The following is a 71,507-nucleotide window of genomic DNA, read 5'->3' on the forward strand; positions in this document are numbered from 1 at the left end:
ATGTCTTCTTATATACGATACTGCCTTTTGTTTTGTTTTGTTTTTTAAAGTAGGACTGCCCGAGCACATGAAGCTCTCCACTAAATGCGAAGCATTTAATTCACTTGGAAGTTCATCTGCCCGAGTTACCCAGAGCCACAGATTAAATCAATTTAGTAGCTCCTAACACAGAATCTCCCAGAGGGAAGTGATCAGGCAGCTTCTGGGGCATCCGATCACAGCCTCTCCCACCCCTCCAAGCAAGTCCTGCTGCTACAGCCCTGACAAATCAGTTCCTAGTGGGTGTCAGGCGTTTTCCCCAGTGGCAGGGATACATAGAGATAAGACCTCGTTTGGAGGGGGTTGGGAGAGGGGAACAGAATAAATGCTTCTTAATTGAAAAAAAAGAATTTTAAAGAAAAACCCCAATGTGTGCAATGCTGCCTCATTCCAACTATCTTTTACCAACCATTCTGTTCCTTTTAAATAAGGTGTGAGCTTTCAGCGCGATTTTCCATTTATGGAAAGCTCATCTTGCTTGTCACACATGCTTTGTTCATTTCTATAGAGATGGCTGATATTTTAGGTATATATAGTGTTTAGTAATGGCTCCTTCATTTTGATCGCCTTTGAATTGCTTAGTCTATCTAGCCCTAGTCGTCTTACACTGTAGCAGCCTTTGATGGTATTGAACTTGGGGGATCCAAGTAAGCACTTTCTCCCATGTCCTGCTTCCTTTTCAATTGAAAGTCTTTTTATTAGATTTGTACAACTCCTGGCAAGTACTTTTTTTTTTTAATGAGGCTTGTTTTAGGGGATTTTCATAAAATACATTTTGTTTTTATAGCACAATCCTCTTGTCTATCTCTCTCTGTCTGTCTCTTCCTCCTCCTTCTCCCTCTTTCCCTCTGCATCTACCCCTGGAATGGAACCCTCTCTGAGAACAAAGAAAGCATTTAAGCAGAAACTAGAGTGGCCATTTGTGCTCCGGTATGCAGACTTCTCTGCGCATAGGTAGGAGTCCTAGACTCTTCTGAGGCAGAGCTAGAAAGGCCCTCAGGGGTATTCTAATTTGACCCCTCATTTTGCAGATGAGGAAACTGAGACCCTGGGAGGTTAAGTGACTTCTAGGTTCATAGATGGATCGTTCCGGAGCTCCAAGGAACCTCACGGTCATCTGGTCCTAAGCGACTAAGCTCAGTGTCCAAGGGATTGTCTAAGTCTACTGCACCGGCAAAGATCCATCCCTCTTTGAGTCTAACTAGACCAACCCCACGTCCCTCATTTGACACATGAGGAAATCCAGGTCTGGACAGGTTTTAAGTGACTCGCCCAGGGCCACAGCTATTAGCCCTAGTCGTAGGTTTTCCTAAAGGCAGACCAGCACTGTGCAAACTATATACCAGAAAGATGGGAACTGACTGTAGATGCAAGCTTGGACAGCACTTTGCCTACATTCCCTCACTTAATCTTCCTAACCAGCTAGTGAGAGAAATACTCTAGATATGATCATCCACATTTTACAGATGAGCAGAGACTCGGAGAAAATAAGCTAGTGAGCATCTGAGGTGGGACGACATTCGAACCAGGGCTCTCCAAGGTCTTTGCTCCATCTGCTACCCCCTTCATTAGCACAGGGCCTAACACAGAGTCACTCGCCACCTGAGAAATGCTCTTGGACTCACTGACTCAAGCGGGGTGTCTCTGGAAACAGCCCCTTCGGTTTGCCCTGCCCTGGCATGATGTCCTCATTCTAGAAGCCATCTGATTCACCTCCCTTCCCAGGCACCTCAGGAACATGCCCGACAGGCAGGCATCCAGCCACAGCTTGAATGTTTCCTGCACCAGGAGTGCTCGCCTTGCAAGGCCTTTCCATCCTCAGAGAGCCCCAGGCTTCTTTTCTTAACATATACATTTTATTTTGAGTTCTATTAGCAAGTACACATACATTTGTGGTCAAATGTATAATCAGAAGCACAAGAAAAAGAGGCATGCGTGCTGAAACCACGAAACCTAGCATATCTGTGGTTATACATGGATCTGAAGTGCACTCGTTACCCATTGTTAACCAGCGGTGTGTATTGACTTGTATCATACCCCATCATTCGAGTTTTTTGTGTGTGCGTAATGGGGATTTACCGTAGTATCTTCACCTGCAAAGCGGTGTGTGTGTTGTTCTTTTGGCTCTTTTTTCCCTCTGTTCTACTTCATAGAAGTCTTCCTAGAATTCTAAGAATTATTGGTCATTTCTTGTGGCACAGTACTATTCTATTCTATTCTATTCACCTCACCTCCCGTGCTGATTTGTTTAGCCATTCTCTAATCCGTGAATACCTGGCATGTTCCTAGCTTTTGGCTACTGGAAGTAATGCTGTTCGTAATCCTCTTGGACAGTTCTCTCTGAGCGTCTAGAGCACTGGGCTTAGAATTGGGAAGACTCGCTTTATAAGTGCATATCTGGCCTCGGGCACTTACTGGCTGTGTGACCCTGGGCAAGTCATTCAATCCTGTTGACCTGAGTTTTTCTCATCTGTAAAAGGAGCTGGAAAAGGAAATGGCAAAGCACTCCACTATCTCTGCCAAGAAAACCCCAAATGGAGTCACAAAAAGGTTGAACATGTCTGAACAGCAACAGAGCCTTTTTTCTCTTTCCTCCTTGAGCTATTATCTCCATGGTAGTGCTACAGAGACAAAGGGTATGCACATTTTTGTCACTAATTATGGCATTCCATATTGCTTTCCACCAAGCAGTGTATTTTGGTGCCTATTTTACCACAGCTGCACCCGTGATTTTATTGTCTTTTATTGTATTTGCCAATATGATAGGTAGTGGGCAGAGTCTCAGAATGATTATCTTGTACTTTTTTCTAGAGGCTGTGTGGCTTAGTGGTTCCACAGAGAATCAGGAAGAATTGGGTTCTGTCCACCTCTGACACTTAACCAGCCCTGTGACTCTGGGCAAGCCTCAGGCAACTCCCTAGGACTTGAATCACAGTAATTTCTCTAAAGTTCCAGCTTGTTAAGTATTTATGCCCTTCCCATAGCTGGGAAAAAAAATAGAATAATCCCTTGTCCTTTATTTTTCAGTCTTGGGGTTTGTTTGATTTTTTTTAACTCTTACCTTTTGTCTTAGAATTAATACTAAGTATCAGTTCCAAGGCAAAAGAGAGGTATGGGTTAGGCCATTGAAGTTGAGCAACTTGCCTTGGGTTGCACAACTAGGAAATATCAAATTTGAACCCAGAACTTCCTATCTCCAGACTTGGGCCTTAATCCACTAAGCCACCTCACTGCTGTAACAGTTAAAATTTAGGGGAGATGGGGAGACTGAGGCAGGTAGAAATTAGTTTCTCTCTGCAAGGAGTATTATATTTTTTAGAGGTTTATTAAAGGTTAAAGATTAAAAAATATACAAGTAAGAAACATGTGCCTAGGCTAGAGGCCTAGACAAAATAACCTCACATCATGGAAGAGACGCCTCTGCTCCAAAACAGAAGTCCAAAAGACCCGAGAGCCCTCTCAAAAGCCTTTGAATCAGTTTAAATCCCTTCTCGATCTCAGCCCAGGTGAGATTACAAGGCATTCTGGGGAAGTGGAGCAAAGGCTCATGGGGATTGTAGTCCTGTATTCGAGTCTATTTTTTACATTCCCTCGTGTGATCATTTTGGAAAAATTAATTTTTCCCCAAAAGGATCATAAAAACATAATAAACTTAAAAGATTGCAATAGTGTGAGGATAAGAGAAAAAAGAATAAAACCAATAATTGCTGAACACATTGACAAAAAGCCATTAGGGGGCAGTCCCCTTTGGCATAAAAGTATACATACAAATAAATGTTCAATCAACCACACCCAAAGTTCAATTTTGTGCAACTTGTGGTCTGGAGGCTTCTTCATGGTGGCTTCTCCAACAGTTCAGTTCTGGATTCAGAGAGGTAGCATCTTCTTTACCTAAAATTCTTCTCAAAAGGAATTTAAACTTTGCAATTTAAATAATGATTTTTTTTTTTTACATTCCCCCATGTTGTGGGTGATTGAAAGATTCAGAATCAGTTAGGGATGCATGGCTGAGGTATGAGGTATATGAATCAATTGGCAAGAGATATTAAAAAGACATCAGAAAATCCAAAAGAAAAGAAAAATTTCTCGATGAAAATATAGACTATCAAAGTCTTATGTGTAAAAATTCCAAGTAGAAGAAAAATAAATCTATAACAGGTCCTTCAATCAGGGCCCAATCAAAATGATCTAAGTAATGATGCATTTACCCAGTCAGTGCCAGGACTACAGAAAGGTACCACACTATGAGAGGCAGAAAAGAAAGGGACCAGATTATAGAAGCCAAGGTTTCGGGGATACTCGTCTGTGAGTATCTTCAGGGTGAGTGTGGATACAAGGAAAGCCTATGTCTTAACACATGTTAAACATAGTAACCTCGAGTCTTCACACTAGATTCAAGACCTTTGTATTGGCCTAGAAGTGCATCAATCCATCTTGGATTGGCCTTTCTTTGGCTCTGTGCAATGGCTCTTGTGTGTATATCTTGTCCTGGAATCAGACAGAATCATTAAGTAAAGTCCCATAATTTATTTAAATAATTAGTGGCATCGTTTTTATAGTCACAAGCTTTTTGGGCATGCTCTGACAAATGTATCTTACACTTGTAGTACTGAAAAATCAAAAGGTTAAAGAAAATCTTAATGCTGGTGACATGTGCTTCAAATATAAAAAGGAGAGAAAAAATAATAAAAAAAACTGAAAAAGTTTATTGCACATGCAAGAAACATATAATAAAAGAGCTTTAAAAAATTCAAAAGTATAGCTTATAATCATTGACACTATGTGTCAGTTAAGAAAATATAAAAATACAAGGTTTTCTCACCAAAAAATGAGATCCATTTCCTCTTTGTATTTGGCCATGATCACTGTGAGTAGAAGGCAAATGAATTGAACAAGGTTAACAATTTTTTCATCTTTAAAAATACAGTAGTACAAATATGTAGATATCAAAATCCCCAAAATTCTCAATAGCCCAATTAATTACAATAGCAAACAAACACACTTTCATATTTCACATAAGTTGCTGTATGACATTTTTAAAACCTATGAATTGATGGACATTTGTCACAGTTTTTACAAACAGAGCAATCCTTCAACCTTGGTATTTAAACATATTTTTTTAAACAAAGTAAAACTCATCTTGGGTTTAGAAGATAATCAGGAAATCTATATATCATTCTGGTAGAAGTAAAATAGTGAGCTGAAGAGCATAAATAAAGGGGTGCTCCTTTTTTGGAGGCTTATAGGGATACAAATGCCCTGAGATTAACTGCCCAACTTCCATTCACATGTGGGAAGGCTGGGGGTTATAAAATACATTTCACTTCAGCTACTGTAATGGGCCTTACCTCGTGGTAGGGGCAGGCAAAAATAACCAGATTGTTTAAAAAAATTCCAAAAATCATATTTAAAAAACCCTTAAAATCAAATCATTTGAGGTATTTAGCACATTAAATTTCCAAAGGTTGTTAATACAATTATAACCAGTTCTGAAGTCCATCTATCCTCGGCAAAATAGAAAAAAGCTGTTTTTTCATATATGGGCTTATTCACAATAATATTTGTTCAATAGTTATAGGGGAAAAACAACAGAATTTTTAAAACTCAGTACATTCAAAATAAATTCAATTAACCTTCAGTTCGAGCAGAATAATATTGAATCCAGTAATATATGAACTTAAAATCACAAAGTTAAACCATGTAACAGTTAAAATTTAGGGGAGATGGGGAGACTGAGGCAGGTAGAAATTAGTTTCTCTCTGCAAGGAGTATTATATTTTTTAGAGGTTTATTAAAGGTTAAAGATTAAAAAATATACAAGTAAGAAACATGTGCCTAGGCTAGAGGCCTAGACAAAATAACCTCACATCATGGAAGAGACGCCTCTGCTCCAAAACAGAAGTCCAAAAGACCCGAGAGCCCTCTCAAAAGCCTTTGAATCAGTTTAAATCCCTTCTCGATCTCAGCCCAGGTGAGATTACAAGGCATTCTGGGGAAGTGGAGCAAAGGCTCATGGGGATTGTAGTCCTGTATTCGAGTCTATTTTTTACACTGCCCCCTCAGTCTTGTAGTAGTTAAGAGATCTTGGACTGAGAATTTTTAGGCCTAAGATATGACCAGAGCTTAAGACATCCTCATTTAGCAGATGTCCAAGAGGTGAAAAGGAACTTGCTTCAAGTCACGCCGGTACCTAGTGGTGGCAGGACCAGAACTTGGACTTGATTTTCCTGGTGATCTTCCCACTAAAATCACACTTTAATTCTCCATTGTATTTATCTGAAATCTGTGGGCCTTGTTGACCAGAAAGCCAGCATCCATGTTGGCCTTGTTAATCTGTAAACCAGCATCCGTGTTGGTCTTGTTGATCTATAAACCAGCATCCACATGGGCCTTGTTGACTTGCTTGTGAATGTGAATAGAAAGGAGCTAGAGACCGAGCTATACAAGGATCCGGGAGGGAATTGGGGCTGTTTTAACACAAAGCAGAGAAGGCAACGTGATAGCTGGCTAGCCTTACATCTCTGTAAGGCTATAATATAGAAGAAGGATTAGATGTGATTTGCTTGACCTCCAAAGACAGAACTCAGACAAAGCATGAAGGTGACAGAGACGAATTTAGGGGAATGTTTGGGAAACTTAGCTGACAGTCAGAGCTGTCCAAAGGCAGACAAGGCTTCCTCAAGAGGTAGTGAGCTCCCTGGTCATGATGTCTATTCAGGTAGAGGCCAGGTGATTACTCGTTGATATTTTAGAGAAAAATCTTTAGGCAAGGGTTTAGTACTATGTTCTTTTTTATTATAACTTCTTTTACCAATTACATGTAATAACAAATTCCCACATGTTTTCTGAAGTTATATGATCCAAATTGTTTCCCTCCCTTCTTCCCTCCCCCCTCAAGGAGCTGACAAACAATTCAGTCTGGATTATACATGTATCATCACGCAAAATATATTTCCATATTGTTTATTCTTGTAAGTGAATAATCATATAAAACCAAAGCCCCAAATAAAGAAGTGATAAATCCTGTGCTTCCATGTGCATCCGACTCCCAACAGTTCTTTCTCTGAAGGTGATCGCATGCTTTGCCCTAAGTCACTATGTTCTAAGGTCTCTTCCTCAGAGATCATTCGATTCCATCAGTTTCTGTGATTCCAAGAACTGGAGAATGGGAGTCTAGATGAAGCCGAGTGATGGAGTTCATTGTCTCCCCCGATTCTGGGTCTTTGGGGCTGCCCTGGTGCGGATGATCATCTATCCATCAGCAACTATTGATGAAGGGACGGTGTGTAACAACAGTGCCTTAGCCATCGTAGGCCCTCACTAGCTTCATTGAACTGTGCTGGGCACACACACTCCCCCGCTTCCCTCAAAGAACTTATATTCTACGTGTACACAGATAAAAACGTTCAGAGTAATTTTCAAAGGAAAAGAAAATTATACCCGCCTTGAGCAGGGTGGGGAGGGTTGGTGGATTGAAAATTAACCAAGTTTTTGCCTATGAAGCGCTACCTGAACCATACATAGAGGGAAGCTGGGCTAGTCTGTGGGGCAGAAATGATGAAATACTTTCCAGATCATTGTTTGCAGGGCATTCACCAAATGCTTTCTTGCATGATTCAGTCGCTGAATCTCAGAGCTGGAAGGATTTTAGACCGCGGAATGCTGGAGCACAGAGTGTCAACTCTGGAACGTAGAATGTCCCAGCCGAGGCGAGCCTTAGAGGTCATCTCTTCAAGCCTTATCTTACAGAAGAAGAAACTGAGTCTCAAAGAGTCATGCACCTCATTAGTGGCAGAGCCAGAAAAAGAGCCCATTTCTCCAAGGCTTATCCCAGACTGCCTCCTACAATGGATGGGGGGCCATAGGAGGTCAGAGAAGGCCTCCCTCTGGCCCTCCGTTCCCCAACCCCTTCTCTCTGGTATCTCTTCAGGCACGGTGGCACCATGGTGACCTACGGAGGGATGGCCAAGCAGCCAGTCACGGCCTCAGTGGTAAGTGCCATGATGCCTGAACAGCACTGCACGTGACTCGTGTGAGGCGTCTGGCCTCAGACGAAGCCCCTGCATTTCCACTTTAACTCCAGAAAGTTCTGCTCTTCTCAGAGCCTCCATCTACCTTCCCTCTTCCACAGAGCTCATTCATTTTTAAGGACCTCAAGCTCCGGGGTTTCTGGCTGACTCAGTGGAAGAAGGACCAAGGGCCAGGTGAGTGGGGAATGACCCAGGGTGAGGATGGGGCGGGGGCAAGTATCTGGGGAAATCCAAGGGAATGGAGGGCCCCCTGTTTCCATTCATTCTGCATTAAGCACTTCTGTGTACTAGCCAGAGAAGAGAAAATTCATCTCAAAGAGGAAAGGATCTGGGTTCTGCTCCCACCTCTGACATCCTGGTTGTGTGAGCTTGAACCAATCACTCAGCCTCTCCTTGTTCTCAGAGCTCTTTAAAGGCATGAAATTGCAGAGGAGATCGCAGTGCCTGCATGAAGGCAGTTTCCGTGTCAGTGAAATCACGGCACTGGTCTTTAACCCTTTTCTCGGCACCTGGAGATCCAAAGACAAAACTTCGTCCATTCTATGGACCCCAACAGCAAGTCCCTAGAGCAGAACGTGGGATTGTCAGGTGCCCCAGAGGGCTGAGGCTTCTCCTCCCAAGAACCAAAGTGGAAGGGCAGGATGTACTGAGGAAAGTGCATCGAGGGTCCTGGAAAGAGATGCCGGTGGTAGCAGGGGGCCTTGTGGGCATCTTCAGTATCCATGGTGCCATGGTGAGCAGTGGGTGGGGGTGCCCGGGCAGCAAGCCCCCTCTAGCTAGCCCAGGGCTGGAGTCAGGAAGACCCAAGTTCTACAGTGACATCAGGCACTTACTAGCAGGGTGACCCTGGGCTGATCACTTCTGTTTTCCTCAGTTTCCTCATCTGTAAAATGGAGAGAATAATAGCACCTACCTCCCAGGATTATTATGAGGATGCAATGAGATAATAGTTTTAAAAGCACATTAGTGCCTGGCACTATTCCCTTCCCTTTCCCTCCCTGTCCCCTTCCTTGTGTCCTCAGAATCTTCACCTCCCCCTTGGCAGCCTTCCCATCCACATCAGGGCCAAATTTGTTTTGCCCAAGTCCTATTGCAGCCTGTGCCTTTGGGGCTTCTCCTCAGCCCCAAGAGCCCTGATGAGCTCCAGCTGGTCCTTTCTCTGTGCCTTATTTTTCCCACTTCCCCCTAGAGATCCCTCAGTAGATGGGGAGGGATGGATGGGCTTCCTGGAGCACAGTCCTCTCCCTCGAAGCTGCAGGGATGGAGGAGCTGGTGTCATACATAAATACAAGCAGCCATCCGGAGCCCGAGCCATGAAGTGGGAGGGGAGGCCATGAAACCTGGGCCATGGAAACCACTCTCTGAGGCATTCTCACATCTCTCTGTGGGCAGGGAGGGTCCTGGGGAAGTGGAGATGTTAAAAACAATGAGTCAAAAAGCGAATTATTTATTTTTGAGAGTTATTAGGAACTTAACAAATATTAAGCCATGACTATTTCCATATACAAAGAACAGGAAAAAAGAATTATAATCATGAGTATCACCCCCAGCTTGTTGTTTTAAATAGACAGTCGCTGTACCCCAAAACTGCTGATGCAATTTTATTGAATTCAGGATTGTCCCCACTGCCCTGCTTGTCTTGATTCTCTCTTCTGCTTTTTTCCCCAATGTTTGATTGAGGTTCTTTGCTTCTTTTTTATATTTCTCCTCTTCACCATTCTCTCATGGGAAAAAAAAAGGAAATCCTCCCTTCTAACAAATAAATATAGTCAAACAAAATAAATGTACACATTGATTGTGTCTTTAGGGGTCAAACTGAATTTTTTTAATAGAAAAGAAATAGGCAAGTTAAAGGAATTCTCTATTTCCAAAAGGTCATTTGTTGACAATTCTGATTTCCTACTAGATTCCCCTGAGTTGAGGGTTAAGCACTGAAACTTGAGATGAGTGTAGGCGGAATCAAAGGAGCATCAGGATTAGGGTAGGGGCCTGAGTTCTAAACCTGCCTGAATCATTCTATACTTGTATGATCTTGAGCTTCTTCCAGCCTCAGTTTCCCTCTGTGGTTAGATTCTAGAGCCCTACAACCATCCTCCATCCTGTCTCCTCCTCTTACAGACCAGTTCAAGGAGATGATCCTCACTCTGTGTGACTTCATCCGCCGAGGGCAGCTCACAGAGCCCAGCTGCTCAGAAGTCCCGCTGCAGGATTACCAAGCAGCCCTGGAGGCCTCCATGAAGCCCTTTGTTTCTTCCAAGCAGATTCTCACAATGTGACAGCCCGGGGAATGCGTGACGGGGCACCACAAGCAGGTGGTGGAGGGGATCCGCAGGCATCTCCTCTCCTGTACCAGCCTCCCTCTGGAGCATCACTGTTCCCCGAGGCTGGCCAGAGCCTTAGATCAGAAGAGGAGAGGCTTGAAGCCACTGGCCTTGGGCAGGGGTCCCAGGCTTCCCTAATAAAGAGTCACTGCCACTTCTTAAACACAAAGCATTCCTTTCCCCCAGCTAGCGAGGGGCTCGCCCCTTGGAGACATCCTCACGGCCTAACTCCCCCACACGCAAAGTCTGATAAAGTACCAGAAGTTTGGCCTGGCTCAACCCTGAGCTTTGTAGTTGGGAGCCAGGTGGGCCAGTGACCTGCTGCAGATGGGAATGCTTTGCCAAAGGCCAAGGCAGGGGAAGCCGGAGGTGGTCAGGCCTCCCTGCGCCGTCCTGTAGACTCTACCGGGAAGAGCCTGGATGCTGGCCCCTCCTCTGGAAGGGCAGAGCGTTGGGAATGAGAATTCCCTGCCTCAGTCTTCATGGGAAGGTGGTGTCTCTGGGTTAACCTGACTACCCCCTCCTGCCTTGGCTTTTTAGCATCATGAGCCAGCTGCTCTTCTCCTCAGATTGGGGCTGCCTGACTGGAATCTCTTAGAAGCCCCTAACAGGGCAAAAGGCCTACTGGGTGATCCACCTTCAGTGGCACACCAGTACTCGTTCGCCCCATCAGAGGGTGCAGCGGGGTGTTCATGAAGTCAGTCCTGCCTGCCTCCGCCAGGGTTTGGAGGCCATTCCCTCTGCTCTTCCCCAGGGAGAAGCACAGCCAGACAGCAATCTGAAAACAAATCTGGGAGTCTTGGCTTTGGCATCAGTACAAGGCAAGAGTTTTATGGCAACTAAAAAACATTGATGTGATCTTGGTCATGTTAAGAGACAGAGTGCCCAGGACTTGGGAGAGCCGCTGGCCTTCCCTGGGGAGACCATATCCAGAGCATTGTCATTCTGTCGTTCATTTGGGCGCCACATTCTCAGGGGGATGTTGACAATGGAGGGTGGCCAGGGTGATGAAGGCAGGTGGAAACGGGGGGGGGGGGTTACCCTGGAGAAGAGAGATTTTTGAAGGAGGCCTTATGGGAGGGGAAGCCCCATGCCGCAATGAAAAGGGCTGCTTTGAGGGGTCGGGGCTCCCCTTCTTTGTGGAAGTCTTCAAACAATGCCTTCACAATTACTTGTTCATCATGTTCATGAAAGTTATGTTGCAGGGATTCCTATTCAGGTATAGACTGCACTAGACGGTAACCAACGTCTTTTCCAACTCTGAAACTTTGCATTCAAGGAACACTAACTTAAGTTTCCCAGTTTAGAGTATATATGGCTCAAAAAAGATGTTGGCTCCAGACTGAGGGCATTGAATGCTCTGCTAGAAAAGTGTATCGTCACCTATAAGTAAGTTGACGCCATCAAGACCTGCTCAGTTTTAGGAAACTTAATCTAGCTCTGAATATATTGGATACATAGGAAGAGAGAGGCTGGAGGTGAAGGAACTCCAGGCAAGAGGTTATAGAAACCTAGATTAAGGTTTGGGCACCTGGGATGGGAAAGATGGGAAACTGGGGCAGAATTGACAGGTCTTAGAGAACGGTTTGGACATTTGGCATTTGAAGGGTGGATGAGATACCCAGCTGGAGCTGCCCCCTGGGCACTTGGAAACATAAGTCAGAACCAGGGAAGATTAGAGCTGGAATGCTAATTTGGGGATTCACCTGCATAGCAAAAGCCTCAGGAGTAAGAAAGCCAAGGGGAAGAAGGTGTAAAAAGTAAAGGAGGTCAGATAGCTTTTGTAACATCCAAACATTTATCCAACAGTAGCACAAGATCCCAGTCTTCCATGCAGTCTGAATGAAATTTCTGTGAGAATTCAAGTGGTATTTTCCCTTCTCCAATTAAATATGGCATGAGGTATGTAGCCAAACTCCCATTACATACAGCAATTTAGGGAACAAAATCGGCTGGATTTTCTCTAGAATGGCCTTGACTAGTCCTTAGTCTTTTTCCTTTTATATTGTTAACCCCTTTGACAGTCTGGTACAATCTATGGATCCTTTCATAGAAGAATATTTTTAAATACATAGAAAAAGAGGCAGAAAATTACAAAGGAAACCAATTATATACCAACATAGTTCTTGAAATTCTTTAAAAAAGATTTTTATCAAAGTGCAGGTTGTAAACCCCTGTCCTAAGCCCACTCTTCATCTTCCAGATCAGCATTTATTTAAAGACAGCACTATATTTCAGGCCTTGAATTGTTTCGTGGCCACATGAGTTCATGAAACATGAGCCTATGCCTAGGGAACCAAAAGGAAAATAAAATCAGAGGTTATAAACATCAGAGAACCAGGAGAAAGCAATGTCATGGAAGCCAAGAGTGGGGGAGGAGAGGATGGGATGTTTGATGGAATAGAAATGCTGCTGAGAGGTCATGGAAGATGAGGACAGAAAAGGTTTGCCAATTAGGTTGTCATTGGTGACCTTTGAGAGAAACGCTCCAGGAACCTAATGAAAATAGAAACCAGCCTGTGTGCCATTAAGAGGGAATTGGGTGGTTGGACATCTAGGCAACAAGTGAAAATACTTTTTTTTTTAATTGTTGGTAGCTCCTGAAGGGGAGGCAAGATTTAAGATGATGGCTTGATGGGATAGTAAGGTCAAACAAAAGTGTCTGGGCATGGTTCTGGTGTTTTTGTTATTGTTGTTTAATTCTTGCCTTCCATCTTAGAATTGATACTGAGTATTGGTTCCAAGGCAGAGAAGAATGGTATGGGCTAGGCAATGGAGGTTAAGTGACTTGCTCAGGATCACACAGCTAGGAAGTGTCTTAAGACCAAATCTGAATCCCAGACCTTTCTATCCACTGAGCCACCTAGCTTCCCTAGTTTTATTTATTTTCAAATGAGAAACAGAGAGAGAGAATGTGTATGTGTTTGTGTGTGTGTGTAGCCAGATTAAAGATGCAAGAGAAAAAGAGATGGAAATTGAAGTTTTCATTCATTCAAATAGCATTTGCTTTTTTTTTTAACCTTCCATCTTAAATCAATACTCTCTATTGGTTCCAAGGCAGAAGAACAGTAAGGGCTAGACAATGGGGCTCAAGTGACTTGCCCAGGGTCACCCAGCTGGGAAGTGTCTGATATGAACCTAGGACTTCCCGTCTCTAGACATGGCCCTCAACCCACTAAGCCACCCAGCTGCCCCCTCCCCTCTTTTTTTTTCATCCAACATTTGTTTAGCATTTATAGATGCTATGGAAACAGTGGGGGGGGGGGGGGGAAGTGCCTGCTCCCAGGAGCAAGATGATATAATATAGACCCAGGTAAGTAAATACAAAGTCTTTACAAAGTAATTTTAGACGGAAGAAAGAGAGCTGATGACTACCAGAAAAGACCTGTAACTTAGCCTTGAAAGAAGCTAAGGAATCCAAGAGAATGGAGTGTGTTCCAGGTATGAGGTTCAGCCTGTGCAAAAGCTGAGGGATGGGAGGTGACATATGCTATATGGGGGAACAGCAGGAAAGCCAGTTCAGCTAGAACCCAAAGGGCATCAGGGGGAGGATTATGAAGTCTGTCAAAATAGGCTGCAGCCAGATTGGAATTTCCGTGCCTGGCTGAGGAGTTTGTATTTTATCCTAGAAGTGAGAGAGCCATTGAAGCTTCCCGAGCAGGGGACCAAATGATTAGGCTTGTGCTTTAGGGAAACTCTTTGGCAGTTATGTGAAGAATAGGTTGGAGAGGGAGGGCGAGACCAGAAGCAGAGAAAACAGTAGGAAGCTATGTCAAGAATTCAGTCAAAAGATGATTTAAAAAAACCTGTTAAAGAGAGAAGGGGAGAGATGTACAGATAGAGGTTTGGCAGTTGCCTAGATAGGGAGGAATGAAGGAGAGAGGAATTAAGAATGACTCCAAGACTAGACTTCGATGACTAGATAAACAGTACCCTGGACAGCAGTTTTTAGAGGAGCTTGGGGAGAAAATAATGTGTTCCACTCTGAACATGAGATGCCTATGGGACATCCAGATGGAGAGGTGATAGGAGACCAGAGACCAGGTGAGAAATGAGGGCTGCATAGAGATTGGAGTGTTAACTGCAAAGCCCTGGTCATTGAGGCTGCATCCCCAAAGGGAGTGGAGAGGAAAACCTCATAGGAAGAGGACCATATACAATGACCCCATAACCCAGAAAGAGCAGCGGTCAGACAGGCAAAAGGGACACAAGAGAGGCATGAAAGCCAAGAGATAGGAGGAAGGAAGACAACAGGATCAAGAGCTGCAGAGAACTCCAGAAGGATAAGGACTAAGAAAAGATCACTGAATTTGGCGATGAATGATAGTGATTACCCTGGAGAGAGCTGTTCCAGAAGACTTTTCTAGGTATTTGACTCTGAAAGGGAGAAGAGATAGAAAGGATAGCTTTGTTAGTTGTAATTATGAAGACCTGGGCATTTTATGGAGAACAAAATCAACCAATGTTTTTTGGCATCTACTGAGTGCCAGGAATTGTGCTAAAATGCCAGGGGAACAAGCACAATGATGGGGGAGGGAATATATGTACACAAATAAATAGGAAATATCTACCAAGTGATTTCAAGAGGGAATGAGTGCTAGCTGCTAGAAAGAGATCAGGAAAGACTGCATGGGCAAGGTGATACCTGCTTAGCTTTGAAGAAAGCAGGTAGATGTGAGAAGGGTGTATATTCCAGAGAGGGGTGCATCACATGAAGGAAAAAAGATACAAAAAGTGCTTGAAGATGACTAATGGAAAGGGAAGGGGGTGGCTTTCAGTGCCAAGCTAAGGATTTCCTATTTCAAACTCAGGGTAATGGAGTCACAGATGATTTTTGAGCAGAGGATGACATGATCAGATTTATCAGAAGAATCACTTTGGCAGTGACAGGAGGTAGCAAATAAGGGAAGTTTAAGGAGGTAGGGGCAGCTCGGTAGAGCAGAGGATAAAGCACTGGATGTAGAATTGGGAAGACCTGAATTCAAGTCTGACCTCAGAAAGACTTTGGAACCATTACTGTTGGGTTTATGATAAAGAATTAAGGATTTTCCTAGCTGTGTAATCCTGAGCAAGTCACTTAACCCCTGTGGCCTTGCCTTTGTCTCTCATTCTGTCTTAGAAGTGATACCAAGACAGACGGCAAAGGTTTAAAAAAAAATCAGAGTTGACTGAAAGAGTTATTGCACAAAATTGAGGGCCTTGGTGACCTTGAATAGCATGAATTAATTATCAGCATGACTTTCTCATTGTTTGGAGGGTGGAGACTGGTGTTTCCTAGTCATGTTGCCCAGGACTGAGGATTAACTGAATAGTAGAAAGTGGGGGACTGGGAGAAAGAGGAAAGACTGATTGGAGGGTGATAGTGAGGGAGCTGAAATGTTTGATCCTGGGTCCCAGGCTCCATAGGGAGGCAAATAAAAGATAAAATTAATCTGAGGGACTGGTCAAAGATCAGGAGGTTATATATAATGAGGCTGTTGGGTTAATAATCTGTTGGGTTCTGAGTTATAGCAATAAAAATAACTAGCATTTATAGAGTGCTTTAAGATTAACAAGCCATACAGGTTGTCTCACTGCATCCTCACAACAGTCCTGTGGTGTCAATGCTAGGATCCCCATTTTATAGCTGAAGAAACCAAGACTGAAAGGTTAAGTGACTTGCCCGGGGTCACACAGCTAAATAAGTTTCAATATCAGGATTTGAACTCAGGTCTTCTTACCTTCAAGTCCAACATGATGTGCACTATTTGAGTTGATATATAATGGTGGTCGGGACCTTATCGGTCACCTACCTTAGGTCAAACCCCCTAATTTAGCAAATATAAAAACTGAAATCCAGAAAAGTTAAGCCAAAAGTCACCCAGTGTATGTAGTCAGTTAGGCAGCCCTCCGAGTCCCTCTTTCCCCAGAGCCCTACCCAAACTGCCAGAGAGCTGGTGGTTTTGATTCTCCCTGAACAATTAGCATCCTTTAAGAGCAGTTGAACAAGTATTCCTTCCTGTCAGACCTGTCCTTCTGAGTCATTCTCCAAGAAGGAAACACCCCAGTGATGAGGACTATCCTTTTTTTTCTTCCTCTATGAAATCTCTGAATCGAGAAATCTCTCTCTAGCTCTCATTTCCTGAGCTCCTGAAGGTGGGCCAGGCGAGCACAGCTCTGCTTCTGCCCTGGACTTCTGCAGGAACACTCTCGATGCTCCAGTGGGTATTTTGCCTTGAGCTAAGAAAAAGGTTTCCAACCTGTGCTTGGAAGCCTATCATGAAGATTCCTCAGATGATAAGGAATGGCAAAGTACAGCCATGGCCGGTGCACAGGGGTAATGAGGTGAAGATGGAAGCCGCTGGAATTGAGGAAGCTTAAAAAACGATGAGACGAGAGTGTTCAAAAAGGGTGATAAGGGAGTGCATTCAGGTTCCTGGAGGCGTTGGCAGGAAGGAGACCGCAGGAGGGGAGGAAGTCAAGAAGACCTGAGCCAGGTGCTAAAGGCCCAGCCATGGGGCAGCACTCGGTGTGGAGGAGAGGCATCCAGCACTGGCTTGTTCCTGGAAGAATCCAGCTTGCTCTTAAGCCCCTGAGCATTGTTCCCACGATGACCAATGGGGCAGAAGGAACAGAGAAGCAGACTTTGAATCCACATTAGGGAAAAGGGCCAAAAATGAAGAGGCCGGGTCACCCAGTAGGCAGAGCATCAGACTTGGAGTCCAGAAGCCCTGGGCTCATATCCTGATACTGACACTGGCCAGGTGATCACAATGGACAAGTCACCTAATCTCTCTACCTCAGTTTCCTTCTCACAAAGTTGTTGTGAAGATCAAATGCGATATCTTTATAGTGCTACATTGTCCATTATAATTACATAGTGCTAAATTATAATTATAGTGACATTTTATATCAATTATTCTAAATGACTAGAGCTCTCCAGAAGTGGAAAGAGCATCCTTGTGAGATACTGAGTTTGCCGTTCCTGGAGATGTTCATGCAGAAGCATGATTTATCAGGAATGCCAGGGATAGGAGTCCTGCTTGGCTGTGGATTGATGACCCAGACTTTTTTTTTTAGAATTACTTAAAGACCTTTATTAATAGGTGCTCTCAATTTGTAGATTTTTGAAAAAAAGATGTACTTTTATACAAATTAAAAATGAGGCTCTTGGAGGCAGCTGGGTGGTTCAGTGGATTGAGAGTCAGACCTATAGAGATGGGAGGTCCTGGGTTCAAATCTGGCCTCAGACACTTCCCAGCTGTGTGACCCTGGGCAAGTCACTTAACCCCTATTGCCTAGCTCTTACCACTCTTCTGCCTTGGAACCACTACATGGTATTAATTCTAAGATAGAAGGTAAGGGTTTAAAAAAAATGAGGTTCTTAAAAAAATCTCAATGTGACTGGATATGAAACAAATTTAAAACTTTTAAAGGTGTATTGAGAAAATTGGATGGGATTAACAACAAAAGTTATAGGACTGATGATGCTCTGTTCCCCTAACCTCTTCCCTCCTTCAACCCCCAGAGTAAGTCATCATGAAGGCAGAGAGAAGGGCACACTTTATCCCCAAGCCATCAATATTGCTGCTAAACTTGAGTGAGTTGGGACCAGGAAAGAAATATGTAGAAATTAATTACTCATATTTAAGTCTGATCCCTGGCCTCCTTTTTTCAGAGTTTCTTCTCCCAACTTTTTCTGGGCAAGCCTCGGAAATCCAAAGGAATGAAGGCACTGGGGTACTCACTCTAAAATCAGAACACGTGGGTTCAAATCCCCACTTAATACCTGTGACTTTGAGAAGCCCTTTATCACCCTGGCCCTCAGTTTCCTCATCTGTAAAATGAAGGAATTAGAGTAAATGTCTTCTAAAGACTCTTTCAGTACTAGATTTATGATGCTGGAAAATTGTGGCTATGGGACGCCAAAAATCATGGCAAATAGGGAAGAGGGGCAAACCTAAGCCTCTGAAGGCCAGATTCACCCACAGCAAAGCAGCAGGCAAGCGACAACCTCTCTAGATGGGGTTGGCCAACTTGGATCCACCAGCTCTATAGTGGCCACTTTTTAAAAAATATATAACCCTTACCTTGTGTATCAGTTCTAAGAAAGAAAACTGGTAAGGCCTAGGCAGTTGGGGTTAAGCAATCACACAGGATCAGGGAGCTAGGAAGTATCTGAGGCCAGATTTGAAGCCTGGTCCTCCCTACTCTGGCCCTCTATCCTCTATCCACTGTGCTACCTGGCTGCTTCTATTGGCCACTTTCAAACCTCACTGTCCTTGTGCCAAAAATAAAGGCCCACCTTCCCCCATGTGCTCATCAACCATCTACCCTGTTAAGATTTACAATTTCTTAAGTAACTAAAGCACTGTTCCATCTGCACAGTCTCTTTCTAATTAATATCTTTTTGTTTTTATATTACCCGTCATTCATCACATTAATGATGCACATAAACTTTCTGTTACTCATTTGATACAATTCTTGCTTTTATGGTATGGGACTTCTTGCACCCATAGAGACAACCAGAAGTTCTCTACACCCATCTTCTGTCTTGTCCCTGTTTTCTTGACTTTTCAAACCACTAGAGTAATGGTCTTAAACTTTTTATTTTCAGGTCACTCCCCACCCTTTTTATACTTTTAAAAATCATTGATAACTCTAAAGAGATTTTATGTTGGTTATGCCTATTGAAATTTACCAATATTATAAAACTGATAAATTTAAAAGGTTAATTTATGTTGTAACACTAAACCCATCATGTATTAATAAATATTTTCATACAAAAATACTATATTTTTCCTAGAAAAATTAAGTGAGAAGTGACAGTTTTACATATTTTTTAAAATCTTTGAAGACAGCTGGATTCTCGTTTCTACTTCTGCATTCAGTATGTTGTTCTGAGTTGGTCTATAAAGAAAATGGCCTCACACATCTATGTAGATAGAAAAAAGGAGTATTTTAATGGGCAAATAACATCTCTTATTATGAATACACCTTTGACCTGAGGGACACTAGAGATCTGTGGCCTACATTTTGAGAATTGTCGCTCTAAAGTTTTCAATCGATATTAAATTGTTTATTTTGTTCTTTTTTCTGTGTTAATACCTTGTGTCACCTTAACTTTTGTTTTCAATCGCTGTTCAAGGTAAGTTCTCCTTTTTGACATGCCTTGTTTTCTGTACTCCCTTCTGTAGGTTTTAATTGAGCAACAGGTCATTCACTACAAGTGCCATCTAAAATATTCTTTTTGGGGGGGGGAATTTTATTTAATTAGCTAATTTAGAATATTTTTCCATAGTTACAAGTTTCATGTTCTTTCCCACCACCCCCCTCCCATAGCTGATGCACAATTCCACTGGGTTTTACATGTGTCATTGATCAAGACTTATTTCTATATTATTAATAATTGCACTATGGTGATCATTTAGTCTGCATCCCCAATCATATCCCCATTGAACCATGTGATCAAGCAGTTGTTTTTCTTCTGTGTTTCTACTCCCACAGTTCTTCCTCTGGATAGTGTTCTTGCTCATAAAGTCCCTCTGAATTGTCCTGGGTCATTTCATTGCTGCTAGTAGAGAAGTCCATTACATTTGATTGTGCCACAGTGTATTAGTCTCTGTATACAATGTTCTCCTGGTTCTGCTCCTCTCACTCTGCATCAATTCCTGGAGGTTGTTCCAGTTCACATGGAATTCCTCCAGTTCTTTATTCCTTTTAGCACAATAGTATTCCATCACCAACAGATACCACAATTTGTTCAGCCATCTAAAACATTCTTGAAATACCTTTTCAGTGCTTTACCACAGATCCTTAATAACTCCTACCGTGGTTGTAGGTGATGCCCACTTTTAGGGATATTCCTTTATATCTCTACCTTTCCTCCTGTAGCTCTTACCATGGCAATGACTGTTACATGTATCACTGGACATAAGTCCAGAAATGTTTTTACACTTTATGCTAAATATTTTAAGGATGGTTTCTTGTTGATGGTTATTGCTGATAAACAGCTTTTTAAAATTGATAACTTGATGTATAATTGATCTCCGAGTTAGATTCATGCTGCCAAATTCCAAAAACGACTTTTTGGAATTCTGGTCTAAGTATCCTACCATCTCCTTTTCAAAATGCTTTTAGATATTGCTATTGTTTTTGTCTCTGTTTCATTATTAGGAATAATTTCTGGAGTCAACATTAAGATTTCCATTGACCCAAAGGTCTTCAACATTTGTCCTCCTTAGAGTTTAGTAGCTCCTTGATTTCATTTTATTTTGATAAGGCTTATAGATGAAGCTTTTATTTTAATGTGAAAGAGTTTTATTTACAATGCTGTCTTCTAAGACAAGCTGATCATCACTATGGTTTCAAGTCAGGCCAGCTTACTATCCTAATTTGCCTTGTGTATTTCTGAAATTCATAGAAGTCTCATCACCCTCTGGCACCCTAAGGGAGCCAGTCTAATAGCATTGCCAGAGACTTTCAGGGTTCCTGTCAAGCCTTCACACATGCCACAGCAGTCTTTGTGTTCACAGAGTTTGTCCATCACCATGTATGGCATTCCCTGACTTAAACTTTTCACCTTCATCATGAAATGGATAATAGGTTGGGCACCCAGGGATTATCATCATCATCATCATCATCATCATCAGAGATTCATAAACCTTTAGAGGGCTAATGTGTACACTCTCTTGGACCCCAGCTCTCACCCTTGTGACTTGGTTAGATAGGGCCAACTCCAACTTTTCAGGATGAAGAATAATTTTTCCCAGCCTTAGGGTTCTGGAACCTCTATGGCCCTAGATCCCCAGGCTCTTCCTGACCATAGAGTAAACAACAGTCCAGTTTATGTCACAAAGGGAGGAGCCCAAGTCATTGGCAATTATTTCCTTCTCAATAAACCTGGGGTGCACCTGAGCCCTGCCATGACCTATTTCATATTTACCCTCACCCCTGGGAAGTCCTGCAATGACTGTTGAAATACTGGTGAATGCCCCTTCCAACTCAGATCCTAGAGGTTAATGTTCTCTTCCCTACACCCCATAACCCTCAAATCCTAGGATAGGACACCTTAATATAATAAATGAGAGGATGCATGCAGTTCTGAGGCAAGGGCAGGGATTCAGCCCTGTTCTTTCTGTATCCCTAAGGCATGATAAAGGCAGGATGTAGGAATAGGTCCTCCCCAGGTCAACAGAATTACTCTTAACCTGGGAAGAGATAGGGGAACAATTTTCAGAAGTCAGTGTGGTTGTGTATGTCTGGCATTAGTCCTACCTCCCCCTTTTAAGAGTTTCCTCCCTTGACTCCTGGACCTGCCTATGAAATTCAAAAGAATGAAGTTGGAAATGCAGAATTACAGGTCTGAAGGCAGAGAAGAGACAGGGAAAATTGGAGGGCACAGTGGGGTGGGCCTTCCCACACCCATCACATCCCACCCCAACCTAGAAAGATACCAGTGAGGGGAGAAAGAGCAGACAGAGGAAAGTATATAAATGTGAACTTCTACCATTTTGTTTTGTTTTGTATATATTGGTGATACCTTTTATTTTTATATCATTCATTTCCAGATGTATCCCTCCCTTACCCAGAAAGCTAGGTCTGTGACCAACAAATCTGGAGTTCTCTTACAAAGCTCCCATAAGAAAGACAAGAGAGAAAGGAACAAGGAATAAAGAGTGAGAAAGAGTAAATTCAGCAAACAACACCTCAACTAACTGCCTGTATATTCAATTCAATTTTGCTATCCCCTACCTCTGCCTGTTATGTATTACTAATATAACAGCAGGGCAGAAAAATGGAATAAAAACTAAATTTGGAGTCAGACAATCTGAGTTTAAATTCTGGCCCTGTGACTTAATTTCCCTTTTTTTAAAGTTTTGTTTATGTGTTTTATTTTTACATTTCAAATCTTTCTAGATTATTTCCACCCCCATGAGAGCTCTTAAGTAAAACAACTCAGCAAAACTAACAATACAATCAGCTCATAGCTTCCAAACACTTTTATTTTTAAGTTTGGAGGGTTTTTTAATCAAGAAAATTCCATTTTCTCTCCTTTGCATTCCTCATTCCACTGGAACAAAAAAGGGAAAGAAAAATAAATTCTCTGTAACAATTAGACTAAGAATTGCATTATTGTTTATGTGCACAGATGTATATGTGTATACATGTACATATAAATATTAATGTACATACATATATACACACAAATAGATGTTGGTGTTGGGGGGGGGGGTTTCAGTCATGTCCAACTCTTTGTGACTCCATTTGGGGTTTTCTTGACAAAGAGCCCTGGAGTGGTTTGCCACTTCCTTCTCCTGCTCATTTGACAGATGTGGAAATGGACAAGGAGATTAAGTGGCTTGAGCACCCATGGTCACACAGCTAGTAAGTGTCTGAGGCTGGATTTGAGTCTTCCTCACTCTGGGTTAGGCACTCTATCCATTGAGTCACCAAGCTGGAGGGAGGGAAGGAAGGAAGAGGAAAAGATAGATTCACACCTCTGTTGGGTGTCATTAGTCCTCTGAAGTCATAGATGGTCACTGTATTGATAAAGAATTCTTAATAGCTTTCAATGTTGTTTGTTTTTACAGTGTTTTATTGTAATAATTCTCATGGTTCTACTCATTTTATTCTTATTTATAAAAGTCTTTAAAACTGTTCATTTCTAGACTATTGATCATAATAATAGCTATCATTTATATAGCATTTACAGTACATCAACCACTGTGTTAAGCACTATACAAATGTTATTTTATTTGATCGCCAATCTGGAAGGTGGGTGCTATTATTATCCCCATTCTAGTGATTTGCCCAGGCTCACAAAGCTAGTTAGTCTGAGGTTATACTTGATCTAGGGTCTTCCCAACTCCAGGTCCAGGGCTCTGTGCCACCTAGAGGCAAGAGAGGTTAAGTGATTTGTCCTTGGTCATATAGCTAGAGAGCAGACAAGATCCGAGCCTTGCCAAGCCCAAAATGCCCTGTATAACACTATGCTGCCCTCATTCTCCCTCTCAAGGACTAGCTTTCCTCTTCTGTAAAATAAAGGGATTGGACTAATGATCTCTAATGTTCCTTTCAACTCTGGCACTATAGTATTGGGGGGGGGGGTGGGAAATAAGAGACTATGAAGAATTTCAAGCACTTGAGATCAGGGAAACTGGTTTATTGAGTGACTTTCTGGCTCCCCCACTGCCTTGTTCCATGTGGCTTTCCTGGTCTCAGAAGGCCAGCACTTGAGGGCAGGGAGCAGAAGGATGAAATCTTTCTGCATCACCCCTCTCTAGGGCTTCTGGCCTTGAGTGCTTAGCCACTGGTGAGTCTGGGAAGGACTCAAGAACAAGTTCAGAACACCTAATTGCCAGGTCATGCAGAGACACCAGGGCTGGGAAGTCAGAATGCCCCCTACTTTATCCTGCCAGAGTTCCAACAACAACAACAAAAGAAGAAAACTGCATACAGGCAACCTTCACAAAGCATGTACAGAGAAGCTCTATACTACACAAGATACGTTGGGGGTAGTCTCAGAGACAACACACAAAGGACAGACTGATTGGAGAAGGTGGGACTTTAGCTGAGACTTGAAGGGAGTCGGGAACCTAGAGGGAGAGGGGACAGCCACTGAAAATGCCCAGTCTTGTTCAAAGAACAGGAAGGGAGGCCAGGGCCACTGGCCTATAGAGAATGTAAAGAGGATTTAGATGTGGAAAGACTGGAAGGGCAGGAAGGAGGAGGTCATGAAGGACTTTAAAAGCCAAACAGGATTTTATATTTGGTCCTGGAGGTAATAGGGAACCACCGGGAGTTTAGTGAAGAGGGTGGTGACATGCTTTAGGAAGATCACTTTGACAGCTTAATGCAGGGTGGATTGGAGTGAGGCAGGAAGCCCTACCAGCAGCTATTTCAATAGACCAGGTGGGACATAATGAGAGCCTGTGCTAAAGTGGACACTGTGTCAGGGAAGGGGGTATATTCAAGAGCTATTGCAGAGGTGACACTGACAGGCCCTAGCAATGGATTGAATAATGGGAGGTGGGAGTTCGGAATCCAAGGTAATTCTTGGGTTGTGACCATGAGGACTGGGAGGAGAGCGTTGCCCTCTGTGGAAATAGGGAAGGGAGGAAGGTTGGGGGAAAGAGAATGAGTTCTGCTTTGGATGTGTTGAGTTTAAGATGTCTTCCGGACTTCCAATTAGAGATATCTAATAAGGGAGCTGGAGACTCACGGCTAAGGGTCAGGAGAGAGATCAGAACTTGGAATCATCAGCATAAAGAGGACAAGTCCATGAGAGCAGAAAAGATCACCAAATGGCATATCAAGGGAGGGGGCCAGGATGGAGCCTTGGGGGACCCCTATGGTTAGTGGTCATGACCTAAACAGTCTCCAGCAAAGGAGACTGAGAAGGAGCAGAGACATAGGAGGACAACCAGGAGAAAATCTAGAAGACTGGAGGAGAGCGGTCAACAGTGTCTAAGGCTGCAGTAAGGCCACCGAGGGCTTTTTCCTAAAGCAGAAAAACTGGGCTCCTATTTCCTATTCCACTATGATAGACAATGAGTTGTGTAAGGGCTGCCCCACAGTCCTGCCTTGGGGGTAGAAGGAAAATAGTGATGGATTCAAAGTCAAAGGACCTGCATAAATCATCAATCTACTACTCTCTAGGTGACCTTGAGCAAGTCTATCAGTTGACAAGTATTTCTGTTAAACACCTATTCCACGTCAGATGCTGCACTTGCAAACAGAATGAATGAAACAATCCATTCTCACATAGAGCTTCCTGGGGGAACAAGCACACATAGACATATATACAGAATACAGAACCTTAACTAGATTTTTCTCTTCAAGTCTACCCAGGAAAAGATGCTAGGGTGGATCCTGGCAGGCAGGTCACCAAAAGCATCTGTGAAAAGAACATGAAACTAGTTCACGTGGAGGGTGATGGAAGGCACAAGGCACGCCATCTCTGCCCCAGGGTGGCTAATGATCTCATAAAACTGAAGACAAGTTTCTTCGTGTACATATACACCAAACCTTAGCTAAAGTAGGAAAAAGTGGGTGATTGGGAAGGCAGGCAAAGGACGATGAGAAAAAGAGGCTAAGGTGATGGAACCCAAACTGGCTAATCAAGAAATGCGTCCTGGAGGTGAAGAGGGAACAGGGTTTTTGAAGATGGAAAAGGACATGTGAGAGAGGAAGTGAGGGGGACTCGCATGAACTTGAGATTCTGAAGAAAATCATTCTGGATAATAGATTTAGAGCTGGAAGGAAAGAAATATGGATTTATTAAGTGTTTATAATGTGCCAGGCACTTTATAAACATTACCACATTTAATCTTCACAAGGATCAAATTCTAAGGTAGATGGGTTTTTTCCCCATTTTACAATTAAGGGAAACTGAGTCAGGCAGAAATGAAGTTACATGCCCAGGGTCACACAGAGGGCAAATGTCTAAGGCTAGATTTGAATTCGTATCTTCCTGACTCCAGACCCACCCTTTTAACCACTATACCATCTAGCTGCCTTAGTTGGGTAGACTGACCAATCAATCTTAAAGGTCAATTAAAACAAAATCTTCACTTGACAAGATTAGGAAACTAAGGTCCAGAGAGATCAAGACCTTGCCCAAGGACCTATGTAACCAGTTAAGTGGCAGAGCTGGGATTCAAACTAAGAGCCAGTAACATGTATAACCCTGTGGAATTGCTCATCAGCTCAGGAAGGGAGGGGGGAGGAAAAGAACATAAGTCATGTAACCATGGAAATTTATTAATTTTAATTATTAATTTTTTAAAAGAGTCCATGACCCCAAGTTTAGTGCTATATCCACTGAGCTCTATGGTCATCATACCATTCAGCTTATCAATGTAATGGCACAAACTGAAGACAATACTCCAGATAGACTGACTTGGGGACAGTTAGGTGACATGATGGGATACTTACTGGACTTGGAGTTAGGAAGACCAGAGTTCAAATCCAGCTCAACAATTAGTGTGGTGACCATTGGCAAGTCACTCTGCCTCAGTTTCCTCATCTGTAAAATAGAGGGACTTACCTCTCAGGATTGCTCTGAAGACAAAATGAGATGTTTGTAAAGTACTTTGCAAACTTTATATAATAATAGCTAGCATTTACATGGCATTTTAAGGCTTGCAAAGTATAGTTCAGGAAGTAGGTACTATTTTTAGTGGTCCTGTTTGGGGTTTGCTTGGCAAAGATCCTGGAATGGTTTGCCATTTTCTTCTCCAGCTCATATGACAGATGAGGAAATTGAGGCAAAAACACACACAAAAAAACCAATGTGGAGTGACTTGCTCAGTCACACAAATAGTGAGGCCATATTTGAACCCAGGAAGATTAGCCTTCCTGACTCCAGGCTGGGCACTCTAATCACTGTACCATCTAGCTGCTATAGATGAGGAAACTAAAGCAGGCAGGGCTCCATAGCTAGGAAGGGTCTCAGATCAGATTTTAACCTGGGTCTTCCTGAGGCCAGATCCTGGGTTTTATCTACTCTGCTTCTTAGGTTCTCCAAGTGCTTATAAGGTTAATTAGTAGTAAACAGGACATCTCATTAGTATGGGGTATTAAAAAAAAAAAATCCTTTGGGGGCAGCTGGGTAGTTCAGTGGATGGAGAGCCAGGCCTAGAGATGGGAGGTCCTAGGTTCAAATATGACCTCAGACACTTCCAAGCTGTGTGACCCTGAGCAAGTCACTTGACCCCCATTGCCTAGCCCTTACCACTCTTCTGCCCTGGAACCAATACAAGTATTGATTCCAAGATGGAAGGTAAGGGTTTTAAAAAAAAAAATCCTTACCTACTGTCTTAGAATAGATACTGTCAGTTCCAAGGCAGAAAAATGGTAAGGTCTAGGCAATTGGGGTTAAGTGACTTGCCCAAGGTCACACAGCTACGAATTGTCTGTGGTCACCTTTGAGACCAGGTCCTCTCCACTCTAACCACTGTACTGCCTCCCTGCCACTATGGGACATTTGAGCTTTCTTAACTCCCCCTAAATCTTGGGACCACAAACCTGGGGACAAAGGAGCCTCAAGGAGCATCCAAAATAACTCCCTCATCTTACGGAGAAGAAAACTGACGGTCTGGGAGATCACTTCAAGCTGCTCAAGGTGGCTCATCAGATTTGACTTCCAATCCTGCCTCTAACGTTGGAGCAATGTTTTTGGGTTTTGTTTTTTTTTTCCCCCACTGTATCCCACTGACTCTTCTCCAAATGAACCATCTCCATTTTCTACAATAAATCCTTAAATAAGTTACGTGGAATAGAGTGGAACCTGAATTGATGCCAGACTAGAGAGTCCAAGAACAGGGCAAAAAAGCGGACTTCTTGCGCAGCAGTGAGCTCCTCAACAGGGGAGAGTCTGGATGACAGGCGCCATGGATGCAGTTGTGAGGATCCATGCTCTAGGTTAGAAATTTAACCGAACGGTTAAAAGAAACCTTGGAAGCTAAGGAGGAGCGGCACGAGGACGGTTTGCATCACTGAGGAGCGGAAGACCACTCAGGAAATTCCCCAGGAGAAGGCTAGCGCTGACAGTCACGTGAACCCCCAGGCCTCGCCTCCGTCCCCCCCTCTGCTCTCAACCCCAAGCGGAAGGTTGGCGCGGGCGCGCGCACGCGCCTCTTCCTGCCCTCTGTCCCTACCCCCTCTCCGTAACTCTTCGGAAATGGCGAGAGGCGGGGCAAAGGGGGAGAGAGAAGAAAACGGCTCGCGGCGGCGGTGGTGGTGGTGGCGGCGGCGCGCGCGCGTACTGCGTGCTCGCGTACGTTGCCCGGATTCGGCTGCGTCTGCCCGCCCGCCCGTTGCCGTCGCCCCGCCGTCGCCGTCGCCGTCGCCGTCGCTGCGCTCCAGCCTCGTCGCGGACAGCCAGCCGGCCGCCGCCTGAGGGGTGGGGGTGGGTGAATCAGCCGCCGCCACCGCCGGGATGCCGCGGGTCTACATTGGGCGCCTGAGCTACCAGGCTCGGGAGCGGGACGTGGAGCGGTTTTTCAAGGGCTACGGGAAGATCCTGGAGGTGGATCTGAAGAACGGGTGAGGCGGGCGGCGAAATGGCGGGAGAGAGCTGGCCGGGGCCGGCGAGGGAGTCGGGCCCCGGAACGCTAGGGAGGCCGCGGGACTGGGGCGCCGGGACCACTTGGGGTGGGGAGGGTGGTAGCCACCGGACCTCCTGGCCTCGCCGCCGCCGCCACAGCCGCCGCGGCGCCTCGGGGGGCCGGAGTAGGCCCTAAGTTCCGACTGCGCCTGCGCGGAGTGGAGGCTCGGGGCGGGCGGGGGAGGGGATGGGGAGCGGCCCGGAGGACCTGGGACCTGGGTGGGATGGAGAGAAGAGAAAGCGGGGCTGGGGGCCGGGGCGGAGGGGAGCACCGGGTTGGGGGCCATGGTGCTTCCTTTGCTGGGGAGCGAATGAGCGCCAGCTCCTAGTGCTCCGAGGCGCGCTGGAAGTCAACAGCTAGGATTTCCTGTCCCCTTTTCACCTCTCCCCCAGAATAACGGATCAGACGGGTCACCACGCATCTTCCCAGGGCAAACGACCTCTGGCAGGGAGGCTCTGGTAGACTTGCCATGTGCAACGCTAATTTGGGCGGGAGACTCTCCTGTCCAGTTAGTCTAGTGACACTTTCCGAAAGTATGGCCCTGCTGTGATGAAAGCCCTCACCATTCCCTTTCCAAGGGTAAATCAACATCTTAACTCCTTCTTTTTAAAAGCTCCATTCATAGTTTCCTTGTTGCCTGTGTTTGAGTTCTCCAGTGTTTCTGAAGAGTACTTATGGTTAGAGAATTTACTTCTAATAGGTAGTAACCGCCTCAGCAGTTTGTTTGTCATGGGGCTAAGGGGCACACGTTTGAGTTTTAAAAGCTGCCTGAAAGGGTTTAGTCGTTTCATTCTGGCGAAACTGAACCAGAAGGTTTATCAGCAGGCGTTAAGAAGTGAAAAGGATATTGAGTGAAAGATACAGAGATTGACTTACTAAAGTAAGAACTGGGGGGGGGGGGGGGGGGGACAGGGACTTAGAACACAAATACAAGAACACATTAATGGTAGTGCTTGAGAATGGAGGAAATTGTATGAAAATTAGAAGACTATTAAAAGTCGAAGTATTATATGAAGTCTCCAAAAGTTAGCTTTGCTGAAAGACCTTGGAAAGGATGGGTTGGGGGCGGGGGGGGGGGGGGCAAGTAATGATCTATCCCTTTGCTATGGGTCTAATGTGCCTGCAGTTTATTCCCTCATGTAACCAGCAGCTATTGCTTGTTAGATTCTGAAAGAGTTAAATATAGGTTGTATATGGTGGAAAATTTGGTTGCTCTTAGATACTACAAAGTAGTTGTGAGTTTTAAAGTTTGCTGGGAGATGATCATGAAAAGAATTTATCTGGGGGGAAATTCATTGGTAAAATGTTAATCAATATTCATTTCTCTTTCTGCATAGTTAAGCTGCCCTTTTTATACAGAGCAGGAGTTGAGGATTTAAGACTTATTGAATGTGTTCTTGGTTAGATGATCAAATATTTCTTTATTTAAATTGGGCTGGTGCACAACATATACTTATAATATAAGGTTAATGTTTTAATGCTTTCTAAACAGTTCAGCCAAATTGAAAGAGTAACATTAAAGAGGTTTAACTGGGATCAAGTCATGGATCTTCCCCATACTTTCAAGCAACTGAGAATAAGCATAAGTAGTTTTTGGTTAGGATACTTTTTTGAGCTTATACAGTAAAAAATAATGTGAGTTGGTAATCTGCTCTGCAGACTATTCTGATCATTTATGATCAGAACAGGATGTCTGCCACTGTGGTAGAATTATTTATGGGAGTATAGAACTGTGAGGGATGGCTTCTGTCTTGAAGCTCAATGTGTAATTTGAAAATTTGAATGATAATGTCACAGATAAGCACTTTAAGGTTGGAAAGCACTTTTTCTCACAACCCTGTGAGGTAGGTAGGGCAAGTATTGTCCTCATTTTACTGATAAAGGAACTGATGCCCCAGGGGTTAAATGGCATGGCCATGCTTGTATAGCTATTAAGTATGTCAGACTAGAATCAAATCCAGGTCTTTTTTCTTCATATCCAGCATTTTATCTACTACACCAAGTTGTGCTTAGAGTTAAGATGTGAATATTGTTATATAAAGAGATAAGCATGTACAATTGACTTAGAAGGGGGAACAATATAGCTTGGTGGATGAAGAAACAAGCCCTATCCTAGGCATAATGGAGTCTCTGATCAGCAATCTTTAGGCAAGATAAGAACAAGAGCAAACATTTCTTATACATCTGCTTTGTTCATGGCATTGTACAAAAAATAAAATAAAATATGGGCTCTGCCAATAATAGGGAAGATAGGACAGATTTACAGGTAACTATAAATTAGAATTTGGATCAGTGCATAAAATTCTTTGAGATCCAAAAAGGAGGAAATCACTTTTAGCTTGGAAAGTTGTAGAAAACTTCATTGAGGATGTAGCAAGGAGCCAAATATGAGATGGCCAATAAATTAGCTTGATAGGAATAATGGTGGGATACTAGTAGAATAAAATTTGTTGACATAAATCAGTAAAGGATTGAACATTAAAATTGTCCTTATGAATATAAAGTAATCCTTAAACTTCATTATGAAAGTTTTATTAAAAACAATTGGAGAACAAAGCAATTAGGAAAGTGAGATATTCAAGAAGAATGTGTCCCGTTGAATAGACAATGCTCACTGTAGGCTTCCAAGTGTTATAGTCTTTTATCCTGTCCTTATATGAGCACTCCTCAATTCCAAAAGGAAGAAGTGAGAATTAAATCCTCAGAAATTTTAAAATATGGTGCAGTTAGGTGACTTGATGGATAAAGAGCCAGATCTAGAGACAGGAGGACCTAAGTTTAAATCTGGCCTCAGATACTCCCTAGTTGTGTGATCTTGGGCAAGTCACTTAACCCTAGTTGCTTAGCCCTTACTGCTCTTCTGCCTGGAAGTTAATTGATTCTAAGACAGAAGGTAAGTGTTTTTTGGTTTGTTTGTTTTTTAAGTAAGTGAAGGATGATCATGAGAAAGGATTATATTTGAAACTAATATTAGTTGAAAAGTGAAAAGCTGTCAGCCAACCTAAAGGAAGAGAATGATATTGACTGAGGGGCATGTTCCAAAGATGATCCTGTAGCAGCAAGATTGATGGGAAAGGAGAACTTGAAAACTCAGCTTATGATAAAAATACAGTCTAGGCAACAGTTGACCCTAGATGAGGTTGTAAAAGTAGCGGTCAAGTCAGCGAGGAAAGAGTGAGTATGAAAGGAAGAAATGGCATGATTAGTAACTAATAATGAAATGTCATCTCAGTTTAGCTCTTAGGCTACAAAGTTTTTAAGTGCTTTCTTCACAGCCTTCTTGGTGAGTTGGCAGCTAGTATGGGTATTACCCTTAGTTTGCACTTGAGGTGAGGTAATTTTCCTGGGATTACATAGCTGGGGGTACATCCATGATTCTAACCTAGGCTGGCTCTCCTGAGTGCTTTTTCCATTGTACTATGTTTGCTGCCTCTGCAAATTGTCTGAAAAAAGAACCTTAAGTTGCAAGTTTATAGGATCGGGAACCAGAAAAGAGTGCTTCCTAGCCATGAAAATTAGAAGTAGGAAGGAGAAAATCAGTTTTGAAAGAGAAATGAACAATTTTGTCTCCACCTCAAATTTTGGGTGGTAGTCATAAATTAACCTTGAAGACTGATGGAAAGTTTAAGATTATTGAAGCATGGAAAATTTCATTTTACACCTAGGAAGCAGGGATCAGAACTACATTAAGTAGTATCTAAGAGAAGGGAAGCAGCTTTAGTGCCTGCCATTTTGGTACACCAGGCAGCCCTGGGCAGCATAACACATTTCAGTTTATACTGTATTGAACCACAAGATACCCTGTGCTCAGGAAAGTTCTTCATTCACAGACAAGCATTATATTTGCCCTGTTGTGAAGGGCTTCTAAAATTATAGGTCCATTCTCCTTTCAGGCAGAACCATTTTAGACCCTTCCACCAGGTTCCTTGGAGTCGCCTCCATTTGTACCAACAGTTCCAACAGTGATATCAAATGTTCTGGACGCAAGGGTTATAAGAGTCTTAATAATAACCATGGCTGATGTTACTATAGTATAGCACTTTAAGGTTTACAAAACCTTTTGTTTAAATGGACTTGTTGAGGCCTCACAAACAACCACATGAAGTAGATACTGCAGGCATTATCTATCTCCATTTTACAGATGAAGGAATTGAGACTCAAAAACAGCTATTCATTGTCAGGCAGGATTTGAATTCAGGTCTTCCATACTCCATGTCCAACACCAGAAAAACTAAATACTAGCAGCATAGGTAGCTTTCTCTTCTAGCATTTAGCAAAATGTAGAGCTGAGAGGTGGGCAGGAGGGATCAGCTTGTTTGCTGGGTTTTTGTCACTAGTTTTTATCACTCTTCTTACTGATAGAATAGATAGCTTCTGTTTAGAGGAGCAGATGAAGCTGAGCCTGCTCTCTAAAAAGTTGGATCACCATGAGAAAACTTTTCGGTGTTCTCTGAATGAAAGCCTTGGACTCTGGTTGTGCTCCCTTCTAAATGTTCACTGAAATATGATGCTTACCTTTACTTGGTCTTATGAAATTTTGGGTTTATGAGTGGATTTGCCACAAAATTAGTAGTTTAAAGTATCTTCATTAAGTGCCAGCATTTTTTTTTGTTAATAAAAGCAGATTACTAGTTGTACCTTTCAAAGCAGCAGTTGAAATGTATAGATTAGTACCAGAGTGATCTCTACTTGAGATAGCTTTTAAACTCAGAATGTTTTTAGTGCACCTTAGTCAAATATTAGTAATTGGGATATGTCTGTAGGGTTTTTTCTGTTTCTTCTCAACATCTACAGATTATCTTAACCATCTGGCAGCTGGAAAAGAGTAAACCTGAAAATGAGTGGGCTTTCATTGTTGACTAACTGAAGACATGAACTAAAGAACTTTCAGTATGTTTTTCAAGAAAGAGGTTTAGCCAACACTGAGGATCTGTGTTTCATATAATCATGAACCTTCATTGACCAGAATTCTCAGAGAATAAGGTGTTTTGTTTAATTGAATTTTCCTTTAACTGAGAATTAGTTAGGAAACTCATGTTGTTGAAAATCTGTCTTAAATGTTTCAGTACACTTTTCAACCTTTCATAAATAGAATATACTGAACAGTTAGTTAACTACTTCATTGAAGATTTTGCCATACCTTAGGATCACCTTGAGCAACAGTGATTATTGTATGTTCTGTGTGTATATAGTAGGTGTAGGAGAATGATATGAATCTCTGCTGGCCCCAAGGCCAGGATGCCTTAAAGGACTTTGTGTATGTGTTTATAATCTCTGATAAGACCTAGTTTGTGTCATTTTGCTCCTTTGCCCTTCAGGGCAGATACAGCAAAAGCAAAATTATGATTGAGGGATTGTCAGGTTTGTTTGATTTTGGTTAACTGAAGTTCTACTATTTTTGTTAATCTTGATGAGTGATTACCTTCCCTGAAAATAACAGAGAAGAGCTTCATAATTGATTTTTTATGGAAATGATACAATAAATTGATGCAGGAGAGAAGCAGTATTCAAAGAAATGCGAAGACTTGCCATTGGGTCCACTTCTTCATGTTGTTCATGTATTTCTTCATCCTAAATAGCTTAGGATGTAACTCAAAGCCAACATGAACAGAAATGACATGGTCGTGTGCAAAGAAAATTAGGGTATTTGGTTCTCTGTAATTTTACTATAATGCCCAAGAACCACTTTGAAACTTTTAACGTAATGAAGGGTTTGGCCAGTCCTGTTGTTTAGAGTTAAAAATGAAGATTGATTCCCAAATACGGTTTGGTTTTGTTTTTACGGTTTGTTGGTATTTTTTAAGAGAGGAAGATAAAGAAGCTCATTCAAGCACTGACCTGACTCTACTGTCCTTGGAAGCTCCCCTGCTAGTGTAGGGGTCATAATACTCAAGCACCTTTATCTTGAGTCAGTAATAGGTAAAAGGGTATCTCATCTGGAGACCCTACTAGTCTCTAAGTATGTCTTTTTGTCATTACTAGGTGACATCTCCTAAGACTTGTGGGATAGTCTTTCTTCAAGTTATTTTCAAAGTGTGTTATTCGAACTTAGTGACTTTTAAAAATCATTATTAAAATGTATTCTTGTTGCTAACAGTTATTTCACTTAGTTTCTCTTTTTCCTTTGTTAAAAAAATAATATTCCAGGACTCAAATATCAAAATAAAATGTTAAGATATTTAAAATATCAAGCATTGTGGATAAAGCACTGAATTGAGACACTTGTAATTTGGTCCTGGTGTATCCATTGACTTGCAATGTGATTTTTGGGCAAGTCATTTTTAAGCACTAACTGCCTCAGCTTAACCATCTGTAACATGAGGATAATATGTGCTCCCCTCCCCCTCTCTACCTCACAGGGGTGTCATATGAATAAATGGGATACATGAAGCTTTTGTCACTCCTTAGAAGACAAGTGCTGGATAAATCCAAGATATTATTTGATTTTTGGATTCAGTATTATTGGATACCTCCAGGTAACCACAGCAGAAGATTGAGATAACATATAGACAGTACTTTGAGCTCCTCAGAAGAAAGGTGCTCTGAACAGCCAAGGTGATATTGATGGTGGTGGTGGTATTTTGTATATTTGTAAGGTAAAATCGTTGGATTTTTTTTATATATATATAATAGCATGCATTTGTATGATTTTTTTTTTCAACTGAGGATATCAAAGTGCTTTACAAACAAGTGTTGTCCCTATTTTTTACAGATGGGGAAACTGAGGCACAGAGAGGTTAAGTGGCTTGCCCAAGGTTACAAAATGAGTCATTGACAACCCTGGAGACTGAAGACCTATTTATTCACAGACCAGGTACAGCATGGGCAGTGGCAGTCAAAGCTTCCCTCACTCATGCCTTTCCAGGGTGGCTCAGCCCTGACCTTCAGGGGCTGCCTCTAAGAGTGAGAGGGTAGTTCAGGTTCCACAGCCCATTCAGTCTTTGGTCTCTCTGCTGAGACTGCCAGCAAGGGGACCAGTAACTGCCAAGTGAGACGGTGATTTTTATGATGTTGACCCTGGACTGAGACCAGCAGTGCTCATCACACCATTCTCTGAAGAGCTGTAAGATGGTAATGATTTTGTGGTGGCTGACCTGGGTAGGATTTGCACCAACAAAGAGTAAGAAGTAAAATATGATGTCCCAGTATCAGTTCCCAGAACCATCCAGTCATTAAGGATCCTGAGGATCTCCATAGCCTGGCATGTCATCCTTGTGTTTGTGTTGAATATAAACTAATTTACGTTTTCTGTACTGGTGGTAGGTAGTGCTGTTAAGTGAAAGCACTTTGTTGCAGTGAGGAAGTTGGGCCATTTAGGTGTTTTAATTCATTTGCTAGTCTTAGTAATTTTGGGAGGGAGGTGTTTTTTATTATTACAAAGTAGTGTGTTTTTTAAAGCCTTCCAAGTCTTGTGTTTGGGGAATTGTTTTTAATTTGTAATGGAGTTTGCATGAACTTCATTGTGACATCAGGGAATATTCAGTCCCTTTTCTTATGACACTTCCTATCTCATTTACCCTTAAGCTCAATTTAATGTTATTAAGTATCAGTAAATTGAAATGGACACAGGTGTGGATGTGTTTTTTCCAACACCACTGCCCCACCCCTCCCCAATCCTTGAGGACTACTTATTCCATAGAGGGGAGCAGACTTGATTCTGACTTAAAAAACCAAAATGATAATTTTTGTATTGACAAAAAGAAGTATAATCACCTAGGTTAAAATTTGTTATTCATATTTTGCATGATTAGAGTTAAAGTACAAGTGAGTATAATGACTAGAGAAAAATACTTCTTTATGATCTAAAAATAGAACCAGGGCTTGGGTAAAGGCATAAAGAATAACCCAGTCAAAGCATATCATTATTATCATCATCATTGTCATAGTTCCTATTTTTTGGTAGCGCTATCTAGTTTACAAAGCCCTTTGGCACAATAGCTTTCTGAAGTGTAGGCAGTATAAGTTTATTATTCATATTTTATAGAGGAAGAAACTGAGGCTCAGCGTGGTAAAAGGACTTCAGGCAAAGGGACAATAGTCAAACAGGAAATGAATAAGGAAACAAGAAAATGTGACATGAGATTAGTTTGGACTATAATTAATTCAGAACATGTCACAGATGCTCAAATGCTCTCGTACCTAAAGTTATAGTTCTTTTAAATGGTGAGTCCCTCTTGACACCAGATGAAGCCCTACTAGATTATACTTTTTATTCCCAATGTTCAGTCAAGAAATGAAGTCTTTGCCATATTTTGCTTGGGGGGAGTGGAGGAAAGAGTTGTCTGATCTTGAGGTAAATGGGAGCTCTGTAGCTGCAATATGGGGTTTTACTGATTTGTTCATTCGCCGCAAATTTTGTAATTCTGGCAGTGATGCTGAGAGATCAGATTACTCAGTTACCCTTACACACAAGATAAGGAACAGCAATAGAATTCAAACCCAGGTCCTCTGATTCCAAATCCAAGGTTCTTTATCACCGTGCCATAAATGTCTTAGTGGTAAAATATCAGTTGATATATTGGTTTTCTTGGCACTCAGATTTGTTTGGTCCATTGTAATTCCTTTCCCTATGTGACACTGCAGGGTGGAAAGATTGCCCAAAATGAATGAAAGGCACTGCATTTAATGCAGCACCAATAGATGGTATTTTTTTTTTAATTCCTGCTAAAGGAAAGACCAGTTTTCCTTCATAAAAGTGAAGCCATTTGATTAGATGTCCAAACCTCTTTTCCAACTCTAGATCCATTAGAATAATTTAGTCTAATGATGTTAATGACCTTTTTGTTTTACTTAGATGAATCCTTGGTCTCATAACTAATATTCCAGTACAGATTCCATTCCTTTGCTTCTGATATTTATTTACTCAATCTCAGCTAAATGTTAACAAGTGTCAGTAAATTATAAAGGATACAAATGTAGAAGTGCCACACATTCTCTCTCTTCCTATCTTCTCTCTCTGCTGTGTGTATACCTTTGATAATAACTAAAAATTATATACTTCTGTATTAGCTCAAAATAAAATTTTAAAATTAAAATGATTTACTTTAAATTTATACTTTGAACACTGTCCTTGATCTTTGAGAGATCTAAAAACCCAGATACCCCCTCATTCCCTCTTTCTTCTGATCCAGCTCCTCCATTTACAAAGATCATTTTTATCACTCACTTCATCCCCTTTTTTATGGCAGTTTTAATCATTCTGTTACCCTTATAACAAAAATTCATGGGATGGGTCTCATTCTGACTCAACCCTGAGTCATTAGAGGCAGCTGGTAGCACAATGGATAGAGCACTGGGTCTGGAGTCAGGAAGACCCGAGTTAAAATTTGTTCTCAGACACCAGCTTTGTGACCCTAAGCAAGTCTGCTTAATCGATGTCTGCTTCAGTTTCCTCAACTGTAAAATGGGGATAATAGCAGCACCTACATGAGATCAAATGAGATATTTGTTAAATACACTTAACACAGTCCCTGGCACATAGGTGCTTATTCCCTCCCCTTCCTAAGTCCAAAGTCAAAACCAGAAAGCTTAATTTAAGTTTGACATCAGCCTTCTTAGGTTCATTCTAGGTCTGGAAGGTCTTCTGAATAGAAATTCCCCAGAATAGACCTCTAAATTCTAGAGAAGAAACAGGACAGGGTGAAAAAATCACCCAGCTATATATGCCTCAATATAGGACTACGTACAAATCCCCAGATATTTGTTCTTCCCCAGATCAGATTTTTCTTTCCTGGAAGCAGAATGAAAGGTAACTGACTCTAACCCCCATAATTTGAGGTATCATTTATTCTTGCACTTTCAATCTCTGTTTAATTACTATCAATGAAGATGGGTCTGCTGCCTCAAAAGATTCTTGTCCTGTCTACCCTAAAAGACATATTCCAGCCAGGCCTCTTAAGAGGAGTAAGGCTGGGCACTATGGAAGGCATAATCCCTGCCCTCTGGGAGTTTATAGAATTCCCAATTCTGTAATGAAATAGAAAGGAAAAGCATAAATTAAAGGTCCAGCAAACAAAAGAGAGCAGCAGAGGTATCACACCTACACAATCAACATCTGAAAAAGCACCAGTTTTGGAATCAGAGGGATCTGGGTTTAAAACCTAGCTCTACAACTTACCATATCAGTTTGTAAAAATCAGGGTTAAATGGTGTCCCAAGTTTTTATCCTATTCTAAATCATTTTCACTAGTCAGTTATTGATAGATGCTAAGAGGACTTGTTGAAATGATTGACAACAGGTTTCAAAAGAAGACTTAATTTTTTAAAAGGAGTTTTTTGAGAAAAGGGTATTATTTGCCACACTGAGTGGGTAGAGTACTCCTGCTGCAGAGAATGACATAAATAAAGTATTGGAGGCTCCACTGTAGCCTTCTGAGCAGTAGAATAATATAACCAAAATAATGATTGGGAGAAAAATGTGTTTTATATATAAAATAGCTTGTGTTGGACAGAAACAGTAGACTAATTTCTGGGTAGGGAGGCTTTTTTTTAACAGTAATCTCAAATTAAGGTGGTAAATCTTTGACCATAGCAACAGGTGGGCAAAACTTGGGGTCATTTTAGAAGACTAAAGCAGGAGGGGGCAGCTGGGTAGCTCAGTAGATTGAGAGCCAGGGAGGTCCTGGGTTCAAATCTAGCCTCAGACACTTCCTAGCTCTGTGAACCTGGGCAAGTCACTTGACCCCCATTGCCTAGCCCTTACCACTCTTCTGCCTTGGAGCCAATACACAGTATTGACTCCAAGACAGAAGGTAAGGGTTTTTAAAGAAGATTCAAGCAGGAGCCAGCAGCCTACTTAGTGTCAACAAACTACCAAGAAAAGAGCTGAGACAGCTTCAAACTTATAAGCATAAGTGATGCAATAGAGTAGTGCCATTGTTATTTCATTATTTGTAGTAAAGAAACTCCTTGGGTATGGTCCTCAGGTGACAAATGATGAGGTAGGCTTCTGTCTTAAAAGGTGGGAGAACATTAATTATAGGCTAGAAGCCATACCCAAAAGTGGCAGAGCTCTCTCTGGGTTCACCACTAAATTGGATAGCAGTTAGGATTGTGGCAGACAGCTTTTAACATTGTGGGGCTGACATTTGGCAATAATGCTAGAACTGACTAGTCCTGAAGTCTTTTCCTAGGTGTCCCTGCAGTGATCCTAGGTGATTCCCTCTTCAAGTTTCCTTGAGGACTGTGAAGTAAAGACTAGAGTAGGTGTTAGGAGCCCGGGGTTAGAGTTCAAGATCCGCTTACTACCTCTTATCATTGTGATCTCAGATAAGTCCCAACTTCTTGGAGCTTGTGTCTTCATCTGTAAAGGGGTAATACTAATCCCTGCCCAGCCTATCTCACATGGTGTTTGTGAGGAGCAAATAAATGCATATGCAAATACTTTGAAAACTGTAAGATATCATTATTACATTATTACTTCACAGAGACTTTGGAAAGAAAATTCAGTAACAGATGTTCTTCACAACCAAGGTGGTACTTCTCAGTAAGCAAGGGGATCTTGGTGACTTCACTTCTCTGGATGGAAAGAGTCTGAGTGATCTGCTTCATGATATAGGGTGGATTGGAATAAAGAGAAGTCATGGAAACTGAATTGTGATCAACTCTATAGTGAAATCAGGTTGGAGCTATTCATGTGCCATTCCACCATTCACAGCTACACTGCCCACCCAAAACCGTTCATGTGGCAGAATGACTGATTCTCCTTTGAAGGTTTGCCAGTCCTCAATAATCTAGCATGGTGTGGCCTTTTGGGTCTAGGCCAAGTACTTTGCAGAATTCTCATTCTCTGCCCTCCCCTCTCCCCTACCCCCCAACCTTTTTTTCTTGTGTGTGTCTGGATCTCTCCTGGACATTCAGTAAATGTGAAACTTCCCCCAGGAATTTTCCCCACTATCAGTTTTTATCAGGGTGCATGAATTATTCTGGCTATCCTGTTAGCTATCTCTCCCAGCTATTTTTCAAGCTGCAAGGTCAGAATATTCTGGAGTATATTTTCAGCACTGAGTACTGTGAGGAAGTAATTTGTCACTGCCTTTCCCACCTCCTCCCCCCATGTAGTCAATTTAAGGGCCCTGCCTTTTATCTCAATTTAAATATTGAGCCTGATTATCTTCATTGGTTAGAATACAGTGTGAATAATACCAAAGTTAGATGTTTGGTCCCTATATGAGTTGACTTTCTGTGGATTTAAAAAACCCTCTGGCCCTAGGTAACATTCCTAAAATTGGCCAACCCTGTTGCTAAATAAAAAGGACAAGTGGGTGAGAAAACAACCCATCCCTCACACACAGTGGGGGAGGTGGGATGGGGAACAAATTAAAGCGCATCTTCTTAGCGTGATTCAGGAGTATCATGATCACATATACAGAACAGCACACTGATGTGCCTTTAGATTCAGGGCAAAAGAGGGAGAGACCAGTTGTGTACAAGAAGATGAATTCCATTTGGAGAGCTATTAAGAAAGAAAATCTCAAGCAAACTCCCTTTTGAGGGTGGTGATAGACACTAGTTTGTTGGGGGTTGGTTGTTTTTTTTTTTTTAAGAGTTGGAAGAAGCTTTAGAAATCACCTCTTAAAGTTTTACAGATGAGGAAACTGAGACCCCAAAGGGTTAAAGGACTTGCCCAACTTCACACAGTGGCAGAGCTGGTACTCAAAACCAAGTCTGCTTCCAACTGAGTGTTTGAATTTGTTTTTAAAAGCACTTCACAGTCTGCAAAGTTCTTTAACACATTCTCTTATTTGAAAGATGGTAGTGGGTGCCTGTGAACAGTATAAGCATAGAGGAATCTGGTGGTGTTTTACTTTATTTCTCATACATGCAGGCACCATCAGTTAGAATGCTATTGAGCATCCATTAGGCACATGGCGCTAAAGCATACTATCTTAGGCCACTGATCAGCATACCCTAGAGTAAGTCATGCTCATCGTTTTCCAGACAGGACTTGCCTCCAGCCTCCCTGGTCCCGTGAAGATGTTTGGAGGGCAGAGATGACCCTAAGACGTTCTGGAAGGGGTGAGAGAACCTCTGTATCATGTTCTTCAAGTAGTGTTTTTTGCATACAAGGAAAAGGACAAGGCTCGTTGATTTACAGTTTTAGATGAAGACATTTGGGAATCGGAAAAAGCCTACTAAACAAAAATAAGAACCTATTTACTAGTTCTTAGGTTTCCTATAAGCCTTTGGAGCATTTTGGTTTGGTTTTTGGTTTGGTTTGGTTTTTTAATCATTCTAATGCCAGTGCTTCATAGTTATAGCTATAGCTAAGAGACCAAGAAAAATGCATAAAAAGCTCAATGAAAGAATTATGATACATTGGCAAGGGCATTTATAAGAAGGTTGAGGCCCAGAAAGGAAAAATTGTCAATTCCATAATTCCTGTCTTTAGTATGTAAATGCCATATTGACGAGTCATAATATTTAATATTTCTAGGAGGCTATAGATAGTGGCTATAGGTATCCCCTCACCTTAATCAAATTTATTATTATAGTATGTTTGTGACTAGATAGTGCCAGAAACTTTGAAGACAAAATGTTTCTATACAATTGAAAAAATAAGTCAAATTTAGGTAATGCTTTATGACTTGCAAAGTGCTTTCCTCTCAACAACACTGTGCAGCATTCAGTTGGGGTATAACTTCCATTTTATAGCATAGGAGATTTAGACAGTAATAGACTACCTTGAGAGGTAATAGATAACCATTGGAGGTCTTCAGGCAGAGGCTATATATATGACTAGAAAAGATTCCTGGTTAGTTAGGTATTAGATGAGATGACCTCTGAGGGCCCTTCTAACTATATATATATATGTGTGTGTGTGTGTATATATATATGGCTTGTCACACTGCTGGGAAGAAGGATAACCTGGATTAGATCCCTGATCTCCTGCCTTCCAGGTTACTGCTCTCTCCACTAGATCATTCTGCCCAGACTCAGCAGTTAAGCCATGCTCTCTGTCCTCCTTTCTGAAAGGTGTGGGGGAAAGGGGTTATAAGGTAATCCCTCCCTTAGTAGAGTTTCAGTTTGTCTTAGAACCATGATCTTTCTGCACCCCACCTTCTCTTTTAAATAGAAAGGGAACTGACTTTTGTTCTTAGAGAACAGAGGAGATTCATTGTCTGCAAGTAGATTAAATACATTTCCATTTTGGATTGCTTATTATGGAAGGTATTCATAGGGGGATACCAGATGTTTCTTTTGAATTTATTAATTTTTTTTGTATGTGTGTGTGTTTGTTCTCAGGCTCTCTGTTCTAATTTAAACACCAAACAATCTTTTAAGATTTAAATCCCTATTTTCTTTTTCCTCTGTATGTAAGAATTCAAAAGGAGAGCATTGGAGGTCTCTAATTCTTGGAAAATAGAAAACAAGTAATGAAGGTGATATTAGCTTCCACACTATTTGTTCACATCATCCCAACAGTTCGACAGGCCCAAAACATGTTAAGTTCAGTTTAAACTGGGGCAAGATTCTCTAGCATCTGTTACCTGGGAGAACCTGCTCTCTGGACCCAAAAGAATAATATAAGTATAGTTAAAAGTATTTTCTGTTCCAAGAAACATTTTTTAATTTTTTTAAGACCTTTGGGGTAAGTGATTAAAATCATATCTTGAGGAACTCTTTATTCAAATTTACAACTTTTAAGATTTTAAACACCACCTTTCTATTTGGAAAAAAAAAACAAACAAACAACTAAACATTTCACAGTTGGTGGCATTTAAGGAATATAGTCTATAATCCTGTGCAAGCAAATTCTTTTAAAGATTTTTGTTTTAAGTCATCAGAGCAAAAAAGTTTTTAGCCCTTCCTACCTAACTTTGTAGATGTAGTGATTCTACTTAGCAAACAAATTAAAGTGTTTCTTCCTCTAAAAGCTATCCATACAAGCACAGAGACAACTTTTGCTTCCTAAAAAAGAAATTGAAGCAATCAAATTAAATTGGTCCTTGTGATAGTTTTAAGACAGGCACCTGATTGTGCCAGCTGGCAGTAATACTATTAAGTGACATGACACATTTACAACCTTGCAAAAAACATGATATCCAGGATGTCCCACAAGTCTTTGTGCAGTTTTTAGCAACTAAACCTTAAAAGCTTACAACTGCACTAAAGACTTTTGGGGTACTTTATATATTATCTCATTTATGTCTTATACCAACTCCATGAGATACTCTTATCCCCATTTTACACAGAAAGGGTAAGTGACTTTCTACTAGTAGCATAGATAATAAGTATCAGAGGGTTCAACCATCAGTCTTCCTAACTCTAGATTATAGGTATTCAGGGAGGAAAGTATAACTGAATCTGGATGCACCAAATTGAACTAATGAAATTTGATAACTGAGTCAAGTCACAGGTAGCATGCCGATATCAGCATAAATACTGCAGCCTTTTGGAGTTGGGGGACCACCACCGTTACACTGCTAGTAAGTCCCTAGAAAGTGAAGAGAGGATGAATGCAGAGACCATGTTCATGTATCATCATAACAGATAACATGTATATATAGCACCTTTGAGTCACAAAGCCCTTCATAGCAATTACCTCATACTTCATTTGATTCCCCCAACCAAACCTTGTGAGGAAGATAATGGCTGTTTTGCCCCCCTCATTTTATATCTTGAGACTGAGGCTCAGAAAATTTTTACCAGGTCTTAATAAATGGCACACAAATGATTTGAAATCAGTTTTTCTAACTTCTAGTCCAGTGTTCTTTCCACTCCATGAGTGTTTTTCTTCATAAAAGCTATTGCTGAAGTCCTAAGTGGATACCTCATCATGATGTGTAGGTAGACTCTTCTTCATTGACAAAATCTTATATTAAAGAGCACATACTCTGACAGGTTCTGCCCACCAAACTGGGAAAGCTTCAAGGATGGATAAAGTGATAAACTGTAGGCCCCTTGTCTAAAGCCCAGCCTAGCTAAGGTTGGAGAATTTCAACATTAAGCTGGCCACTATCACTCTCAGACACTAGTTATTAAAATATGAAAGTCAAAGTCTTGTGATTTGTTGAGATGGAAAAGGTACATTGTTTAAAATCCCAGATCCTGGAAGTATTGAAAATTAATCTACTTCACACATTATCATTTAATTTTCAGAAGATATCAATGGGAGTTCTATTGGGTTTTCTAGGATAATTGGGATGGCATGAACACGAGATGATCTGTAGTTGTAGAAAATGCATTGCAGTCTAGATGTGATTGAAGCATCTGTTTGTTTGGTTTTTTTTTTAAGAATTAGTATACTTTGTTGCTCACATTATAACTTGGAGCATGCTTACAGTGGCCTTTAACTCCATAACTGGTTTGAAAAAAGTCTGCTGAGGTTTTTCCTAGTATATGTGATTCATGGTAATGTTTTAATGAGATAGTATTAATTTTGTAGTCTGAGGAAGAGGCAGCAAGATGTAATGGAAAATATGGCAGCTTGGAAGCTTCAGCTCCAACCTTGGGCAAATAACATTCTGTAGACCTTAGTTTGTTCGTCAGTAAAATGAGAGGGTTAGACTAGATCAGAACTTAAAGGTTTCTCTAGGGCCTACATACTATTCAGTTTAGTCCCAGAAAGGAACAGGAAGTTTTTCTCAAGGAATTCCCATTAATTTTTCATGTATAAAATATAAACCTTATGACATCTCCCATTTGAATGAATCATGGTATTAAATTCTGGGCAAGATTGTTAAACCACTCGGAAAAACTGAAAGTAGCACACTGATAGTCATATTAATAGTTGGTATCAGCCCAAAATGGCACCCAATGCTAGATTAGGATACCCTCAAATGATAGGTGAGGTCAAACCAGTGAAGAAAGACTGTTTAAATTATCAGACATGAAATAAAAATAGAAGATGGGTTGCTTTTGCAAAATTACTTGATGATGTTAAAATAAGACACTGAAACTTCAAGACTAATCTCAATATGAGCGGCCCCTCCAGGAACCGAGGTCCTGCAACCCACTCTTGCCTTTTCATCTGGTATTACTCTGGTTCATGTCATCCTATAGATTCCCCAAAGGGGCCTACCTGCCCTTTGTGAACCTGGATTCTTCTTTGACATTGTATATACTTAGCAGTGGAGGATTCTGGCTCTTCATTTCATCAGTTATGCCTTGAACTAGACACTGTACCTAATCCTCATTCTTTTCAGGTCAACAATCTTTCTGGCACTATCCTTTATGCCTCTTGTCCCATAGTTCTTCATTGGAAATGTTACAGCCAAGTCATGTATTCCAGGTACCTTTCCCCTTTGGGTAACTCATTTTAATTCTTCAAAGATAATGGTATTGTATGACTGAGAGTCATACAAGTTAAGCAGGATATACCTATCATTTTAGTTAAATTGACTACAAAATGTTAATTAAGGGTTCACAGAAGTGGTAATTAATGTTGGTAAATTATCATAATTTTTTTAATTAAGTGACTTGATCACATTTCAATGTGGTAACTATATACTAAATGTTACTTGCTTTATCAAATACAGCAGGTTGTTTGTGGCCTCTTAAGAGTCACAGAATTATAGGATTTCAAAATTGGAAAGGACCCTAGAGGCCATGTAGTTGAAGGCTCATATTTAACCAATCAGCCTTGGTTTTAAGGCCTCCAGGGAATCAGGCTCACTGTCTCCCAACACAGCCCATACTAAAGGAAGATAGCTCTAATTTGTAAGGAAGTTTTTGTCTCATCAAGCCAAAGTTTGCCTCTTTGTAATCTGTTCCATTGTTCTAAGTTGCTCCTCATTCTAACCCCTGGAGCCAGGTAAAACAATCAGCCCTTCAGGATTGTGAGGGCATCTTTCTTGCTCCCCACACCCACTCCCTCCAGTCTTCTCTTTACCAAGCTAAATATCCCCAGTTCCTCATGGAATAATCTTTAGATACTTCCTCATCCTGGTTCCCTTTCTCTGGACAAACTGTAGTTTGTCAACATCCTTTCTAAAATGTGCTATCCAGAAGCAAACACAACTGCTGTTAAGCCTTTCATCTTCTTAGATTTGGCTCAATGTTCTACCCTATTCAGATCTATTTGAATCATGTCTTTAATATCTCATATTCTTCCCCACCTTTGATTTTGACAGATTCGATGTGCCTTTAAGTTATTGATTAAAATATTAAACAACCTGAGATACTTCACAGTAGAACTATGCCAAATTGACATTGAGTCATTACTGGGCACCTTGAGGGGCTGCCCATTCAAACAGATCTACCTCTACCTAATTTTACCTACCCACTTTTCTCCATCTTGTCCATAAGAATAGCATGAGATGCTTTGCTAAATAAGTGAATGAAGTCTACAGCATTGCCCTGATTTGCTATTCTATTAATCCTATCAAAAAGGAAAGGAGGTTAGTATGACATGACTTATTCTTGATGAAGCCATACTATTATTACCACTTTCTTTTCTGGGTGTTCATTAACCATTCTTTTGGTGATTTATTCTAGAATCTTCCCAGGAATCAAAACCAAGCTCTCTGGCCCTATGGTTTACAGGCTTCAATCTCGAACTCTTTGGCAGTGGAGAGGGTCAAAACAACATTTGTTCTCTGGCCTATGACACCTCTACTGTTTATCACAATCTTTCAAAGAGCATAGGTAGTGAATAGTTCACTGACTGCATCTACATCTAGTCTTTTCCACAATATGGCCTGAGGATTTGTGAAGCTGTACTTTAAGGCAGAGGTTCTTAACCTGGGATCCATGAACTATTTGTTTTGTTTTGTTTTGTTTTTCTATCTTTGGATAACTATTTCAATATTTTGCATTTACTTTGTAATCTTATGTATTTCATTTTATGTATTTAAAGACATTATCCTGAGAATGGGTCCATAAACTTCACCAGACTGCCCACTGGTAGTCCGCAATACAAAAAAGGTTAAGAAGCCCTGCTTTAAGGGGCTTACAGGTCATTAAGATCTAGGAGCCAGCTGTTATATTTTTTAAAAATAGTCAAAAATAAATGAAGTTCAAAGAAGTTAATACTGCTATAAATTATATAAGAAATATTCCAGCATTTGATAGCTATACTTTATTCTTTTTCTAACTTAACAGATTTTTCATTGTTGTCTTTTATATTAACTAGATTTATCCCGGTCTCCTCCCAGAGAGCTGTCCTTTGTAACAAAGAATTTTTTTTAAAAGAGGAGAAATAAATCAGTACACGGGGGGTTGGGGGAATCTTATATAGCTACATTGTATTAGCCATCAGCTTGAAGGACTTGAAATATTTAATAAAGGGGAGGAAGCCAGTCAACAGCATCTTTTAAAGAGGCAATCTGAATGTTTTGTTTTGAAAAGCTAGATAAAACCCCCATGAGAAGAGGTTATGTAAAAGCAATTCAGCCATGTAACTATAACCTGAAGGTACACTAGAATGAAGCAGAAAGCATTTATTAAGTGCCTTCTATATGCCCGGAATTGTGTTAGGTCCTGGGGATAGAAATGCAAAGAAAGAATGCCAGCCACTGGCATTGATATATAGAGGAGCTTTGTGCTTTTCTGTTGCTTCAAATCACAACCCTCTGAAGGCAGAGAATATTATCCCCACTTTATCAGTGAAGACATGGAGGCTTATAAAGGTTTGGTTTGGTTTTGCTTAATGTCATCGGCCAGTGACAGCCAAAGCTTCAAACCCATAAGTCTAGGGCTCTTTACCATTCCAGGGTGCCTTTAAATACAACATATTACAGAGTTGTTTTAGTTTCAGAGTCCAACAGAACTTCTGTTTGTGGCTTTCTTTTCCACTTAATGGGATTGTAATAGTTTCAAATTGTGAGAGATAAAGCCACTCTAGCAAACATTAGCATGATAGTGAATAATAAAGCATACCTGAAATGTATTCATTTTTTAAATAGAGATTTTTGCACTTAGGTTTGTATAAATTTTCACTTGTCTGACATACATTTAGTGGTTTTTGTTTTGCTTTTTCAGTTTGTGGTGGGGGAGTTGGGGAGGGAGAGGGGAGGTCACTGAGCTTTTAAAGGCACACCAGCCAATCTGAAATTTGTATTTAAAATACTATAGAAATAAAACTCATAGTCCCACAAGGCAATTGTATAAATCAGAATAAAATCTCAAATTTCTATGTACTTTAAGGTTTTAAAAACACTTTTCTCCTAACCCTGTGAGATGGCTAGTTCAGATAAGAAAACTGAAGTGCAGAGTTTTTAAGTGACTTGACCAGGATATACATCTATTAAATAAATATCAGCCCAGAGATCTAGTGCATTTTTCATTATACCATGCTGTCTCATAAATTTTTATAGATATTTATTGGGAATTTCCAAACAAGTTAACTCACATTGATTTTTTTTTAATCAAGCCTTTTCATTTTTTTTTTTTTTGGTTTGTTTGTTTAGTCAAGGGAAAGCCTTGGTTTTAAAGATTGTATGGGTTCACTTCTACACAGTCTAAATTACTCATGATTTTTTAAAATAAGCATTCCAGAACATAATGTAAAATTTCAAATTGTGTCTGAATTTAGGCCTGATTCCCTCTACCCATCCCCAATTTTTACTTTGGGACTTAAATTTTAAAATGAACTTTATGATTTATTAAAAATATAGTCATTCTCCTGTCCTACCCTATAGAAATGTATACCTCTGTTTATGGAAGAACTTCTCACCCCTCATTCCCTAGTGTTTCTGTCCTGAAAGTAGATAGCTATTTGCAAGGAAAGGATGGGAAAGCTACTATAAGCAGCACCATCTTGGCAAAGTACTTACAGGTTCCCTAGCTCTCAGATAAGTTTTCTTAATGTAATTTTCTGGCCCCTACTCCATCATCTTTTTCTTTTGGGGCATAGTGGTGCCTTGCTTTAGTAGCACAGGTAACCCAAACTGACCTTTAGTTTGCAAGGCCAGTTTAACTCCTACTAGAGCATGGAGCTTTGTTGCTTTTTCTTTGATAAATATGAAGTTGTGTGTCAATGTGATCCCAACTCCCCCACCCCAATTGTGATTATGACCTCTCTTTCAGGTATGGTTTTGTTGAATTTGATGACCTCCGTGATGCAGATGATGCAGTATATGAACTGAATGGCAAAGACCTCTGTGGTGAGCGAGTAATTGTTGAGCATGCCCGGGGTCCTCGTCGAGATGGCAGTTATGGTTCTGGACGCAGTAAGCATTACTATGCATTTGTATCAGTTATTTTCTCAACTTTGTTGCTAGAAATTAAATCATTTATTTAATGTTATTGTTAAATTGTTATAATAATTTAAATTATTTGTGAAAAATTTATAATATTTTAAAGTAAATCTAGATTTGATAACTTAAGCATGTCTTTCCTAATGTTTAAATTTAATTTCAATTCTTATTTAAATAAGTGAAATTTTTTTTAGTATTTTGTAAATATTTTGAATAATGTTTTTTTGTAATGTGATTGTTTAACATTAACATAGATTTAACAAAGCCCTCAATGTTTTAATTAAAAGACTCCTTTGAGGCTAAGATGACTGCCTGTTCCATTTGCTGACCCTGGGTTGCCTTTCCTTGAGGCTCTTTTGACCATTGTGGCCTTTGGCTGACCCAAAAAGGAAGCCATGTGACAACCGAAATCTATTCCTATTAGACCTGGGTGGTGAGGCCCAAGGGTTAGACCCAGATGAGATTAAACTGAATGAACTAGGTGCCTGAAAATCTTTTTTCATATCAGATATTCACAAACCCCAAATCAATGTAAGTAATATCAATAACTGGTTTTAAAGATTTGAATGCTATTTCTAAATTATAACAAAATTTGCATGTAAATTTTTAAACATTAATGAATGCATCCCTATATTATTATGAAGTATATTAAAGTTAATTTAAATGTTTCTCTCTGGTTGCTTTTTTTGTTTTGTTTTGTTAAATTGAAGTTTATAACTGTGGGTGGGAATAAGGGTAATAAATCTGTGTGCTAGTATTTTATATGAGATGTCTACTAAGCCATTTTTTCCTGTTCCACAACTGAAGTATTGGTATCTGCTTGACCCTCCCAAAGGTGGATATGGTTATAGAAGAAGTGGAAGAGATAAATATGGTCCTCCAACTCGGACAGAATACAGATTGATTGTGGAAAATCTGTCCAGCCGCTGCAGTTGGCAAGATTTAAAGGTTTGGGAACTTGAATGCTCCCTGGCAGGATGGGAGGGGCGGGGATAAGCAGAACTCAGGAGTTATGAGAGAGGACAACAGTTGTGGGTATATTGCGTCTTCCTCTCCCCCCTCCCCCCCCCCAAGTGATTAGGGTAAACTGACTTTACAGAAGAAACCTGCCACATAGTTAGGGCAGGGTCATCAGCTCAGATAGTCATCGACCATCCAGTGTTAATGGTTTGAAGTAAGCTTCAAAGCCTATTGGGTTTTTGCCACAGTGTGGAACAATTTGGTCTGGTCATTTGGGCCAATTTGTGTTATCCACATTTTTTGTTTTATCATTGTAGGAAATCTCTTGGGATAGAAATTGCTATCCTGGATCTAGTCAGCAGTTTGAGTGCCATTGAGTTGGAGAAAGTTGCCCAGGGCACTGAAAGGCTGGGTAGGTTGCTGGCAGTCACACAAGAGTATAGGCGGAGGCAGGGCTGGAGTCTGAGGCTCTCCAACTCCAAGCATGGCATTCTATCTGCCTCTTGGGATTTGGTTATAACATTAATGATGTTATTGGGAAACAGTGTTGATTTGTGATGAGACTATCTATGGTAAGCTTGGTTGGGTCTATAGCCCTCTAAGTTTGTTGGTATCACTTTAAAAAGCCTTTGAGATTTCTCTAATGAAAGGATATATAAAAGTCCAGAGATTCCCAAGGCCACAATATTAATACCACCCCTGCATTCATACTCACTCTAGAAATGAGAACCCTTTGGTAGCCTCCAATTGTATTCAGCCCTTTTTTTAGTAACAAACAAGCTGCTAGTAAATTTCTTTTCAGAATAAAACTACCATCTCCTTCTTAGAGTTAAGCTTTAAGCTTAGAATGCTAGTAGTCTGTACCCTATTAAATGTAATATTTAGGGGCTCATCAGCTTTGAAGTCCAGTATTCATTTGGCAAAAGTAACTCTTTGGTGTAGCTTTTGCAAGTTTTTGATCTGTTATATTCCTAAAATGTTTGGCTAAAAGAATTTTAGAGCCCCAGGGAGCAAGAAGGGTCAGAAAAAAGGGAAAGTATTTGGTACTCAAAACTTTTTCTTTTTTTTTTATGAATGTTTAAATTTTTGTTTTTGCATGTGATAAGGGGAAATTTTTTTAAAGAATTTTAGAGCCCATAGCTTTGATATCTAAATTGATCACATCTTACTTTTTGAGACTATAGTTTTGAGAGATTAGAAGTAGGGAAGGTATCTTAAGTAACTGTTCCTCACTAGATGTAGTGGGAAACCTTCATTTGTTTATGGCAGGTCAGGTCTAGACACCTTACTTCCTGACTCTAGACATTTATTTGTTGTTTTCACAGGAAATGAGTCTTGCCAGATTAATTGAACACATTAAGGAAATCATTCCCTTATTCCTTGAATTAAGTTTTAAACATAAGAATTAAGATAATAATTTGTTCAACAAACTCCAGAGGAAGTGTGGCAAAGTGGAAAGAGCCCTGGATTGTGGAGTTAGGAAGATCTGGGTTGTAATCCCACCTCAGACACTTAAGTAGCTGGACTTCACTAAACCTTTCTTCATCTGTAAAATGGGGGTAATAGCACCTATCTACAGGGTTATCTAAAGCACCATATAAATATTAGCTCTTTTTATCACTGTGCTATCCATCATGCTGCATAAAAGTAAATAAGGAACCATTCTTGCCCTTCAGGAGCTCATAGTTGAGTAGCAGAGATCTGACAGAAATGCCTGTCAGGCAGAAAGTAAGATATAAGAGAGGAATAGGAAATGCCCTAAGATAAAAGAGGAGGAGAGAGCCTTTTCAGGAGACCTCAGAGGACTGGTGAGACCCTTCCATGAATTTGGGGATGGGCAAGATTGAAAATTTTGAACTATGTTTCACTGAGAAAACCCATGACTAACATAGCACTCAGTTTACTTCTTAATAAATTTTGCCACATTCACATTAGAACATGATCATCTTCTGTTGGTTCCATAGTTTTTATACATTTAAAAATTTTTAATTTCTAATAATAAAAACACATTTTTTAAACCCTTACCTTCTGTCTTAGAATCACTTCTGTGTATTGGTTCTAAGGCAGAAGAGTAGTAAAGGCTAGGCAATGGGGGTTAAGTGATTTGCCCAGGGTCACACAGCTGGGAAGTGTCTTAGGCCAGATTTGAACCTAGGAGCTCTCATTTTTAGACTTGGCTCTCAATCCACTAAGCCTGCCCCCGAAAGCACATTTTCTGAAGAGAAATTTAGATCTCTTGTTTCAGTTCATTCAACAAACATAAAACCATTCATACATAAAACCATTCATTCAATCAACCAGCATTTATTAAGCACCTACTATATGGCAGATTCTGTGCTACAGAGAATGGCCCAAAAGTCCCTGCTCTCAGGGAGCTTGAAGTTTAGGGGAGGGGTAAAGGGAGGAGTGAGGAAAACATGCAGACACGTAAGTACAAAAGACATATAAGATAAATTAGAAATAATCAAAGAGTGAAGATACTAGCACTGAGGGAGATTGAGAAAGCCACCTTGGACAAGATGGGGTTTTAATTGAGGCTTGATCGAGGTCAGAGGGTTAGGTAGATATTAGGGGGGAGAGAATTCTAGGCATGGAGGACCACCAGTGAAAACAGTCAGAACCAAGAGATAGTATCTTTTTTGAGGAATGGCCAGTGTCACTAGATTCTAGAGTATATAGAGTACAATAAAGTGTCAAAAGAATATAATGGAGGGAAGGGCCCAGGTTATAAAGGGCTCTGAAGCTCACATGGGATTTTATATTTGGTGGTGGGGTGATAGGGAGCCATTGCAGCTTATCAAATAGAGAGTTGTATAGTCAAACCTATACTTTACTTTGGGAAGATTGGTCTCACAGCTGAATGGAAGGATGAACTGGGGTGGTGAAGAGACTAGCAGCAGGGAGACCAACCAAAAGGCTACTGCAGTAGTGGAGCAGGAAGACATAACAATCCTCACCAGAATGGTGGCAGCAAGGTGGGGGCGTGCAGGAGACACATGACCAAGGTAGGAGCAACAGGATCTAACAACATATGAGAGTGGGGAGTCAAGGACGACCAAGGTTAAGAACTTGGGTGGTGGAAACAAAGATGAAAAATAGTCCCTGCTCTCTCATAGCTTACATTCTGAATAAGATAATATGGAAGTAAATAAATAATTTGAGAAAATGGGATAACTTGGTCTTGATCTCACCCTAGTTTTCAGATTTATTTCCAGTATTAGTATTCCGTCACTATATATATCTTATAATTTTTCACCCACTTCTCATTTATGTTTTATTTGGGCCTTACAACAATCCTGTGAAGAAGGCAGGCTAGACATGACAACTCGTCTTTTAGAAATGAGAATGCTAGGGTTATGGGAGAATAAATGACTAGAATTTCCAAATGAGTAGGATGAAATCACTAAGGTTGGACTCCAACTCTTATAATTTACAAACCACTATAATAGAATGTATTACTTTAAGATATAAAAAGTCATTTCATGCAGTCTAGGCATGGGCGATTTTACTTAAAGCTACAATTTAAGATTTAGAACTTAAAATCCAAGTTCTTATTTCTAAGTGACCTCACTTCACTCCCTACAGGGGGTAAAAGCCTTTATTTTTTAAGAAAATGACAGACTAGCTCCTACTTCCTAATGTGATGATTACTTTCTATGTTTTAGTGTGAGGTGCCCTAATCTATCCATTTGGAACAATTTTTTCTTCCCCTTAGGATTATATGCGTCAAGCAGGAGAAGTAACATACGCAGATGCTCACAAAGGGCGCAAAAATGAAGGGGTAATTGAATTTGTGTCCTATTCTGATATGAAAAGAGCTCTTGAAAAGCTGGATGGAACTGAAGTCAATGGCAGGAAAATTAGACTTGTTGAAGACAGACCTGGCTCTAGACGGCGACGTTCCTATTCCAGAAGTCGGAGTCACTCGAGGTAACTCACCTTTTTACTATAGCTTTACTGCATACTGTAGTTCTGTATGAAGACTAGAGAGATGTGACATCTCTGCTCTCTATTGCTATTGGATAAACTTTTAGCATCCTTCCAGTTTAAGTAGAAAAGGCTTATTAAGAATATTAATTACCTGAGGCAGCTGGGTAGCTCAGTGGATTGAGAGCCAGACCTAGAGACGGGAAGTCCTAGGTTCAAATTTAGGCTCAGACACTTCCCAGCTGTGTGTTCCTGGGTAAATCACTTAACCCCCATTGCCCAGCCCTGACCACTCTTGCCTTGGAACCAATACATAGTATTGATTCCAAGACGGAAGGTGAGGGTTTTAAATTTTTTTTTTAATTAATAACCTCCAGTTGATAACTGAACTTTTGCTAATGTAGCTTAGATGTTGGTGCATATTTCAAATCTTAAGAATGTAGAGATCTTGTGTCTTAATTATAGGTAGAAAAAAAACATGATAGAGTAGTTTTTTCCTAGGTTTATGCTGCTTTTACTACTTCTTGTGACCTTTCCCCTCAGACTTGGAACTTACCAGTTATTTGCCTCCCCTGTAATTTTAGCTCAGAAAAACTGAGAGACCATCTTATCTAATTTAGACACATCAAAGAATCCCTTTTCTGTCGTTCCCAACAAATGATCATCCCTACTTGCCTTAAACTTTTTCCAGTGAGAAGGACCAAAACATATACTCTTGGGTTAGAAGAGTGCTCTCTTTGAGAGCTCCAGTTGTTAAGAAGGTTTTTTGTGTTTTGTTTTGTTTTTTTCTTTTTGCATCAGACTAAACTAAGAGTTTTTGTAACCTCCACCTAGTTTCCTTCAGGGTACATTCTCTCCCTCTCATTCCTCCCCACTACTTCTACTAGTAAGTAATTTCCGTGCTTGACCACTTCAAACTGGCTGGTACCTCACACTCAACCTAATTCAGAACTCATTATCTTTTCCCCAAAAGCCCGCTTCTCTTTAAAACTTTCCTATTGCTGTTGAAAACATCACTGTCCTTCCACTCATTGTCCTTCCAATCATCCATGTTCACAGCTTCTATGTTATTCTCAATAACTCATACTCATGAGCCGGAGAAGGAAATGACAAATCACTCCAGGATCTTTGCCAGGGAAACCCCAAATAGGATCATAAAGAGTTGGACTCAACTGAAAAAAAAACTGACCAACAAAACAAACTCATTCCCCATGAGAGGGGCTAGGTGATATGAACAGAGCACTGGGCCAGGAGTAAGGAGGATCTGAATTTAAATCTGGCTTCCAACACTTAATAGCTTGGTAACCATGAGCAAATCATTTAACCCTGTTTCCTCATCTATAAAATGAGTTGAAGAAAGAAATGGTAACCACTCCAACATCTGCCAAGAAAACCCATATGGGGTCCCAAAAGAGTCAGACAAAAAACTCATTCCACATCCATTCAGTTGTACCTTTGATCCCATCTTCTCCTTTCTTTTTGGGTAGATTGTCCCCATCATCTTTATTTACTCTTTTATCTACAGTATCTCCCTATCTACCAATTCCTTTCTCATTGCCTATTAACATGACCATGTTTTTCCCATTGTTAAAAAAAAATTCTTGATCCTATCTTCCTCATTAGTTATTATCCTATATCTCTCTTCATCTTAGTAGCTAAACTCATAGGGGAAAACCATTTGCAGTGGATGCCTTCACTTCTCTTCTCATTTTCTTCTAAACCCTTTTCAGAAGGGCTTTCTCATTCCTATTCCTTCTTCCAAGTTACTACTTAGCCAAATTGAATGTCTTTTCCCATTCCTCAACCTTCTTGACCTCTCTACAATCCCGAATGCTGTTGATCACCTTCTTCTGGGTATTCACATCTCAAGATTTTCATGATAGCACTCTTGATTTTCTCCTCCTAGCTTATTAGAATCAAGTGTTCTTATTGAATGATTGCTAACCCTTGGCCCCAGCAGGTTACCTTTCTCTCCTAGTTTTGTGTTATCTGCAGACTTGCTAAGTGGTCTGTCTTTACCTAAAGGAGCAAAGGACCAGGTACAGACTTTATCAGAGTGAACTATTAATAACTATTGTTGGGTGTGGATTTTCAGCCACTTCTGAATCCACCTATCATCTCATCCTTCTAGATTTTACCAATTTCTTTGCCAAAATCAAAGTGAATTATTTAATATTTAGTTCAACAACTTTGTCAGAAAAGGAAATGAGATTGGTCTGAGGAAGTCTTTTTTTGATGTAGACATGACAGATCTCTTTGATCCCTCCCAGCCCTTCAGTAGCCTTCCCTTTAGTTACATGTGCAAAAATTTTGTCAAGAATGAAAGTTGAGCTCACTGACCTCTTACTGGCAGACTCCCCTTAGCCACATTTATTTGCCCTTCTGACATTGCGTTTCTTGCCCAGCAGTGACAGCAGCACCAGGGTGATGGGGATAGGGATGGGGCTTATATGGCCACCTGAGTCCAGCTTATGAAGAATAGTAGAGTTACTTGCTGTCTCCCTTCTTGCCTTATTGGTCATTTACAGTCCAAAGGTCATTCTGCTTCCTCTTGGTTTTGTGTGACCACAGCTTTGCCCACTCCAAGAAGCAGTCCTATACTTCTTTTGATCATCCTTTTCTCTAGTAAAGCTTTTTTTTTTGTTTGTTTGTTTTCCTTAGCTTATTGAGCTTCTCTGACATGGAGACAGCTAAGTGGTGCAATAGAGAGGCCTGGGCCTACAGTCAGGAAGACCCGAGTTCAGGTCTACCTCAGATACTTCCTAGATATATGACCCTGGGCAAATCACTTAAGCCCTGTTTGCTTCAGTTTCCTCTGTCTATAAAAAGAGCACCTACCTCCCAGGGTTGTTGTGAGGATCAAATGAGATAATACTTGTAAAGTGCCTGGCACATAGGAAGCTCTATATAAATATTAGTGATCATTATATTATTATTATTATTACACAACTCTTATCATGTTTCTGTTTTTGTCTTTGCTTTCATTTGCTTTATGTCTTAGATTTTAAGTTTATTGGTGAGTTTTCGACATACAGCCTTCTATCTCTTTAAATCATTCCCCCTTCTTCCTTCCTGTGGAAAATGTTTTCTTTATATCCTTAAATTTTCTTTTTTGAGAGGATGTTGTCCCTCCCCTATTGGTGTCCTCTGCAGAATTGGAGACTGCCATTCTGCTAGCCCTTTTTCTGAAGGCTCTGAAAGGAGTACAGGCAGAGAAGCTGCTGACTCTTTGGGGGAAAGGAGGAGTCTGGCTCCAGCCCCTTGTTCAGGCTTTGATCCTGGTCAAACTCACTCGAGGCTTTTGTTGTTTTCTTCATGGCATTCTCTTAAGAAATCAATTTTCTTTTTCAGGTCTCGCTCTCGAAGTAGACATTCTCGTAAAAGCAGAAGTCGCAGTGGCAGTAGTAAGAGCAGCCATTCCAAGAGTCGGTCCCGATCCAGGTAGGTTCTGGACCCCCTCCTGGGTCCATTTTCCCTCCATACAATAGTACACCGAAGTCAGCCTGACCCTAGAAGTGTTCCAGGACATTTTTCATGTCCTTTCATATTTGAAATGAGGGTTCCCGCCTGCCGCCAGATGCTCACACCCAAAATGGCTTTTGCTTGTTCCTCTCCAGGTCTGGCTCCCACTCCAGGAGCAAGAGCCGAAGCCGCAGCAAGAGTCGCAGTCGAGGCAAAAAGGAGAAGAGCCGGAGCCCAAGCAAGGAGGGCAAGAGCCGCAGCCGCAGCCGTAGTGCAGACAAGGCCAGAGGCAAGAGCAAGGACAGAGCAGAAGAGAAGATCCAGAACAATGAGGAAGATGGGAAGGCCAAGAGCCGGAGCGCCAGTCAGGACAAGAGCAAGAGCAGGAGCCGGAGCCGGAGCCAAGAGAGAACAGAGAAGGAGGAGAGAAGGGGGAGTCGGAGCCGGAGTCAGGAGACCAGCACAGGCAAGGGCAGGAGCAGGAGTAGGAGCAGAGGCGGGAGCAAGAGCCGCAGCCGCAGCAAGAGCAAGGACAAGAGGAAAGGGAGGAAAAGGAGCCGGGATGAGAGCCACAGCCGCAGCCGAAGCCGAAGCCGCAGCCGCAGCCGCAGCAAGAGCTCCAAGAGCAAGAGGCACAGCAAACGAGACCGGGCAGGGGGCAGCAGGAAGAAGAGCAAGGAGGAGCCAGAGCGCTCCCGGTCCAGATCCCACTCCCCATCCAAGGGGAAGGAGCACCCAAAGCTCGAGGCCAGCTCAAAGGAGAACAGAGGCGACGGGGAGGAGACACAGGCAAACCAGGAAGACCAGTCCAGGTCCAGATCCAATTCCAAATCAAAACCAAACATTCAGTCAGAATCTCGGTCCAGATCAAAATCGGCCTCAAAAACCAGATCCCGGTCCAAATCCAGATCTGCCTCCAGATCACCTTCCAGGTCTCGGTCCAGATCCCGCTCGAGGTCCTAAAGAGGCTGCCAGCACAGGTGGAAGGAACTTCCCGAGAAGAGTCTTTTGTACATGTTGGGTAGCTGTAGCACAAGTGATTGAAATAGAACCCATGTCGATGCTGTACATTTTTAACTCCCCCAATGGTGTGTCTGTAATTGTGAAATCTCAGCACCCGCTCCCTCTCCGTAAGGCCTCCTGGGGCCAGGCTTTTCTGCTCGAATGAAAGATGTCCTTTAATACACAGCCCTCACTAGACCATCCCAAACACCTCGACCTTCGGGCCTGGCCTTACAGACGGGGAGCTCGGTGCTGGTGGCTTGGAGGCTGATGATGACATAGGTAGGTATGACGACTTCAACCATTTCTGCCCTTGGATTGATGCCCTTTGATGTATGCCATTTAGTGAAAGTGCTAAGTCTTAAGTTTCCTACTACTTTGGTTTCATATTTTTGGACTTTAACAAAGTTGTGAATAGCACAGTCAAGATACCTGCAGTAATCCATAGGAAATCCACTGTAGAGTTCCATATTCTGGTATTGTGACTATACTCTTGTTTTATATTAAAAACAAAAACAAAAAAGATTTTTTTTTAATTTTATTTTTCCCCATCTTGCAAAGTACAGTGAACCCTGTTTCCATTAAATTTGAATAAAGACTATTTTTGCTTGACAAAATTGGATCGTGGTGGAATAGTATCACCCCTCCACAGGACTCCCTGTGCCTTTTCTTGCCTTGTGGCCAGCTGCAGATGCTATTGTCTCCCTCCATGTTTCAGATAACCATTTCTCAATATTACTCCCATGCCATTTCAATTCTTTATTCATGCTTTAAGCTCCAGATAGGCGCAGTTACTGGGCTATGCAACAGATGGCAAGGAACGGGCACAGCTCACCCTCTGCCTATTCAAAGGGGGTTGCTAGCCCAGGAGGTGATACGTACGCACATGATTTTACAAGATGTACTGTGCTAAGTCCAATAATAAAAGTTAAAAGAAAGATCCAAAAGCAAAGTCTTTGGGAAGACTGGAATCAAAGTGATAATTCACCACATTTCAGGGTTAGGGCTCATCCACTCCAACTCCACTGCCTTGGAGAGGACTTGCCTTTATACTTCTTCAAAGTATCTTCCATCTCTGAAGATCCTTGGTGTGGGAAAATCTCCATTTGAGAAGGAACAAAACCAAGGGCCAAGGTTCTTCTTACCTTAAAATGAGTTGAATTCAATCATCTTGAATTCATTTCCGTTCTTACCCTACCCATGGTTTAACAGCTTGCCCAGGGTCACATCCTTGTTTGTGGGAGATCCAGAAGTAAAGCTTGGTTTTTCATCTTCTATGCTTTAGGGAACTCAGAAGGACTTTACTCAGTAGCTTCCCCACGTTAAGATTTGTGATGCAAAAGTTAAGAGAGAAAACCCAATGCCTTCACTTGGGGGAGCTGCCATCATCACACTGGCATCTCCCACCTTGCAAGGCCACGAAGAATGTGGATGGAACAAAGCAAAAAATAATCCCAGAGTAGCAGAGAAAATGCTAGACTGACTCCCCAGGTTCCCTGTCACCCCCAAATTCACTCAATTGGATTCTACCTTAAGACTCTCAGATCAACCTTCATTTCCATTCCCAATACCACTGGACACAAACTGTTGTTCTCTCACCTGGATTGTAATACTTTATTAATATAACAGGCAGCGAAGGGAGCAGCTGGGTAGCTCAGTGGATTCAGAGCCAGGTCCAGAGATGGGAGCTTCTGGGTTCAAGTTTGGCCTCGGACACTTCCTAGCTGTGTGACCCTGGGCAAGTCACTTAATCCCCATTGTCTAGCCCTTACCTCTCCTGCCTTGGAACCAATACACATAATTGATTCTAAGATGGAAGGTAAGGGTTTAATAAAGTTAAAAATGTAATGGGCATCTAGGTAGCACAGTTGATAGAAAGCCTGGCATCAAGAAGACTCATCTTCCTAAATCTGGTCTCAGAAACTTCCCAGCTCTACGACTCTGGACAAGTCACTTAAGTGCCTCAGGAAATGGCAGATTATTCCAGTATTTCTGCCAAGAAAACCCCTAAATGGGGTGACAGAAGTGACAAACAATTGAACAGCAACATCAGATAATACGAAAGATAAGGATAATATCTGTTTTAATTGCCTACTAACTGATCCCTGCCTCCCCTTCTTCCTCTTCCTGCATTCCCTGCCCCTGAAAAGCAGACTGATGTAAATCAGAACCCTTCATCTAGTTTATTTTGTAAATGAGGAAAAGGCTGCAGTGAGCTGAAGGGACTCGTGCCCAATAGTGTCAGTCAGTACCCAAGATCCATAGAGAAGCACCTGAAGAGGAGGGACGGGAAGCTCACTGTGGTCCATTCCCCTGATCTGTGATCTGCCTCCTCAGGACCATCTTCCCCTACATCTTCAGTCTCCAACAATCCATGTTCCAGCCTTTTTTTAATCTCGATGCTTCTAGCTCATCCAGCTAGCTTCCTCACCCCCACTTCTTGAAGCAGTTTTGAATAACATTTAGCCATTGCAGAGCAATTAAGGATTTTTAGGGTACATAAATACACAAATGTAATTATAAATGCAGTCCCTTAAGTTTTATTTGTTACAAAAAACTTGCTTTTTCTTGATTATTCCAATGAGGGGGAGATAAATTTGTTTACAAAATTTTTAGTAGAGAAACCAGAGTCTGGCAGTTCTATAACGTTGCCTTTACTTTCAGATAAAGTTAGTCTATCACTTGTTCTTGTTTTCATTTTGTTACAAAAGACCTCACAGAGTGGTTGTAATCTGTGTTTATAACAAAAACAAAACATCTGTAACTTTTAAAAGAGGGGGGGAAGTTCTGTCCATTCCCTGTTCTCTTCCATCCCCTTAGAATCTGGCCTCCACATCGCCCCCATCACCCCTTATACTGCCCTCCATCAAGCTCACGGGCAACTCACTCAACCAAGCCTCCATCCCTGACTTCCCCCCCAGCCAGGTAGTTTTTCCCAGCTTCCTAGAGGCCAGTCTGCTCCCTTTCCTCCTAGTAATACTTCTAAAATAGAGAAATCGAGTCAGCAGTGAAATCAAATAAGCTTGTCATTGTACAGTACTGTCGCTTTTTGCTAGGTAAAGCCAAACCCAAAAGAGCTGCCTCCGTTCCTCCCAAAGTCTGAAGCCCTGTCCTCTTGAGCCCTTTTTCTCTAACCAGATTTCTGCCCTGGTCCCCCCCCTTCCCAACCCCACAGTAGGATGGCCCTCCAGCATCTGTCCTTGAGGCTCTCTCCATCCCTCATGGATCTCATTCAGCCCACAGCTGCAACCACCATCCCTGTGCATAGATGTGCCCAGATTTCTGAGCTCCAGCCCTGCCTAGGCCACTACCTGCAGGGCATCCCTCTGGGGGCCCCCCTGGCACTCAATCCTTGAGTTCATTGGTGTAGGGAATTCCCCACAAGCAAATCTGGTCACACAAGGGAGGTCTTGAACCTGCGTCTTCCTCATTCCCAGATAGGTTCTTTCTCCACTAACATCATCGATTTAGAGCCGGAAGGGACCTCCAAGATCAAGTCTGACCCCTTCATTTCCTAGACGAGGCCAGAGAGAGAGACAAAGAAACAGAGAAGAGAGGTCTCCAGGAAGATCAAAGCCTTCGGTGGCTCTTCTGTCATTCTCCAGTTCATGGCCCACTTTGATCCCATTTGGGGTTTTCTTGGAAAAGATCCTGGAGTGGTTTGCTGTGTCCTTCTCCAGCTCATCTTACAGATGGGGAAACTGAGGCCAACAGGGTGAAAGGGCCAGCCCAGGCTCACGCAGCTAGTATCAGATGTGGTTTGACCTTGGGTCTTCCCAATGCCAGGGCCAGCTCTCCAGCCACTGCCCCAACCTGAACATAGCCAAGAGGCAAGCTGCTCATCGTGACCCTGCTTCTCTTGTTGCCTTCACTCTCTGGGCAGCACCACTCACCCACGTTCAACTCAACCTTTGAGGCTTCTCTTTCTCTTATCCCTCATATACCGTCAGATGCCAAGTCTTCCTCCCCTTGGCTGCCACCTACCTGGCCTTTTGAGGTCACTTTCTGCAGGAGCCTCGCACCTCCACTCTTCCCCTTCCAAGCCTTTCTTCAAACTGTCAAGACCATTTTTTCTTGGGAACGTTTCTCATCTTTGTCCCTCCTCTGTTCCAAAAGACTGGCCCATCTAGGAACGCTCCAAATCCCCTGCCTGGCAATGGGTGCCCTCCCTGGAGACACCCTGGTACCTTGGAAGCCTCCAGGGCCATCAGCTCCCCCAGCCGCCGTCTCAGAGACGCTGCTCTTCTTTTTTCCCAGAGTTCCTAACCCTTCATCCTCCTCCTGGAGGTCTCCTTTCCCTCCCCACTATCCTCAGACAGATTGCTTTCTCTCGCCCGTGATGTTGCGAATCGACAGGATTTGAGTCCTCGTCCCAATAGCAATAATAATAATAATAACTCAAGGACGAGAAGCGTATCTTGGTCAAACTTTGCACCTTCTTCATTCCTAGCATGGACACAAAAATAGCGACTCTTCTTGTATGGCTAGTTGAGGTCCCAGGAAAGACAGAGTGAAGTTGGGAGAATCCGGAAAGACTCCCTGGAGGGGGTGAGCCATGTCTTGAGGGATGAAAGTGATTTCAAAAGGCTTCAGGGCATGCGGGGATGGGCCAGAGTTACATGAATGCAAAGTCTTTGGAATTAGGTCCTCTGAGGCCCCAGCTGGATGCTGAGACGACAAAGACAAAGTGGAGGCAGAGCCTGCCCTCAAGCAGCTAATAGTCTAAACAAGGCCCATATATTGGAGCAGGAAATCAATCTGCACCAGGAACTAAGATCATTAATCAGCAGGGGTGCTCATCCCTGCCAGGCGGATGGGTTCTCTTAGCTCACCAAGTCACAGATGAGAAAGCCTTAAAAATCCTTAAAGGATATTTCTATCAAGATATGACAGTCAAGTAGATGGAGAGCCAGCCCTAGAGAGGGGAGGTCCTGGGTTCAAATCTGATCTCAGGTGCTTTCCAGCAGTGTGACCCTGGACAAGTCACTTGACCCCCATTACCTAGCCCTTAGCACTCTCCTGCCTTGGGACCAATACACAGTATTGATTCTGAGATGGAAGGAGAGGGTTTAAACAGAAAAAAATAAGATATGACAGTCTGGTGACGTGGCTTTCTGCACTTTGGTGATGGCTCTTCTTAAAGAAGATCCATTTATGTCTTCGAATCAATACTAGGAATCCGTTCTGAGGCAGAACTGTGGTAAGGGCTAGGCAATTGGGGTGAAGTAACTTGCCCAGGGTCACACAGCTAGGAAGTGTTGGGGCCATATTTGAACCCAGGACCTCCCATCTCCAGGCTTGTCTCTATCCACTGAACCATCTAGGGTGTCATCTGGATGGAGAGCCTCTGATCGTGTGAGCGGGATCAAATACCAGCTTTGCCACCGAATATCTCCACGATTGGGGTCAATTCTGATGGTTCTGGAGCTCCATTTCTTCTGTAAAGTAACGAGGGTGTCCAAGGGCTCTTAAGGGTCCTATGATGACATCTGCAAACTGCTTAGCACACAGAAGGTGCTTAATAAATGCTCATTCCCTTCTCGTTCTAAATATGTGTTCCTAGGAGAGGAGCCAGAGAGAGTCTTCTCTGTGAGAGCCTTTACCCTTTATTCATCTTCTCAGTGAAATCCGTCACAAGCATTTATTAAGTGACTACTGTATACCCTGCGGAGCAATGAAGTTATGCAGACAAAAATGAACCTCCGGGTCAAAGATCCTTAGGGTCTGAACTTCTTACACATAGAAAAAGATCAATTACATTCAAGGCAAATAGAAATTCAGTTCCAGGGCCACGAGCTACAGAGGCAGGTCGGGGTGGGCTTTGTTCTAACACCTGAACTGGGCATTAAAGAAGTTCCACACGGCCCAAAGAAAAATGTTTCAAATGAGTGTGTAAGAAAGAGGCAGCTGGGTAGCGCAGTGGCTAGAAAGCCAGCTCTTGAGGCAGGAGAACCTGGGTTCAAATGTGGCCTCAGCCACTTCCTTCAGCAAGTCACTGACCCCCAACTGCCTGGCCCTTTCCATTCTCCTGTCTTGCAACCGATACTAAGAAGGTCAAATGAGTTGGCAAAAAGGAAAAATCTGAGCACATTCAGGGCTGAGAGTCACCCCTGTTCTGCTCTGCACCTACGATCTTGTGGCTCCTCGCTGGGCAGCTGGTCAACCCCTCAACAGCGCTATCTTCTCACCCCTAAACCTGCTCCTCTCTCTTAGTCCCTTCGAAGACATCCCTGTTTGCGCGCTCAGTCCTCTGTGGCTGAGGGAAGCCGGGTGGCGCATGGACCGAGAATTGGACCCGGGGCCAAGAAGACTCAGATGCAGCCCAGTTATACGCCTCCAGACAAGTTACTCAACTCTATGTGCCTCAGTGGATCGTTTGTAAAATGAGCTGGAGAAGGAATGGCGAACTACTCCAGGATCTCTGCCGAAAGGACGTGACTGGACAGCAACCAACATCTGTGACTCTTGCTTTCCCTGATGCCACAACATCCAGCGAGGTGCCACGTCGGGACCCAATTCTGCCTCCACACTGGTCCCCTTCTCTCATGGCAGCTGCCCTCATTCAGGGCCCCCCATTTCTCCAACTGGTCTTCCTTTCTCCAGGGAGCCCCTCTTCCTCATCTCTCGCTGCCCTGCCTCTGGACCCTCCCTTTGGATGGATTACATTCTCAAACGCATCCTATTGATTTGTGCACGGATCTTCTCCCAACTCTTCCTTCCCACCATCATTTAACCGTGTAAACTGGAAACCAGGCGCCATCTCGTTCTCATCCTTGTGTCACCATTGTCAGTAACACTGCAGGTGCTTAATAAAGATGTGGGGCTGGATTGCAGATTTGCTGTGCTGAAGTCATTTCCCCCCTTGCTATTCACTTGGAATGAATTGAGGGTATTTTTTCATCCCAGATTTATAAGGAATACAATATATATGGCCAGCACACTGTGGGGCTGGGAGTCAGGACACCTGACTTCTATCCTGTCTGCCAGTTCATTCTGTGTCCTTGGGTAAATCATTTCCCTTCTCTGGGTCTCAATTTCCCCATTTGTGATATAAAGTGATTGGGCTGCTTGGTCCCTTCTAGCTCTTAACATCTTATATCAAAAATTATTTACACAAGGAGAGAGGGGGAGAGAGAGACAGAGAAGGGAGAGGGAGAAAGACAGAGATAGTGCTATCTTGGATGGGCAGCTAGATGTTGCAGTAGATAAAGTGCCAGACCTGGAGACAGAAAGCCTCACCTTCCTGAGTTCAAATCTGGCCTCAGAGACTTCCTAACTGTGAGCCTAGGCAAGTCACTTAACTTTGTTTGTTGACTCAGTTTCCTCTCCTATAAAATGAGTTGGAGAAGGAAATGGCCAACCACTCCAATGTTTTTGCCAAGAAAACCCCAAATGGGGTCAGAAAGAATCAGACACGACTGAAAAGACTGACCCATAGCGAGATACATCTTGGATGTAGGCGGGTATATGTTGTTTCCACTATTCAAATGGGAGGCCCAGCTGTCTCACTTGGTATCTCCAGTACCTGGCACACAGCGAACACTTCCAAACTGCTTCTTGACTGACTCGCTGACTATGGAGTCCTGCTCCCTCTCCAAGCTAGGCTTCCTTTTCTAACCTACTAAGACCCCTCATTCCTTGCGTAGTCAGAAGACCCAGAGGACAAGATCCTGCGGTCCTAGAAAAGTTAAGGGGAGAGATTTAAGCGTCTGAATAAAAGCCCTGCTGACCTCACACACGTACAGGGATGAGGCCTGGGTGCAGTGTATGCCAGGTCTGTGCCCTCCCTCATTGCTGGGTACAAGCCACCATCCATGTTTACAAGAGCACAAGGATGTGAGCCATGATCACAGATGACCCAGAATGTCTGCAGTGACAGGTTTTCTCACTCATCTGCCTGGGAAGCAGCAACCCTGGGCCTGCCAAGGCCTCTCTGGCCCAGAGGCTGACCACTGTTGCCTCTGTGGGAAGGTGTATTTTAGCCCAGAACTTGCGTCTTGAGCCCCGGCTGAACTTGAGGCCCCCGGTGGCCTTGTTTCCAGCTGCCTTGCAAGCTTTCCTTTTGAGTCTTTTGACATCTTCACAGTCTCTGCCAGGGCTGACCTCAGACTGCCAAGACTCTGGCCAGAGAGCTAGGCAGTAACCCAGGAAGTCTGCTAGATGGAGGAGCCAAGCAGGGAAGGATTGTGGGCAGCTCTGAGGCTTAGGTGTGGGTGGGTGGCTTTGAGCACTCTGGTAGCTCCTTCCTTTAATCCATCACAGATGCCACATGCCCTCCACATTCATGCCCCTCCCCTTGCCCTGGAATGATGCAATAGTGGAATTGCAAAGGATGCTGGAGACAGTCCAGCTTCCCTCTATTTATAAAGAGAAAAAAACTGAAGGTCCAAGAGGGGAAATTACTTACCCAAGGTGACACAGGGATATATTGGCAGGCAGAGCCCAAACCCAAGTCTCCTTAATTCCCAGCAGTGTGTTTTTTCCTCTACTGTTTCTTCTTGCCCTTTCTAAACCCTGGCATTCAATGGAAGCGTTTATTAAGCAACCACAATGTGCCAGGCTCTGTGCTAAGGGCTGGAGCTCACATTCTAATGGGAGCAACAGTGTTCAGAGATGAAAATAAAAGCCCAAATCAGTAAATACAGGGAGAGGAGGCAGAGAGAGTAGGGAGGGGGGATAGCAAACAACCAGGAGAACAAGAAAAGTCTTATGATGTAGGGAGGAGCTCTTCAGGGGAGCCTGGGGGTGGGGTGCCAGGGACCACTTGTGCAAAGTTTCAGAGGCAGAGATGAATTGGGGTCAGTTTTACTGGAATGTAGAATGCATGAATGCAAGGGGATGGAAGGCAGGGAAAGAGAAGTTGGAGCCAGACTGTAAAGGGCTTCAAATGCCCTTTTAAATGTATTTCACCCTAGAGGCAATAGGGAGCCACTGGTGCTCCTTCAGTAAGGAAGGAGCATTCTATAATACCCCAAAGCACTGACTAAATAATCTGTTGGATTTAATTGGATTTGACTTAGCCTGCCAGAAGCATCCTTTTGTTCAGTGGGGTGATGTCTGCTTAAGTAACTGGGCACACAGGCATAACTAAGTACCCAGGACAAGCACTACAAACTCTGTTCTGGACAAATGGCATGAGGGATGAGAGATAGACTGGCCAGAACCCCAAGCACAAGACTCAACATATACATTCAAGAGATGAATCCAGCTTGCCAGCTGGGAGGGAGAGGCAGAGGGAGAGAGAGAAAGGAAGAGAGAGAAAGGAAGAGAGAGAAAGGAAGGAAGAAAGGAAGAAAGGAAGAAAGGAAGAAAGGAAGAAAGGAAGAAAGAAAGAAAGAAAGAAAGAAAGAAAGAAAGAAAGAAAGAAAGAAAGAAAGAAAGAAAGAAAGAAAGAAAGAAAGAAAGAAAGAAAGAAAGAAAGAAAGAAAGAAAGAAAGAAAGAAAGAAAGAAAGAAAGAAAGAAAGAAAGAAAGAAAGAAAGAAAGGAAGAAGGAAGGAAGGAAGGAAGGAAGGAAGGAAGGAAGGAAGAAGGAAGGAAGGAAGGAAGGAAGGAAGGAAGGAAGGAAGGAAGGAAGGAAGGAAGGAAGGAAGGAAGGAAGGAAGGAAGGAAGGAAGGAAGGAAGGAAGGAAGGAAGGAAGGAAGGAAGAAAGGAAGGAAGGAAGGAAGGAAGGAAGGAAGGAAAAGGGAAGAAGACTCCTTATTCATGTTAACTGAGTCCTAACCTCACAATTTTGGGTTGATGAAGGATTGCAAGGGCCCAGCTGTCAGGGTTCTCTCAAATTTCAGCCCCAGCCCGTCAGATCACTTCTCCTAGTTATGACCCAATACAGCAGTTGCTTTTTAACATTGTGCCAGCCCACACCTAGCTTTTTTTTAGCTCCAAGGCACGGGCCTCCAGCTCTCTGCCATTGAACCTCTGGAAGCCCCTGAATTCTTCCTCATTTAGCTATTCTCAAAGGATAGGAGAGTCTATGGCTATAATGGATTCTTCAGCAGAATCACCTTCACAGATGTGATCTTAGGCAAGTCCTTTCCCCTCAAGCAATTTCATTCTGCACCTTTATAGTGAGAAAGGCTCAGCCTCATGGTCCCCAAGCCCTCCCATTCTGATCATCCATGTGGTAAGGTCCTCCCAGTTCTCACATTCTGTGTTCTTAGGCTCCTCTGGGCTTTGACATTCTGGGTTCTAAGATTTCTCCCAGCTCTGACATTCCATGTTCTAAAGCCCCTCCAATCTCTAACATTCTTGGTTTTAAGGCCCACCCCCCAGTTCTGACATTCTCTGTACTGAGGTCTCTCCCAGCTCTGACATTCTGTGTTCTAAGGTCTCTCCCAGCTCTGACATTCCCTGTTCTAAGCTCTCTCCCAGCTCTGACATTCTGGGTTCTAAGGTCTCTCCCAGCTCTGACATTCTGTGTTCTAAGGTCTCTCCCAGCTCTGACATTCTCTGTTCTAAGCTCCCTCCCAGCTCTGACATTCTCTGTTCTCAGGTCTCTCCCAGCTCTGACATTCCCTGTTCTAAGCTCTCTCCCAGCTCTGACATTCTGGGTTCTAAGGTCTCTCCCAGCTCTGACATTCTGTGTTCTAAGGTCTCTCCCAGCTCTGACATTCTCTGTTCTAAGCTCCCTCCCAGCTCTGACATTCTCTGTTCTCAGGTCTCTCCCAGCTCTGACATTCTCTGTTCTAAGCTCTCTCCCAGCTCTGACATTCTCTGTTCTAAGGTCTCCCCCAGCTCTGACATTCTCTGTTCTAAGGTCTCTCCCAGCTCTGACATTCTGTGTTCTAAGGTCTCTCCCAGCTCTGACATTCTCTGTTCTAAGGACTCTCCCAGCTCTGACATTCCATGTTCTAAGGTCTCTCCCAGCTCTGACATTCTCTGTTCTAAGCTCTCTCCCAGCTCTGACATTCTCTGTTCTAAGCTCCCTCCCAGCTCTGACATTCTCTGTTCTCAGGTCTCTCCCAGCTCTGACATTCTCTGTTCTAAGCTCTCTCCCAGCTCTGACATTCTCTGTTCTAAGGTCTCCCCCAGCTCTGACATTCTCTGTTCTAAGGTCTCTCCCAGCTCTGACATTCTGTGTTCTAAGGTCTCTCCCAGCTCTGACATTCTCTGTTCTAAGGACTCTCCCAGCTCTGACATTCCGTGTTCTAAGGTCTCTCCCAGCTCTGACATTCTCTGTTCTAAGCTCTCTCCCAGCTCTGACATTCTCTGTTCTAAGGCCTCTCCCAGCTCTGACATTCCATGTTCTAAGGTCTCTCCCAGCTCTGACATTCTCTGTTCTAAGCTCTCTCCCAGCTCTGACATTCTCTGTTCTAAGGCCTCTCCCAGCTCTGACATTCTCTGTTCTAAGGTCTCTTCCAGCTCTGACATTCCATGTTCTAAGGTCTCTCCCAGCTCTGACATTCTCTGTTCTAAGCTCTCTCCCAGCTCTGACATTCTCTGTTCTCAGGTCTCTCCCAGCTCTGACATTCTCTGTTCTAAGGTCTCCCCCAGCTCTGACATTCTCTGTTCTAAGGTCTCTCCCAGCTCTGACATTCTCTGTTCTAAGCTCTCTCCCAGCTCTGACATTCTCTGTTCTAAGGTCTCTCCCAGCTCTGACATTCCATGTTCTAAGGTCTCTCCCAGCTCTGACATTCTCTGTTCTAAGCTCTCTCCCAGCTCTGACATTCTCTGTTCTAAGCTCCCTCCCAGCTCTGACATTCTCTGTTCTAAGGTCTCTCCCAGCTGTGCCTTTCCGTATTCTAAGGCCTCTTCCACTTCTGACCTTCTCTTCACCTTCCTGTTTCTCAGTTTCCTCCTTTGTAAAGGAGGCTCAGCGGGCTGATTGCTACTAAATAAAGTCCCACATGTGAGCGTGAGTCTTGCGTGCAGTCTGAGATGTTCTGGCCTCTGAGCTCAAGGTTTCCTATGTGGCCGTGGGAACAGTCCTAGAATAAGGGAAGTCAGCAGCACCTTGGCTATGGGCTTGGGGGCAGGAGGTGATTATGGGATGGGAGGGCATTTCCCCTGTCGGCACCCAGCTGCCAAGTGAGCCCAGCAGGGACTCCCGGAGCCCAGTCCCCGAGCAGGGTTCTAGGCAAACGTGCCCCGCAGGCCTGGGCTCACTCTATTCTGTCACAGCTCGTTGGCTCATCTCCATCCCTGCGCCCACACGGCCACCCCCACCACCCTTTGGATGCTTCTAGCTCCAACAGTGGCCTTTTCGGCTCTGGGCGGGTTCCCACTGGCAGCGTTCTCTACTTACTGAGAAAGAGGAATTACAAACTGCAGTCTGGAAGAAATCCTGAGCTTCATCCAGCCACCAGGGACATCTCTGACAGACTCGGGGCTGGAAATAACGCTTTGAGGCGAGCTAGTCCATCCCTTTCACCGGAGAGAAGGGAAGTGATTCCCAGGATGCCTCACAGATAACAAGCAGCACAGTCCCACCAGGGATTGCAGCAGGCCCCCCGATACACCTCCTGGCCTCTGTCCTTTCCACTGGGGTGTCTTGGCCTCCGCCCTCTGCTTTGGACTGAACAAATCTGGCCAGTGG

The 71,507-nt window shown here is 42.5% G+C and overlaps 2 protein-coding genes and 1 long non-coding RNA gene across 3 annotated transcripts in view; 2 read left to right on the forward strand and 1 right to left on the reverse strand.

The window, feature by feature from the left end:
• Positions 1-10,553, forward strand: part of MECR (mitochondrial trans-2-enoyl-CoA reductase) — a 44,735-nt gene extending 34,182 nt beyond the window's left edge. Inside the window, exons 8-10 of the mRNA XM_001373727.5 lie at positions 7,970-8,030; positions 8,171-8,243; positions 10,188-10,553. Coding sequence (XP_001373764.3) covers positions 7,970-8,030; positions 8,171-8,243; positions 10,188-10,345 — 292 coding nt within the window. The 3' untranslated portion in view covers positions 10,346-10,553. The remainder of the gene's footprint in view (positions 1-7,969; positions 8,031-8,170; positions 8,244-10,187) is intronic.
• An 11,790-nt stretch (positions 10,554-22,343) lies between these two features.
• On the reverse strand, positions 22,344-28,079 carry LOC130453869 (uncharacterized). Its single transcript, XR_008911506.1, has 2 exons — positions 27,663-28,079; positions 22,344-22,442 (listed from the first exon to the last, which is right to left on the reverse strand). It is a non-coding gene; the product is annotated as an uncharacterized LOC130453869 (long non-coding RNA).
• A 7-nt stretch (positions 28,080-28,086) lies between these two features.
• On the forward strand, positions 28,087-59,590 carry SRSF4 (serine and arginine rich splicing factor 4). Its single transcript, XM_001365230.4, has 6 exons — positions 28,087-28,420; positions 49,453-49,595; positions 50,458-50,570; positions 54,298-54,512; positions 57,861-57,950; positions 58,127-59,590. Exons 1-6 carry the CDS (start codon positions 28,314-28,316, stop codon positions 58,932-58,934), a joined length of 1,476 nt encoding a protein of 491 aa, XP_001365267.2. The 5' UTR covers positions 28,087-28,313; the 3' UTR covers positions 58,935-59,590.
• The last annotated feature ends 11,917 nt before the right edge of the window (positions 59,591-71,507 follow it).

The sequence above is a fragment of the Monodelphis domestica genome, chromosome 4, assembly GCF_027887165.1.
Source record: "Monodelphis domestica isolate mMonDom1 chromosome 4, mMonDom1.pri, whole genome shotgun sequence".
Taxonomy (NCBI): domain Eukaryota; kingdom Metazoa; phylum Chordata; class Mammalia; order Didelphimorphia; family Didelphidae; genus Monodelphis; species Monodelphis domestica.

Excerpts from the sequence above, each read along its gene's own strand:
- SRSF4 (XM_001365230.4), top strand. The coding sequence starts at position 28,314 with ATGCCGCGGGTCTACATTGGGCGCCTGAGCTACCAGGCTCGGGAGCGG. Across the intron at positions 28,421-49,452 it reads GAGGTGGATCTGAAGAACGG|GTATGGTTTTGTTGAATTTG; the intron begins GTGAGGCGGGCG and ends CCTCTCTTTCAG. Across the intron at positions 50,571-54,297 it reads GCAGTTGGCAAGATTTAAAG|GATTATATGCGTCAAGCAGG; the intron begins GTTTGGGAACTT and ends TCTTCCCCTTAG.